The 52,989-nt window shown below is 50.9% G+C and overlaps 1 protein-coding gene across 2 annotated transcripts; it reads right to left on the reverse strand.

The window, feature by feature from the left end:
• Nucleotides 1-1,037: 1,037 nt before the first annotated feature.
• PLEKHM1 (pleckstrin homology and RUN domain containing M1) lies at nt 1,038-50,556 on the reverse strand. Of its 2 annotated transcripts, none has more exons than XM_060082107.1 (13): nt 50,482-50,556; nt 47,148-47,309; nt 43,283-43,371; nt 40,379-40,626; nt 37,977-38,603; nt 29,350-29,485; nt 19,313-19,574; nt 15,043-15,966; nt 12,614-12,759; nt 9,072-9,265; nt 4,720-4,783; nt 4,033-4,190; nt 1,038-3,270 (listed from the first exon to the last, which is right to left on the reverse strand). In XM_060082107.1, the coding sequence occupies exons 3-13, from the start codon at nt 43,328-43,330 to the stop codon at nt 3,159-3,161; spliced, it is 2,919 nt and encodes a 972-aa protein (XP_059938090.1). In that variant the 5' UTR covers nt 43,331-43,371; nt 47,148-47,309; nt 50,482-50,556; the 3' UTR covers nt 1,038-3,158. The 2 variants fall into 2 exon arrangements, with proteins under 2 accessions (XP_059938090.1, XP_059938089.1); XM_060082106.1 differs by having other exon boundaries at nt 29,080-29,485.
• Between the last annotated feature and the right edge of the window lie 2,433 nt (nt 50,557-52,989).

Here is a 52,989-nt window from a genome sequence, read left to right on the forward strand (position 1 = left end):
CACAGGTCATGTGCTCCTGGCCCTCCTCTGGGCCCGCCTCCTCTAGCCCTCACACCAGGTCCCTCAGGTTTCCTCGGAGCCCACCACTACCTGCCCTTGATGGAAGCTGGGGCTCACGCAATGGGCGGAGAGTGAGTGGTCCCTTGAAGGCTGAGAGGCATCTTCAAGGACAGGAAACTGCAGACCTGAATCTTTCAGTCCCATTTTCCTGCAACCTGATTTCCCTGGGAATTAGTCTGTTTCCTTCTTCTGTCTTTACAGTGGGCAGTGGCGGGCTTCCCCCTGCAGGCGCCCCCCACCCCCACCCCTGGGACTTCTTCTGGAACTTCAGAGGAAAGTTGGCAGCCAAGTAAAGGCCACATTGAGCCCTAAAACCATGAGCCCTGAATCGGGCTCTGCTCACAAACCTTTTCTTCCTGAGCCCCTTCTCTTGCCTTGAATAACCCTGTGGGAAATGGTTTCACATGTTCCAGTGTCAGAAGTCTGTGCTTTGACATTTAAGGAACAGGAAAGAAGCCATCACGGTGGGATTTCAGGCATTAGCTTCATTAGTTATATGAGTGTATGTAAGTAAAGCTCCCCCAAAGGCCCTGAAATCCTATCCCACGGTGGGGGAAGGGGGCTGACTCCGGGGAGAGGCAAGGGTCGGGGGTAGACTGAAGAATTACTTCCCCTCTTCTCCATGCCCACTCCTGGCACACAAGCCCCCTGCTTGCAAATGTTTACCAATAACCACCCTCCTCCTGCCCTCCGTTGCCTACGGTTTGACTGACAAAGAGAGCAGGGGCGGCTATCAGATGGTAACTGAGGGCCTGTGGTCTCCCCCAGTCAGCAGCAGCATTAAGATTCAGAAACCAGGGACTTCCCTGGCGGTCCAGTGGTTAAAACTCTGCGCTTCCACTGCAGGGGACCTGGGTTCGATCCCTGGTCTGGGGAACTAAGATCCTGCATGCCAGGTGGCACGGCCTAAATAAATAAATAAAATAACCAAATTACTTATTTAAAAAAAAAAAAAGATTCAGAAACCAGACCACAGGTTAGAAAGATCAGGTCTTTACTGCAAAATCATTCAAAAATCACACGCAGCAGTTCCTTCGGTACATTGCAAAGCACTTCTCAGGGCCAGGGCCCCTCACTAGAAACAGTTTATTGCATAAAATGAAATTTTAAAAATAGTGTGGGCACTACTGAGGTTCACATCAGCTTCCCATTGGAGGTGAGGGTGTTAAAAGTCAACTCATCTGAAAGCATCAGCAGCTTTTTGGTATGGGGGAGGGTCAGCTCTAATGCTGCTTACTGATCTCAGGGAGGGCGGGGAGTGGGGCGTGCCAGGCCCCGCCAGACCAGAGTGAGCTCCTCCAGGGCCTCACTCCTGCTGCCTGCTAGGGACCTTCTGGAATACAGAATATACTCACAGGCCCGAGGAAACAGGGCTGGGCTCAGGCGGTGCTGCCCACCCCAGGCCCACTCAGGGATCTGGACCAATTACGGCTCTGATCAGGCTGTGTTTGTGGTGGAGCATTAATGCTGGCTATGGGGGGTGGGGATGGGGGTAAGGATCCACTTTCTTTGGTGCGCTGGGCACAAGTGTGCACCATCTTCCGTGATGGGGACAGAGAAGCTGTGTGACAGCCCCCTCCCCCATCTGCCTACCACCTCCTCGATTCTATTGCACAATTTATCCAGCTCCACAGGGCCGGGCAGGTGACTCAGCAGCCAAATCAGCCCAAGGGAGAGGTGGGAGTAGGTTCGTATCTTGACAGTGAAGGCGGATCTCCACCTGAGGCCCCCAATCCAAGCTGAGTGCAGATAGGATGGCCAGAAGACCCCAGGGCTGAGTGGGGCCTGCTGGATCCAGGAGAGGTGGGGGGGAGGCAACAGAGAAATCATGCCCAGATTTCACCCCCCAACCCCAAGGGTCTAAAGATCACTTTGAAAACAATTCCAGGCTCCACCCCAAGACCCCTTCAAAAGGCAATTGTGCTCCAGTGAAATTTTCCAGTCTCTCGGCAGCGCCCCTCCTGGGCCGGTCCAGCAAAGCTCTGTGAACTCTCATGGCTTTGTAAACTGAGGCTGAGCATCCTTCCACGAGGGTGGCTTCTCCTGCGTGTCCCTGCACATCTCAGCAGCAGGGCTGACACTCTTCGTGGAAGGACGAGGGCCACTGTTCCACGGTGGGGACCCAGCCTCCCTCTGTCCTGGTGGGGGTCAGTCAGGCGGGGATGCATTCCTGCGTCGGCAGCAGTCCTCCGCCCGTCTGGCTGCTTGTCCGTGGTAGGAGTGAGGAGGGCAGGGGGCTGGGCTAGATGACGACCCTTCCCTGGACCAAGGAAGGCTCCAAGTGCTGACAGTGCTGGTTCTGAGTCATTCCCCTCCTCCTGCAGGACCAAGATCCCGGGCTATAGGAGAGCCAGGGGCTCTGACACGGAGGAAGTGATGGCCTTTTCAGGTGAGGAGGGGGCGGGGAGCAGAGAGGAGAGGAAGAGGAAACACATGGTCCTCAGGACTGAGCCTGCCTGGCCCCCCGGGGGTTTGGCACGTTGTACAGGAGCTGTCGGCAGCGAGCGCTTCGGTAAGGGGGAAGGAAAGGCACCCGCCAGCTGGCAGGCTCTGTCCTAGGGGGCCTGTCCACCAGCCGCCACCCACCTACAGGCCTGGCCTGAGCGGTTCCTGCACATCTGCTCAGGGTGAGAGTGCCTGGATTTCTTGGGTGACTTGTGGAGGGTCAAGAATAAAAAAATATTTTCTGTTGAAATATGAAGGGAAAAAACCCACCTTAAAAAAACTAGGCCTTTTCATCAGGAATGTGGAATCGAAAATGCTTCCCAAGTCTTATTTCCACAGTGTTTGAACAGCCCTAACGGAGATGGTGCGTCAGTGAGGGGATCCGGGCCCATTAGTGCAAAGCCCCTCTCCTCCCGCATCCTCGGACAGGGGCATCTGCTGGTGTCCCGGCCTCCTGGAGCAGATGGGTGGGGGGCAGGAGGTGTCATCAAGAGCTCCCAAGGCTCCCTCTCATAGGCTCATGCTGTGGTCACATCCGAGAGTCTTCCTGACAAGGGAGACATGTGTGACACCTTGAAAGTGTGACCCAGGCTGATGGCCAACCCGGCTGGGATGGCGGAGCCCCGGGTCCCGGGGGGGGACAGGACACGGGGTTAGGCGAGGGTGCTCTGTTGCTGGTACTTGCGCCGGCGGGCACAGCGGGGGCAGCCCTGCTTCGTCACGGCCTGACAGCTCTGGTGGAAGACGGTCTTGCATTCGCCACACCTGGGAGAAAGCAGCAGGCACTGCTGGGACCGATGGGCCTCCCGGGGCTCGAGGCTGGTCAGTGTTCCTGACGGGGGCCTGCCACCCACGGCACATGGCACTGCCTCTCCGTTCTGGGACAAAAGGTTCTCGCCACAGTGCTTACCCCTAAGCCCTGCAATGCACACTGATACTCTGTATTCTATTTCCCTTTTTATAAATACTGCTGAGACTCACAAAACGATTTCTTGCCTATGTTTCAAACACTCTGCAGTTTAAAAAACTCAGCCCCAGGTCTGTTCAGAGGTCAAATCCGGGTCCGGGGACACCTACGGAAAGTGAATGAACGCTCCCACCATTCAGTTTTCCACTCCCACATGGGTTGGAATGGAGGTTTGGTGGATGAATGTTTCCATTTAGAGGCTTCTGATAATGAGCAATAACTGGGGACAGGAACAATTGTTACAGGGGCAGAGGCAGTGGCAGGTACCACCCGCCAGGTGCCCGCTTTATGCCCGGCCTGTGCCAACACTCCAGGCCAGAAACTCATCCAGTTCCTCCTCCACCTGCTCACAGAGGACAAAACTGAGGTCCTCCCACCGCAGCTCAAAGAGGCAGCGGCCACCTCTTCTCCAGAAACGTGGATGGCTCGGTGGAGGCAGGGAGTCCTGTGAGGGCTCGTCTTGTCCCCCTCCCTGGGCACCAGGCCTGCCGCCCGGGGACTCCGGGGGGGCCGGGTGGGAATGGGGGTGGGGCGGGGTGGCTGGCTGAGGGTCCGCGTACCTGACTGTGGTGTCAAACTCAAAGGGGAAGATGATGTCATGGTGGTGGCAGATCTGGCAGATGAAGCCACGCTGGGTGCACAGGTCGCAGTGGTAGACGTGCTGGGAGGCAAACTCGATCAGGGACTTGAGGAATCCTTCATACACCCCGTCCGCGATCTGTGGAGGGCAAGCGCGGGCCACTGGGCCTTTTAAGCAGCTGTGCCGAGCCCGAGGCCGTCCGCAAGACGTGGTCTGCTGCTGCTCCTGGCACCCTGCCTGAAGAACTCCTACCCCAAGAGGAGATTCCTTCCACTTGGGCAAGAAAACCTCCCGGAATCAGGCCGAGCACGTGCAGCCCTTGCGCACGGAGGAACCCACTGTACCTTCCCTTGAGGAAAGGAACGTCCCAAACCCTCATCCCTCCCTCTGCCCTCCCTGCCGGGGAGGAGTCCAGACGCAGGGAAAGGGCTGAGCCCTGTGATCCTGTGCTTTGCTTCGGAGCCTGCTTGTCCCAGGGGCGCTGGGGACTCAGCCACTGCCCAGGAAGCGTGGACGGCGGGACACCCGCTCCGAGCTACCAAAGAGCTGAAGATGGCTGTCTTGCCTCAGTAAACTGCAGGCACTCCCCTCCCACCCCATCATCTCCCTTTCTGATTTCTCCAGGAATAAGGTCCCTCTAGAGAGGTCTGGGAGGTGGCATTCTCACCTGCTGGAGGTCCGCGACACTGTACTTGTGAGGAGACTCCAAGAGATAATTCCTGTGGTTGAGCCTTCAAAGAAAACACAAGAGATTCCTTAGAAGGAACCTGGGCCAACCTGGGTTTGGTTTCATTCCCTCAGTGCTGCTGACCAGGCATAAACAGCTCCCGCCTGGGCTTGGGACCTGGGCTTCCAGGTGACAAGCTGTTGGGACCTTGGGCAAGTTACTTAACCTCTCTGAACCTCAGGTTTCCTCACCTGAGAAAGAGAGCTGTTCTGAGGATGAAATAATTTATTTAAAGCATCTGGCACAGTGCCTCGTACATAGTAAACAAGGAATAATTATTAACCACAGTTGATAACACTGCATTGTATAATTGAAATTTGCTAAGAGTATAACTCAAATGTTTTCTCTGTCTCTGTCTCTCTCTCAGACACACACACACACCATGTATATATATAAAAATATATAAAATATGTGAGGATGATGCATATGCTAATTAACCAGATGAGAAGAATCCTTTCACAATGTAATCATATGTCAAATCATCACAACATACACTTTAAATGTCTTACAATTTTGTCAGTTATACTCAATAAAGCCGCAAAAATTTTAGTTTGAAGATATAAAAAAATAAACATCTACTTAAAAAATAATAATGATGAGGATGACGAGGAAAGCTAACGCTTGGTACCAGGAATGGGACTAAGAGCTTTATATATATTAACTCACTTAATCTTCACAAGACTCCTGTGAGGTTGACACTATTATAACCCCCATTTTACAAGAGGAAATGGAGGCCCAGAGAGGTTAAATAACTTGCCTGTGGTCACACAGCTAGTAAGTGGCGGAGCCGGAGTCTGAACGAACGCAGGAGTCTGGCTCCAGAGCCTGCATCCTTTCCACCCAGTGAATGCCTGTAGGTGTTAACTGTTGTCATTATTGCCACCATGACATACGAGGGACAGGGCTGGGGACAGAAATGCACAGGACGTGGCCTCTGCCTTCCTGTAGCCCCTGGTCTAGTGCAGAGACAGACATTCAAGCATCTGGTTTCGGTGCTATGGGAGAGGAGGTGAGACATGTCCTGAGTGCAGCAGATCCCATTTCAGAGGTGGGGGAGGGGGGATGGGGGAGGCAGAGGACGAGGGCTCAGCCGCCAACCCAGCTCTAGTTTCCACCTCACCAATGGCACAGATCCCAAGGGTCACATCCTGAGAGATGCAGAGGAAACACCTGCAGAAATTCCCCTGGTACAAAAACTTGTCTGGCCTTGCTGTGTGTCTGTGCTGGTACTGGGGTTGGGGGGAGAATTCTCCCAGTCTGAGGAAGCGTGGGAACCTGCCCCAGGATGCTCTGGACATCTGGGGGCGGGAAGGTGCCAGGCCCCGCGGCATCTGGAGTGGGTGCTTGGCTTTGCCCACCCCGTGGCCTCAGTTGTGGTCCAGGGGGGACCCCACCCGGGGCCGAGACGGCAAGTTCCACCAGGCAGGCAGGCCAGGCTGTGCTGCACGGGATGAGGATGCGGCCACTGTCCGCTCAGCTCAACATGCTGGTCTCCCCAGTAAAACTTCCAGCTTTCTGGGAACAGGACGCTGCCGTTTATCACCAGGAAGATGCAGGGGGTGCGGGGTGCACAGGCTGTTCCTGCGCCGGCAGGAAGGGTGGGGCTGATTTGGATGGAGAGTCCTCTGCCTGCAGTCGTGGAAGCCCAGGGGGCCAGCCAGGCCCAGGGTCTTCCCTACGAGCCCCCTACCCTGGGTCTGTCACACCCTCAAGTGAGGCCGTACAACTGTTGGGGGAGATGACGTCAGGGAGGAGTCCCCTTCGCCAGGGCAGCCCCCTGAGAGAAAGGGGATCCCACACCCAAAACCTGCCTGTTTCTCCTCAGCCCTTCCCGTCCTCTCACCCTGCACTCTGGCCGACTCAGTCCAGGTCTCCTCACCTCCTGGGCCAATTCCTACACCAGCACCCATGCCCCACTGCTGCTAAACTGGTCTTTCCTAAACCCCTGACTGAACGTGACCGTGCCTTGCTCAAAACCCCTCAACAGCTCCCCACTGCCAGCAGAACAAAATCCAGATGTCTTTGCTGTGGCACAGGGGACCTTCGAGGTCTGGCCCCTGACCCACCACCTGGATGCCCTGAGCCCCCCGAAGGCCCTGGCGAGCCATGCTCCTGCCCCGCCTCCATGCCGTGGGTTCCCTCCCTTCCACTTTCTTCTCGGCTTCTTTTGCTGAACCCCAGTTCACTACATACATGATGCCGTTTGTGTTGTGGCAACTCCGTTCTCCTGTGTGAGGACCGAGTGGGGTCTGGAGCATCCAACAGAACTGATGGTGGCCTGACTAGAGAAGGGGGATCCCAACTTTCTGCTCGACTCTCTTTCCTACTATTTGAATACTATCTTTGTAAAGAAGAGAAAGAAAAGCACTTTCTCTTTTGAAAAGAACAAAAGAAACGAACTTCACAAACCCTCAGCTGATGCCACCTCGTCCGGGAGCTCCCCTGGCCCTCCCTTCCTTCTTCACGGCACACGCCGCCCTGACCCAGGGCCATCTGTCCACCTGTCCCTGTCCCACCCCAGACACCGAGCCCCTCATGTGGCCCTCACCACAACTCTGGTAGGCCCCGTCAACACAGGGATCACTGGCCCATTTTACAGACAAGAAAGCTGAAGCTCAGAGAAGTGAAGCAGCTTCCCTGAGTCACACAGTGGATGCGGGGCCAGGCGGAGGCTGCGCCTGAACTCTTCCCCCCGCCCCATGCTGCTTCTGAAGTGGGACTTCCACAGGCCTGGCCCTGCTTTCTCAAAGGCTGGGAGCACCATGTGCAGTGCTGCTGCCCAAGGATGGGAACAGCAGGGCCAGAGAGAAAGAGGCAGGACTGTCCCCAGTGCCCAGGCAGGGCAGCCCGGACAGGCCAGTAAGGCTGCTGACCAAACAATCTCAGCCCGGCAGGGATGGGTAAATGAGGCCGGCACCCAGGACCCACCTTACAGGCACCTGGTCTTCTCAGGTCTGCAGAGAACCCTGGACTGGGGAGGGTGACAGGGTCCCACTTGACCTGAGCTTTTACCACCCTGGACAGGGGGGCAGGAGGGCAGACTCTGGAGCCCTGGGTCCTGGAATCTCAGGAAGGATGGGAGTGAGTAGGGACCCAGGCACTCAGCTGATGATGGAGACAGAAATAGCCTCCCCAGAAGCAGCCTTCTAGGTCCCTCATGGTGGCCCCCAAAGGGCTTTCTGTTCTTCTGGGCCCTGCGGAGGAGACCAGGGCTCAGCCGGCTGCTCTGGGAGCCTGGGAGGGGCCAGCCTCTGCTCTCTGCCTAGAAGACGGCTCCCCGCAGCAGTCTCTCCCTGCGCCGCCCTGAAGGGGACCAGGACTGAGCAGGGAGCCTGTCAGACAGGCGGTCTCTGGGCCAGCGCTGTCGGGAGGGGTGGCTGCAGGGGGAAAGGGGAGGGGCTTGTGAGCCGCTCCAAGACCTCAGAAACCCAGCAGCGAAGCCCACCTGGGCAGCCAGCAGCAGCTCATCCGCCTGAGCTCTACCCTCTTAGGGCCCCACAGAAGGTGTCACCCCTCAGTCCCGACTGAGCACTGAAGGGCCCCTCAGGCCCTGGGTACCAAGAAGCTTCTTGAAGGGCATCCTAAGGGTCCCATGCAACCCTGTCCTCTTGTGAGGATTTGGGGACAGATGCTGCCACAGCAGCAAAGCCAAGCCACCATGGGGTGAATGGCTGGGGGGAACCAGAGGAGCCAGGACGACACAGCCCTTCTCACCTCTCCAGCCTCCTCTCACCACATCCCTACCTCCCTCCTCACCCCCCGAATGGGGGGCCTTCATTCACAGCCTGAGCACACCACTCCTTCTACCTGCAACAGTCTTTCCTGCGTCTCCTCGCTTTCCCGCTCGTTTGGCAGGTCTCACCTTGGATGTCAGTTCCTCCAGGGAGCCTTCCCCACTCCGCCCTCCTCCAGGCTGGGTTAGATCCCCCGCCCCTCTAGTAGGACTTCCAGGGCGTCCGACTCTCTCCTCCAGCCCTCACTCTTGGTGGCAGCTGCTGCCTTACCCACCTGCCATGCCTTCCAGAGGGCAGGTCCACCTTGCTCAGCACTGGGGCCCATGCCCCAAGCCCAGTGATGGACCCTGAGCACGTTCTCAGTAAATATTTGTCAAACGAATGAATGAACAAATACACGCACATATAAAAGCCACTCCTAAACGCAAAGGGAAGGAGTTCTCCACCCAGCCCTGGCATTTCTCCCAAGAAGCTGCTTTTGCACTGACCCTGTGTGTGTGTGCGCGCGCGCGTGTGTGTGTGCGCGTGTGCGTGTCCATGGACGCCCAGGGTGCTCACCTCTTGCTCAACTCCTTCAGGGCTCCGCTTCGGCACAGGCCCAGGTAATCCCCCAGGAGCTTCAGCTGCTCCCGGCTCTTACCGATGAGGTGCATCCGCTCCACGTGCTCGTACAGAGACGCGTTCACCAGCTGCAGGTTGATGAGGGGCTGGGCCCGGATCTGTGTCAGGAACTTCAGGGCCTGCCTGCAGACCTGGGGACACCACCAGGCAGCGAGGGTGAGATGGGCGGGCCATGTGGTGAGCACCCGAGGGCCAGGCACTGTGTTACCCACTCACTCGCTCACGCCTCCCACCACCTGCCGAGGGAAGTGGTACCATCTTCATTTTACGGATGAGGAAACTGAGGTTCAGAGAGAGGAAGTGACTTGGCCAAGGTCCACAGCTCGTACAAGTCATGATGTGAACCCAGTTTATCTGACTTCCAAACCCACTCTCCCCCCTTGACACCAGCTGCCGCCCCTCCTGACAGTGCTGGGACGGAGGAGGGGCTGCTCCGGTCAACACGCCTCTCCTCCTGGGCCTCACAGATCCTTCCCACTATTTCCTGTCGTCCCTGCCCCCATCTTCCTGCCGAAAGGAAACAGGCACTACCCCGGGCCGACTCAGGAACCAGGTGACGGGTGTGAGTCAGGCTCCAACCACAGGAAGCTACGGATCAGACACAGCTTAACTAGAGGTTTCCTGAGCTCCCTCCACCCCTGCCAGCAGCACCAACCAGGGCCCCCCAAGTCTCCATGTGGATTTGAGTGATCAATCTTGGCCTCTCCCACGTGATAGGACTTTGAAGGTTCTACCCTCAGCCCTGACCCTGATGCCAAAGCCAACTACTGAGCACCTACTATTTGCCAGACGCTGGGCTAAGGACCTCGACCACATCCTCACAACAACCCAAAAGGGAAGGTGTCATCATCCCCATTTTACACATGAGGAAACTGAGACTCAGAGAAGCTAAAGTGGCTTACCCAAGCCACCAGAAGAAAGCAGAGCCCGGGTCTAAACTGAGGTGTTGTCTCTGCACACTTGGCTGCCTCACGTGCTAAAGAGAAGCCCCTCTCCCCTGCAGTCTCCTCCTTGCCGTGATAAGGATGGAGGAGCTGAGATGTTCTCCACCGTCAACCACCCTGCAGTGCTTAGGAGTTGGGCTATGGCGCCTGGTTCACCCCTTCCCAGCTGTATGACCTTATGAAACTTACTTAACCTCTCTGTGACTCAGTTTCCTCATCTGTAAAATGGAGAAAATAAAAGCACCTACCTCATGGGATAATTTTGAGCTTAGATGAAAAGAAAATCCATGTAAGCATATCCACAGTAAAGGGGAGCTGCCATCAGACTCTGTGAGTGCCTGTGTGGTCCCGATGTCTGTCCCCTGGCTCAGGGGGATGTAATAGGGCCCTCAGGAGACTGTTAGGCTGGGGGCTGCTCCACCAGCTTCCCCAGCATCTCTTGCCTCCCCCAGCAGCTGACAACTCCATCTTTTCCCATTTCCCAGAGCCCTGAGGAACCAGCCCCCAGCCAATAGGCAGCCCACTGGCAAAAGCCTGGTGGGTCCGTGACTCGGGTCAAATTGCTGTTCCCCAGCCCTTCCCACGACTCAGCCCCAGGCTTCTGGCGAGGCTCAGATGAAATACCACGCAGGAATGCGCGCTGAAAACTGCCAAGTGCTGCCGACAGGCATGGGCTTCGAGCTCCCCAGGGACTGTTCCTCCCCCGTGGGCGTGGAGGAGACAGACAAAGAGAGAAGCCCCAGGCCTGGGCTGACATCCTGCCAAGTAGTGCCAGCCAGACCTCGCACAAGTGGGTCAGCCAGAGTGGTAACAGTGGACAAAGGGCCCCTAACCCGCCGATCAGCCACTTCCTAGTGTGAATTTTCGTGTCCTTCCCAGGCCCGGGATCTTTGAGACAGCTGGATATTTCCTGACCTCAGGCATGCCAAGGGAAGTGTTCTAATTCTCCAGTTGGAAAAAGGAAGTGGCACCAAAATTACAGCAGTGAAAAGAAGATGGCTCAACAGAGGTATCTGGGTGTTGTAAACAGTGAGGGTGTTTTATGGCCAGAGGGTTCTTCCCATCTGTGGTGATCTTGAGGTTTCATTTTCTCCATGTAGTTAGTTAAATACTTAACATTGAGGGCAGGGGTGGGGATGAGGTAACCAATAAGAAAGCCAAAGTGAAGCTAATGTCTTTGGGAGGTTCTCACCCCCAGAGGGGTGGAGGTCAGGGTGGTACGGGCTCTGAGAACCATGTCTTCCCTGGACTCTGATGGGGACACGTGAAGACACCTCCACATAATGCGACAGCACGGCCGGCAGGCCTGGGTCTTGAGAGAAGCAACCAACCTCTTCCCGGTGTTTCTGTGTCTTGTCTTAGCAGAAATCTGTGCCTTTGGAAGAAAGCCAAGTTTGCGTCCCTTGAGGCAGACCCTCAAGCAAATTAGGGGCAGGTGAGGCCTCAGGGCGCTAATGTAAGGCACCATCTAAGTGGCTGGTGGGTACTGTCTCTTCTAGTCCTCACACAGCCTGGGGACAGACGCTGTTATTAATCCCCCTTTACAGACGAGGAAACTGAAGTTAAATAGTTTGCTCATGGTAACACAGCTATGTAAGTGGGTAAGCTCAGCTGAAGAAGAGGAAAATCTGAAGGATCATAGAATACATCTTATGCAGAAGCATTTGGTGAACATAAAAAAGTACCCAAGATGTAATACGAACTAAACAAAGCATGTTAGAAAGCAGTATGAGTCCAGTATGATCCCAAACTTTACAAAAAGTAGATGCAGGAGCTTGTCATCTTGGGGGTGGGGAAGAAAGGCTAAACAACTGAATAAAGACGATTTTGAATGGTGAAAAAAAAAGATGCATATGTAAAAAAAAAAAATGCACGGAAAAATGCCCCCAGGGAAAGTGCAGCCAGCTGGCTAGCCCATCCATCCATCCACCCACCCACCCATCCATCCATCCATACTCATCCACCTACCCACCCATCCATCCATCCACCCACCCACCCATCCATCCATCCATCCTCATCCACCTACCCACCCATCCATTCATCCACCTACCCACCCATCCATCCATCCACCCACCCACCCACCCACGCATCCACTCACCCACCCATCCATCCACCCACTCATCCTTCCATCCACTCATCCGCATCTATCCACCGATCTACCCATCCATCCATGCACGCATCTACCCACCTAACCCATCCACCCAACCATCTATATCTAATCTATCTATCATTTCCATCTATGTATCTAGTTGTTGGTGCTTTAAACAGTTTTATCTGTATCCATGGGGAGCTGCAGCAAACCATCCTCAGATTCCCACCTGAGGACCAAGGTAGGCACTGACAGAGCTCTGTCCAGGGGCTGGAGACCAACACCCAGTTACTTTCTTGGTCAACTCCCCCACATCACGGGGCCTGAACTAGTGACCCGGGCTTCCCTACAGACAAACATACGAACAGCAGCCACAAAGAGGAACGACCCCTCCTCTGTCACTCGGCAGCCCTGTGCGGCCACGGCAGGCTGGGCTCCAGACTTACCGGGCGCTTGGTGAGGTCCCAGTTGTGGATGATCCTGGCCGGGATCACTGAGGCATCGTCTTGATGGCAGATGTCACAGTAATAGAGGCCAGAGAAGGCACAGAGCTTGGGCCGTACAAACGAGAAGCCGATCTGCCGGGAGCAGCCTGGGGAGAAGAACAGGGAGAGGGTGAGCAGCGGTGGGGATGGAGTCAGCTCCTGAACGACACGGAAGCGGCCAAGGTAGAAAGGGCCCGCTGTCTAAGGAAAGTATCCATAGAAAGATTAAAAAGGAGAGTACGAAGATGAAAACCACCACCACTCATATTCCCACCAGTCAGAATCAACCCTATTAATTAATCTTTACAACAAAACACTGCTAAGAATTATCAGCGGCATTTCACAGCTGAAGAAGCTGATGCACAGAGAGGTCAGGAAACCTGCCCAGTCACACAGCGATTGAGTGGCACAGCTGGAGTCAGATTTGGGTGGGGCTGGTGTAGAGCCCTCATTCTCTTATTCCCAGCTGCCTCTCTTCACTGCTTGCACAAGAATGCCAGCCTCCTCTAGGTCCACCCCTCCACGGGGGCCCAGAAATGGAAGCCACGGGTCTCGGCAAGCAGGGCAGGAGCTGGGGACATGGGGCTGGCCACAGGGAGTGTGTGGGGAAGCCAGCCAGAGGCAGGGCTGTCTGGACATGGCCTGGTGCCAGCTGGAAGCCACAGCTGCCTGATACCTCGGGACAGTGGTTCAGGGCCAGCTTCAGTCCCTCTGCTGGAGGGCCCTCCACAGTGGGGCGGGGGGAGGTGGGGGGACCAGGAGTGGGGTGTGCCCAGGGCACAACAAAGGCCTGGCTCGAATCCTGAGCACAGGCCCTGCCTCCTACAGGGCCAGGGAGAGTCCCTTCTGCCTCCCAGGGACTAGAAGGACTGGTTCTTCTGCATGCTAGCTGTCTCATCCTGACCTTCACCCAAGTTTTGCAAGGTTCCAATTCCCTACTACTTGCTATTCTGTGGGGTTATTACAAAGTTTAAGTGGAGTTTTGAAAGTGCCCTGTAAACTATGAAATACAAGCCAGATGTCAGAGGTTGGTGTCTGCCCGGCCACCGAGCTGTGCTCACAGGCAGAAAGGAGGCCTGAGCTCCCCAGTTTGTTTGGCCGGCAGGCTGGCAGGTGGCAGGCGTGGGGAGAGCCACCCACCAGCATCCACATCCCCAGCGAGGGAGCCCTCCTCCCAGCCCCGGAGGCCTGGCCTCCTCCCTGCGACTGGCACCCACGTACAGAAGGGCAAAGTGTGAGTGTTAGGGTCTGGCAGGTGGGGGGCGAGACGTGAGCAGCAGCTTGAAGATACTTTCTGCAGGAAGTTCTGCTCTGCTTAGCTACTCCATCCTCCAGGGGCACCAGGTGCAGACCACTCCCTTCTAGATGCCTGAAGCAAGCTTTCCCCTCCAGTCCCACAGGCTCCCCCCCAACGATAGGCCAGCTCCTAGACCACGTGCAGCCGCGAGCCTCCCTGTGGCACACTCTGCAGCAAGGCCACCTCCTCACACTTCACCCGGAGGACCCAGGGTGATGGACGTGGGTGTCTGGGTTGGGAAGAAGAGCCAGAAATGGAACGTGAGCAGCAGCAGATCACGAAGCCCTGAAAGCAAGGGAGTGGAGAGGCCCTGTGAGGGCCTGGAAAAGAGCACAGGTTCTGGGACCATCACGTCCTCTGCGGGCTCCACCATCACTCGCTGTGTGAACGTGGGACAGGCACTTAGCAGCCCTGTGACTCAGTTTCCTCAGTTATAAATAGAGACGAATCCCTACAGGGTTGTTGTGAGGATTAAACAAGACAATCCAAATAAAGCATCTGGCCCAGTGCCCAGCACAGGATCTGATGATGCTAATGACAGAGCAGATGTACTGACGTAGAAGAATACGCATAATATGTTCCGAAGTAGAAAAAAGCCAAGTTGCACAACAAGAGTTATAGCTGCACCGTCTAAAACAGTGGCCACGAGCCACAGGTGCCCATTTACATTTAAATATATTTACATTCAAGCAAATTGAAAATTCAGTTCCTTCCACACTAGGAAGCCACATTTTAAGTGCCCAGTAGGCACATGTGGCTTGTAGCGACCGTACTGGATGGCACAGATCTAGAACATTTTCATCATCACAGAAAGTTCTGCTGGACAGCTCTGAGTAGTACGAGCCCATTTTTGTAATTAAAAAAAAAACTGTGTCCACTTGCAAAAGCACGCAAACATTTTTTGGAAGGGTACCATGCCCCTGCTCCAAAAGAATACAATGTGATCATGGAACGGCCTCATTTGCTGCCACTTCCCCGGGGCAGGATGGGGGCACTCGTGGGGAGCAGGAAGGGGTGCAGGGCCTAGAGTGGGAACCCCACCGCGGGCAGAGCAAGGCTAGCAGGCCGGGGCGGCGGGACGGCGACTCGGCACCTGCACAGAAGCAGCCCTGGGAGTCGAGGCCTTTCTCCGTGGGGATGGCCACCAGGTACTGCAGCAGGAAGCCGTTCTCCCGCGTGGCGAACTTCAGCACCTCCTGACAGTTTTCATCCAGGCTCCCACCGAGGGTCACTGCCTCCTCAGCCGTCTCCAGGTAGGACGCCAGGACCTTGCGCACCAGGTCCCTCCATAGGGCGGCCTCCTCAGCGTTCCCGGCCTGCAGCTTCAGGACGGCCTTGGCCGTGATGATTTTGAAGAAGGAGGGGCCCCCAAGGCTCGTGTCCGGCAGGATATCTCGGATGGTCTCGACTCCATGGCTGTCACTTAACATCTTCTCATTGTTCCTCACGCGGAAGCACTTCAGAGACTCCAAGGACAGGGAGAAGATACAGGGCATCCAGGTGCGGTCTGTGTACAGGTACAGAAGGGATTCTTTAATAGCGTCAGGCTCGGGAACCTGGGAAGAAGACCAGGCAAACTGCGGGCCCTGGGGGGTTTCAGGCTCCGAGAGCAGGTCCGAGTGGGAGGGGCGGCCACCTTGGGGGGCCTCTGGAGGGTCCTCGGGCTGGTCTGGGTACTGGATGGTCACCCACTCCTCCTCCTGCTGGGGCCGCCGGCACTTCTGCAGCGCCTCGCGCACACGGTCCAGCCAGTCCTCAGCTTCATCGCGGGACGAGGAGCGCAGGGTCAGCTTCTTGCCCGAGAAGACCAGCTCGAAGCGGCCGTCGCTGTGGGCTGGCCCCACGGACTCACAGCGCAGCAGAGAGCAGTTCTCCACGCAGGTGCGCTCCCCACCGCTCAGGTAGAGGCGCAGCTCCAGCGGGGAGAGCTCGCAGAAGAGTTCCTTCCAGATGCCCATGGCGCCCCGCCGCTCCACCGTGCCCAGCTTCAGGAGCCCCCGGAATGGGTTAGACAGCCCTGGAGGCAGAAAGAGGCGCTTTAGACGACGGGCCTGACCCTTCACCACCCAGGAGAACGTCCGGGGCCTGAGTCCTGTCCTGGGTGCAGATGACGTGACCACCGGGAGAACACAGGCCCGCCATGGGCCGGATGGGAACATTTTTTGAGAGCCTCCATTCCATCCTCACCCCAGCTGTTGACCTTGCTCTTGAATTTCACCGAGAGAATAAAAGCACTCAAACAATCACCTCCACGTGCCCCTCACTACCGCTCCCCCTTCCAGCATCTGCACCCACACTCTGACTGCCCCCGCCCTGTCGCCAGGGATGAGCTGCCTATGCTTATGTCTGAGGCCAACCCTCCCATTTGTGCATCTGTGCGGGGGTCCCCCCACCACCTACTCAAGGACAAGGACGTCCCTCCAGCAATCCTCCCTCCCTCTCCTGCGCTGCTGTTTCCTCCCTTCTCTACTGGATCATTCCCACCAGCCCAGAAACACACTGTTATTTCTCCCAGCTTTAAAAATAACCTCTTGACTCCACTCGCATCTCTAATTACCACCCCGTGTCTCTGTCCCCTTTACAGAAACCTCCCTGGGGAGGTGTGGGAACTGTCTCGGGTCCCCCTGCTCCCATTCCTTCTGGAATCTGCTCCAGGCAGCCTTCTGTTCCCTCATTCCACAGAACCTGCCCTTGGGAAGGCTACCAGGCCCTCCTTGTCGCCAAGTCCAAAGGCCAATCCTTGGTCCCCATCTGGCCTGGCCCATCAGCATCACTGGACACAGCTGAGCCCCCCTTCCCTTGGCCCTTCTCAGCCGTCACTGGCCCCCCTCCCATCTCCCAGGCTCCCCCTCCTCTCGCCGGCCTCTCGAGGCTGGAGGCCCCGGGCTCAGCCCTGGATTCTCTTCTCTACTGACACCAGCTTCCTAGCTGATCTCCCCCGGTCTCGGGGTTTTATGCCAACAACTCCCCAGTTTTTATCTCCAGCCGAGACCTTGCCCTTGAACTTTAGATTCTGATCTTCAACTGCTCTGTGTATGTCTAATAGGCTTCTCAAAGTTGACATGTCCAAAAACGAATTCCTGATTCTCCCACTCCAAACCCGCTTCTCTCCTGAAGTTCCTCATCTCATAAAATGACAAACTTCATCCTTCCAGCTACTTCGGCTAAAAACCTTGGAGTTATCCTTGATTTTCTTTCTTTCACGCCCCACATCTAATCCATCAGCCAATCCTCTTGGCATATCCAGAATCTTCCTCCACTTCACACCGCCTGCACCACTACCTCAGGGGTTCAATCCACCGTCATCCCTGGCCTGGCTTATGGCCGTGGCCTCCTAACTGGTCTATGTCCCCTTGTAGCCCTTCAACAAATGAGCCAGTATGAGTCCCCCTTTCAAAAGACAAGTCAGATCACGTCTCTCCGCCCCAAACCCTGCAAGGCTGCTGTATCCCTCAGAGCAGAAGCCAACGTCCTTTCTGTGGCCCATGAGACCCTCCGTCACTCTGACCTCATCTCTAACCACCCCCCTCCCCATCTCCTCTGTTCCAGCTACTCTGGTCTCCGCTCTTTTCCTGGACACGCCAAGTACTTTCCCATCACAGGGCCTTTGCACATGGTCTCCCCGCTCGAAACACAAAGATCGTCTCGTGCCTTCCTCCTTCCCTTCCCGATTTACTATTCTCCACAGAAATTATTATTACCTGCCCACACTGTACGTTTACTGGTTTATTTGCTTATTTCCTGCCTCTCACACTAGAATATAAGTCTCATGAAGATAAGGACTTTGCTTTGTTTCCTGCTGTGTCCCCAGCACCTAGAACAGTGCCTGGCATATCACAGATGCTCAGTAAGTATCTGTTGAGTGAGTAAGTGAGTGCGTGTCTATGTACCACACACAGCCCAACGCTCCCTGTTCCCTGGGGGTCAACTATCCCCTGAACCAGGGGGTCCAAAGGACACACACGTCTGTCTCCCAGCCTGGACTAGCCTTAGAGATTTCAAACCATTGTGTAGGGTCTTCCCACCACCCTTCAGGGTACCTGATGATGTAGGCATAAAACACACCTTCTCTGGTACGGTTGCAACCATCACATGGGCTGAAAGAAAAACCTAAAAGGAGGCAGCATGGAGACCAGGGCTCTGCCCAGAGTCCCCGAGCCAGGGACCCAGGAACCTGGCCAGAATTCTCCGCTGGGTCATTTCAAACAGAAAATGAGGAGAGAAAGAAACTGACTCTAGAGCACACGTGTTTGTTTGTTTGTTTCTGAGGGTTACAGAAAAATTAGGTTATGGTTATTTAATGCTTTCTGGAATTTCACAGGGTGTGGAGATCAAGGTGGCCTCACTGTAAACTGCACATAGAGGACACTGAACAAACAGCAGATCTAATAAACCCCATCAGAGCTGTTAAATAAACTAAGAGAAAGGCCTTGGGAAGGAGCAGTTGAAACACCTGGGCCTTTAAGAGGCGGGGGTTTGCTCTGGGCTACAGACAGAATCACGATGTCTATATACTCATAAGATTATCTTACGTATTTATGTATAATCATAAGATTTATAGGAGAGTTTCAGGGAAGATATTTTCCATTTCAATATATGAAACAGTATTCGTGTATTCTATAGGCAGTTTTGAGCATTACTTTATTAACATTTTATGGGAGGGACTTCCTTGGTGGTCCAGTGGGTAAGACTCTGCACTCCCAATACAGGGGGCCCAGGTTCGATCCCTGGTCGGGGAACTAGATCCTGCACACATGCCGCAACTAAGAGTCTGTATGCCATAACTAAGTGTCCCCATGCTGCAACTAAGAGTCCACGTGCCGCAACTAAGACCTGGCCCAGCATGCATGCATGCATGAATGAATGAATAAACAAACAAACAAACAAACAAACAGGGCTTCCCTGGTGGTGCAGTGGTTAAGAATCTGCCTGCTAATGCAGGGGACACGGGTTCAAGCCCTGGTCCAAGAAGATCTCACATGCTGCGGAGCAACTAAGCCCATGTGCCACAACTACTGAGCCTGCGTTCTAGAGCCTGCCAGCCACAACTACTGAAGCCCATGCGCTTAGAGCTCATGCTCCGCAACAAGAGAAGCCATCGCAATGAGAAGCCCGCACGCAGCAACGAAGACCCAATGCAGCCTAAATGAATGAATGAATGAATGAATAAATAAATAAATAAATAAAGATTTTATGAGAAAATGTAGTACTCTTCCTGAAATGCTTTCCTGAATTACTCAGCAACGGTGCTCCTTATTACATTTTGAGATGAGGTTTTTCTTGGGAGAAGACACTGCCCAGTTGGTAACAGAAAAGGGGACTTTTGAACTGCTTTCTGAAAGGAAGCCTGCAGAGTCGCCTACCCATCTGCCTGCGATGCACCACCCTGAAGTTCTTATGCTCCGGCGTTGGGGCGGCCTTGCTTCTCCTGCTTCCTGGGGAAGGCACACAAGCTTTGTCTAAGGCCTCCATGGAACAGCTTCTTCTTGGTCCTTGCGTGAGGAGACCAGGCCTTGGCTCTGGAGTCCCTCTGGGAGAAGTCACGGAAGCATGGGAAGGGCTCTCTGTGGGCTGTTCCCGGGGAGGCCGGTAGAAGTCATCTTCTGAGATCCAGCTCGTGCTTTTCTATTGGGAAAGAAGTAAAGACAGGTTGGGTTTTTTTTTTTTTTTTTTGCGGTATGCGGGCCTCTCACCGCTGCGGCCTCTCCCGTTGCGGAGCACAGGCTCCGGACGCGCAGGCCCAGCAGCCACGGCTCACGGGCCCAGCCTCTCCGCGGCACGTGGGATCCTCCCGGATCGGGGCACGAACCCGCGTCCCCCGCATCGGCAGGCGGACCCTCAACCACTGCGCCACCAGGGAAGCCCAAGACAGGTTGTTTTTAAAAACATCTTTATTGCAAGATGGAAGAGATATGGGAACATATGTAAAATCAACGCATTGAAAGCATGTAATTCAACAGTTTTCATGTGTTCACAGAGGTGTGCAACCATCACTGCAATCTAAGTTTAGAACATTTTCACTGCTCCATAAGGAAACCTCGTACTCATCAGCAGTCACTCCCTGTTTCCGCTCAATGCCTCCAGTTCTAGGCAACCGATAACCTACTTTCAGTTTCCAGAGATTTGGCCATTTTGGACATGCATAAACGAAATTTTATAACATGCGGTCTTTTGAAACTGGCTCCTTTTCCTTAGCATGATGTTTTCAGGGTTGATCTATGTTGTGGCGTGTATCAGTACTTCATTCCTTTTTATTACCGAATAGTATTCCAACGTATGGATGTACCACATTTTGCACATCCACTCGTCATCAGCTGATGGACATTTGGGTTGTTTCCACTTTTTGGCAATTATGAATAATGCTGCAGGGAACCTTGACATACAAGTTTTTCTATGGACACTCGTCTTCTATTCCCTTGGTACATACCTAGGAGTGGAACTGATGGGTCATATGATAACTATGTTGAAGTTCTGAAGAATTTCCAAACTGTTTTCCTAAGTGGCTGCACCACTTTACATTCCCACCGGCAACATATGAGGGTTCCAATTTCTCCACCACCTCTCCATCATTTGGTATCATCTGTATTTTTGATTATAGCCATCCCGTATGGCTGTAATAAGAAATGCAATCTTATGGTTTTGATTTGCGTTTCTCTAACATCTAATGACACTGAGCATCTTTCCATGTGCTTATTGGTCATTTGTATATTTTCTTTGGAGAAAAGTCTATTCAAATCCTTTACCCATTTTTAAATTGGTTTATTTGTTCTCTTGTTCTTGTGTTATGGGTTGAACTGTGCTCCACTCCCCAAAAAAGATATGTTGAAACCCTAACCCTCAGTACCTCAGCATGTGACATTAGGTGACCGAATGTGGAAACAGCGTTGCTGCAAATGCAGCTAGTTAAGATGAGGTCATCCTGGGGTAGGGTGGGCCCTTCATCCAGCGTGACTGATGTCCTTATAAGAGGAGAAAAGACACACAGAGAGAGAACACCAAGTGAAGACAGAGATACAGAGGGAGGCCACCATGTGATGATGGAGGGAGGGCCTGGAGTGATGCGTCTACAAGCCAGAGAATGCCCAGGATTGCTGGAGACACTACACGTTAAGAGAAAGGCGTGGAACAGATTGTTCTTCAGAATCTCCAGAAGGAACCAATCCTGCCTGCCTTTGGATTTGGACTTCTAGCCTTCAGAATATCAGATACACTAGCTCCCCTTTATCTGTGGTTTCACTTTCTGCGGTTTCAGTTACCCACAGTCAACTGTGGTCCAAAAATATTAAGTGGAAAATTCCAGAAATAAACAATTCGCAAGTTTCACACTGCGTGCACCCTGAGTAGTGTGGTGAAATCTCGCACCATCCTTCTCCATCCCGCCCGGGCCGTGAATCATCCCTTTGTCCAGTGCATCTCACCCATTAGTCACTTAGTTAGTAGCCCTCTTGGTTATCAGATCTCCTGTCATGGTATCACAGTGCTTGTGTTCACGGAACCCTTATTTTACTTAATCATGACCCCAAAGCACAAGACTAGTGATGCTGGCAATTCGGATATGCCAGACAAGCCGTAAAGTGCTTCCTTTAAGTGAAAAGGTGAAAGTTCTCAACTTAATAAGGAAAGAAAGAAATTATATTCTGAGGTTGCTAAGATCTACAGTAAGAATGAATCTTCTATCTGTGAGACTGTTAAGAAGGAAAAGGAAATTTGTGCCAGCTTTGCTGTCACACCTCAAACTGCAAAAGTTATGGCCACAGCGTGTGATAAGTGCTTAAAGGCATTAAATTTGTACAATAAGATATTTGGGGGGGGGCAGGCCACATTCACATAACTTTTATTACAGTATACTGTTATACTTGTTCTATTTTATTATTAGTTATTGTTGTTAATCTTTTACTGTGCCTAACTTATAAATTAAGCTTTATCATTGGTATGTATGTATAGGAAAAGATACACTATATATAGGGCTAGGTACTATCCATGGTTTCAGGCATCCACTGGGGGTCTTGGAACGTATCCACTCAGATAAAGGGGAGCTACTGTAATACATGTCTGTGGTTTCAAGCCATCCATTTTATGGTCTTTTGTTACAGAAGCCCTAGGAAACAAATACAAGTTACAATGTTTTTTTTTTTAATATTCTGGATACTAGGCCCTCGTCAGATACATGATTTGCAAATAATTTCTCCAATTCTGTGAGCTGTCTTTTTACTTTCTTGATGGTGTCCTTTAAGGCAGAAAATTTTTAAATTTTGATGAAGTCCAATTTATCTATTTTTCCTTTTGTCTCTGTGCTTTTGGTATTGCACTTAAGAAACCATTGCCTAAGCCAAGGTTACAAAGATTTTACTCCTATGTTTTCTGCAAAGAGGTTTACAGTTTTAGCTCTGACATTTAGGTCTACAATCAATTTTGAGTTAATTGGTTTTTTAAAATAATTAATTAATTAATTTTTGGCTGCGTTGGGTCTTCGTTGCTGTGCACGGGCGTCCTCTAGTTGTGGCGAGTGGGGGTTACTCTTTGTTGTGGTGCGCGGGCTTCTTCTCTTGCTGCGGAGCACGGGCTCTAGGCGCGTGGGCTTCAGTAGTTGTGGCACGCAGGCTCAGTAGTTGTGGCTCGCGGGCTCTAGGGCGCAGGCTCAGTAGCTGTGGCGCACAGGCTTAGTTGCTCCGTGGCATGTGGGATCTTCCTGGACCAGGGCTCAAATCCATGTCCCCCGCACTGGCAGGCGGATTCTTAACCATTGCGCCACCGGGTAAGTCCTGAGTTAATTTTTGTGTAGGGCGTGAGGAAGGGATCCACCTTTATTCGTTGGCATGTGGGTATCCAGTTGTCCCAGCACCATTTGTTGAAGGGATGTAGGGTTTTTCAGCACTGCTTGTAGGGTCTGAGATGAGGGAGGCGTGGGTGAGCAGGGCCCAGAGACCTCACTAGCTTCCTCTGCCTCTGCTGCCCACTTCCGAACAGGCCCCTGCGGCTCCAGGCAGCCAGGGCCTGGCCCTTCCCTTCTGTTGCTGTGTCTCTCCGAGTCTGAAGTTGCTCACTGGCTGAGGAAAGTGGGTGGGTCTGGGGTCAGGAGGCTTGTAGGAATGGACTCTACCTCCTTTTCTTCACTATTTCAAGTGCTCCCTGCCTTTCCGTGCCTCAGTGTGGAAGAGCAGAGGTGAGGAAGCTGGCTGGGTGCCTAAGTGGCTGTCTACACAGAGGAAATGGGTCACCTGAGAGGTGGGACGGCCCAGCTGTTTTGTTAAGTGCCACCGACCTCATCCTGATGTTGCTATTTCCAACCCCTAAATTAAGACTGCCCTCCCTGCTCCCGCAGACAGGGAATGGGGGAGCAGGGCTGGAGCTACACAGAATGCCCGGAAGGACTGGTTTGGACAGTTTAATCCATTCAGATGCTGCCAAATTCCTTAAGCCAAGAGTGGCGAGTTCTGAGTCAGGAGCTTGGAGGTGAGCTGGGGGCGGGGGCGCTCACAGAGCTGGGCCTCCAGAGCTTCCTCCCCAAACCCTCAGATTGGCAGGTGCTTCCTTCTGCCAGTGACAGGACAACGTGTCAATCAGGGTGACTGCTAGGGACTATTTACAACTCAGGATTCTGAACAAAGCCTGTCTAAGTCATCATGTCCCAGGGGAACTCCCCAGGGAAAATGGGCTGGAGGAGCAATCACATGGCTGTCCAGGCAGCCTCCTGGAGCCTGGCACACACACCTGGGAAACCCTGCAACGCTGCAGCCCCGGATAATGGCCCTAATGGGAGAGACCACTCTCCCTTAAGGCTCAGCTCAGGGGTCATCCATCGCCCTCTCCTGGAAGCTGTCCTTACTCACCCTCAGCCTACACCCCCTCCTACCCACCCCCAGCTGGGTTAGAGACCCCTTCTGGGCTCCCACAGCATTCTGTGTTTACCCCCATCCTGGCACCTACAAAGCTGTTTGGAATGGTCATCCATCTTTGTGCCTGGCACAGAGTTATAAAAGATGAGGGAATACACCTTGACTATCCAAATATCTTTAACATGAAATAACAAGGATGGGGTGAGGAAACAAGGAAGGAGACAGATGTGGATTTTGAGATGGTGTATGCTCACTGGTGAGGGCCTCTCTCTCCTTGGAGGAGAGGGAGACTGCTAGGAAATGTTCACACACCTGGTCCAGTGGCCACAGGCCGGCCACCAGGAAGTGATACTCTAGGGAAAACCTTTTGTTCTCTTAAGCAATAGAGAAAAACAGCAGGAATACTGGGTCCTTGGAGCTTCTGCACATGGGCCTGGACTGAGCTCTGCGGCTGTGCCCCCCTCCAGGACCCCCAGTTATTACACAGAGCGGGGGAGAGGGCAGCACACCACTGTTTCCCCTCCCCCCCCCAACCTTCCTGCCTCCTGCTCACTCAGGGTCCCATATCTGGCCCGTTCCCTGCCCCTTTAACAGTGGGGGGAAATCACCAATGACAAAGGATCTAAGCCAGAGCAGCACCTGCCGCCAGGACCCAAGACAGAAGAATGCCACTTGGAGTTACTACAGGGACCAGGACACTGTGTACAACGGCTAAATCCCAGAGAGGGGTCTGGCAGAGGAGTGAGATGTCAGGTCTCTGGACCACTTTCAAAAAAATCCCTTTTGTTCAGTCTGTCCTCATTATGTCAGGCCAAGGGACTGCCTGTACCCCCTCCTGGGGGAGGGGACCACATGCCAGAGGCCAGTGGTCCATGAGGGCAGTGATTAGGGCCAAGTCTTAGAATTCAGACTGTCCTCTGGAAGTTAAACTGAGAAACCAACTCACGACCTTCCGGATGCCACAAAGGCAGAGTCACCCTAGTTTCCCCACGCCTGTCCTTCCCAGCACTTATCACAAGTGTAATTATGATGCAGATAGTTATTTGTCTAACATAGTGTCTGTCCCCAAGGGGCAGAGCCTTTGTCCTGTTCCATCGCTGTACCAAGTGTAGTGCTTGGCCCATAGCTGGGGCTTTTAATTAAGTTAATTAAAAACAAAGTTTTAAAGAAAGACTGAATGGCTCTCGGGATTATAAAACTTGATAGTGACTCCCTCCCCCCCATAAAGTGTCAGATAAATAGCAGTGACTAAATGACAGAAGCATAGAAAGATGAGAATCGCAGGGGCAGCACTGTGACTATCTCCTGAGAAGGGAATGGACGGACGCACAGCTCCCCTCTAGAGACAGACTCCGGGAGGGGCGAGCATCCAAGGTTCTCACGCTGAACTCGGCACGCCGTGCTTCGATTCCACGGTCCCCAAGCAACGCTGCAGCAACCAGACTCCCCTGATGCCGGCCAGGAGGTGGAGGGTGACCTGGTCAGACCAACCTGCCCGCCCCAAGCACCTGGTGGAGCACTTCTCAGTGTAAACTTACAAGCTGGCATCTCGGGAGTCTCTGGACAATTTGAGAACTATTCACTGATACCTATGCTTTCCCAGGTACAGTGCTCAGAGCTGACACTATAGAAGTGAACGTGCGACTTCCCTGGTGGCGCAGTGGTTAGGACTCCACGCTCCCAATGTAGGGGCCCCGGGTTTGATCCCTGGTTGGGGAACTAGATCCTGCATGCATGCCACAACTAAGAAGTCCACATGCTGCAACTAAAAACCCCACATGACACAATGAAGACCCCGCGTGCCGCAATTAAGACCCGGTGCAGCCAAAGTAAATAAATAAATAAATAAATTTTAAAAATTAAGAACTTCTGTTCAACAAAAGATACCATTAAGAGATTTAAAAGGCCAGCCATAGACTGTAAGAAGATATTCGCTATATACATATATTTTTCTCCAGTAAAAGACACATCCACAGTATATAAAGAGCCCCTACACATCAATAAGGAAAACACATACAACTCAATTTAAGAATGAGACAATTATAGTGAGGTGGATGGACCTAGAGTCTGTCATACGGAGTGAAGTAAGTCAGAAAGAGAAAAACAAATACTGTATGCTAACACGTATATATGGGATCTTAAAAAAAAGTGGTTCTGAAGAACCTAGGGGCAGGACAGGAATAAAGACGCAGACGTAGAGAATGGACTTGAGGACGTGGGGAGGGGGAAGGGTAAGCTGGGACGAAGTGAGAGAGTGGCATGGACATATATACACTACCAAATGTAAAATAGAGAGCTAGTGGGAAGCAGCCACATAGCACAGAGAGATCAGCTCGGTGCTTTGTGACCACCTAGAGGGGTGGGATAGGGAGGGTGGGAGGGAGATGCAAGAGGGAGGAGATATGGGGATGTATGTATATGTATAGCTGATTCACTTTGTTATAAAGCAGAAACTAACACACCACTGTAAAGCAATCATACTCCAATAAAGATGTTAAAAAAAAAAGAATGAGACAATGACTTTAAAGGATACTTCCACAAAGCAAATGAAAAGGTATCAATATCATTAGTCATCAGTGAAATGCAAATTAAAACCACGGTGAGATACCACTACACACCTACTAGAGTGGCCAAAATGTAAAAGATTGATAATACCGTTGACTATGATAAATAGCAATGAAAATGCTCATATATTGCTACTGTGAGTATAAGTTAGCACAAGCAGTTTAGAAAACTGTTTGGCAGTATCTATTAGAGCTAAACATATGCCTACCCAGTGACCTGGCAATTCCATTCTTAGATGTACACCCAGAAATGAGTACATAGGTTCACTGAAAGGCAAGTACAAGAGTGCTCACAGGGCTTCCCTGGTGGCGCAGTGGTTGAGAGCCCGCCTGCCGATGCAGGGGACACGGGTTCGTGCCCCAGTCTGGGAAGATCCCACGTGCCGCGGAGCGGCTGGGCCCGTGAGCCATGGCCGCTGAGCCTGTGCGTCCGGAGCCTGTGCTCCACAACGGGAGAGGCCACAACAGTGAGAGGCCCGCGTACCACAAAAAAAAAAAAAAAGTCTGTGACAACTGTAATCTGTTAGAAAAAAAGAAAAGAATGGGCAAATGTTTTGAATGGACATTTCTCCAAAGAAAACACACAAATGGCAATAAGCATTTAGATGAAAAGATGCTCGATATCATTAGTCATCAGGGAAGTGCAAATCAAAACCATAATGAGACGCCACTTGTCACCCACTAGGATGGCTCTAATAAAAGCAAAAACAAAAAAAACAGACAGTAAGAACTGTTGGTGAGGATGCAGAGGGATGCACTGCTGGTTGAAACATAAAACAAGGCAGCGGCCCTTGGCAGTTCCTCAGAAGGTTAAATATAGTTACCCTATGAGCCCGAAATTCTACTTCAAGGTATGCATCCCAAAAAGTTAAAAACATATGTCCAAGCAAAAAATTCTACATGAATGTTCACAGTAGCATTATTCATCACAGCCAAAAGGTAGGAAAAACGCCAATGTTCATTAACTTATTAATGGATAAATAAAATGGGATACATCCGTCTGATGAAATCTACAATGGGATATTGGAGTGAAGTCCTAACACAGGCGACAACATGGATGAAACACTGTGCTGACTGAACGCAGCCATCACAAATGTCACCTATTGTATGGTTCCATTTAGGCAAAACGGCCAGAACAGGCAAATCTACAGACAAAGGAGATTAGTGGTTACCAGGGGTGGAGCGGGGTGAGGCAGGAGGGGAAAGGGACAGGAGTGATTGCTAATGGGTAGGGGGTTTCTTTTATGGGAGATGAAAATGTTTTAAAATTAGACTGTGGTGATGGTTGTACAAACCTGTGAATATACTAAAACAAACTGAATTATACACTTTAATTAGGTAAATTGCATGGTATGTGAATTATATCACAATAAAGCTGTTAAAAAAAGAGAGTGGAGGGCTTCCCTGGTGGTGCAGTGGTTGGGAGTCCGCCTGCCGATGCAGGGGACACGGGTTCGTGCCCCGGTCTGGGAAGATCCCACGTGCCGCGGAGCGGCTGGGCCCGTGAGCCATGGCCGCTGAGCCTGCGCGTCCGGAGCCTGTGTTCCACAACGGGAGGGGCCACAGCAGTGAGAGGCCCGCGTACCGCAAAAAAAAAAAAAAAAGAGAGTGGATATGCCTCTTCTATAGTCTATTTCATGGCGCTGGCCCATCCTGAGTTATAGGATCTGGAAGCCACAGGCCAAAGGAGAGATGTGTGTGGATGGAACTGAAAGAGCAAGACTATATCCCCAACACAAGCCCTAGACAGCAGCTAGGATGAGCTCTGGGTTTTATGTGTCTGTGTCCACGTGCACTCCAATTCCTACTTCTGCTTTTCATGACCCAAGAACAAATGTGAAATGGCACTAGAGCCTGGGTTCACAGCTTGACTACTGCTTCCCGGGGCCCACAGTTCCAGCCTCTACCCTTGGGGCTCTCTCCAGGACAGTCCCAGGGCTGGCTTCCTCCAGTCATCAACACACTGGATTTGCTTATTCTAGAACAGCGCTGTCCCACAGAAATACAATGCAAACCACAGAAGTCACCTTAAATGTTCTAGTGACCACATTTTAAAAAAACAGGTGAAATTTAATAATATATTTTATTTAAAATATATATTTTAAATGTTTTAACATGATCAATAACCAAATTATGAATGACACATTTGACATTCTTTTTTTCCTACTAAGTCTTCAAAATCCAGTGTTTATTTTACTCAGCTTATCTCAATTTGGACGAGCCATGTTTTAAGTGCTCCAGAGCCACATGTGGCTAGTGGCTGCCCAAGTGGACAGTGCAGCTCGAAATCTGGTTCGTGTTGCAAAATGAGTATTTTCAAAGCCTGGTGCTTTATGAAAATGTTAATTTAATAATAACAAGTACTGAGGAGGAAACCAAAGCTCAGTGAGGTGAAGTGTCTCGCCTAAGGGCATAAGGGCATAAGGGCATAACCCCTGAGTGGCAGGGGTTAAGAGAAGAGAGTCTGCAGTTGGGTGAGAATTAGCTTCTCCACAGGGCCCATGTGCAGATGACAGGAGACACCCATGGGAAGAGATGGGCGCACAGCCTGTCTCACATCCACCACTCACACCCCAAATCACCACAATGCTATTAATACCAAACCATGCAGGGCGAGAGGCTCAGGGGGAAAAGGCAGAGACCACTCGGGGTCACTAGCTGAAGAAACCCTGCACCGCCTCTGAGACATGAACCAACACCCCCCAAAAACACCCAGCTTGTACCACTCACCGGACTGGTGGGTGAGGGAACCACAAGGCTCAGCCGAGGTCCATCCTCCTCCGGAGGCTTCCGCTGGCCACTTCCTTGGCCAACTGCTCTGGTCGCCTCCCTCACAGGACTAGGAGGCTGCTGGCCTGCAGTGCTCCCCGAAGGGACAGCTTGGGCAATGCCTGGCTGTGGCCAGCCCAGGGCGCCAGGTGCCTGGGGAAGCGGCTCCTGCTTGCGGTCCCCATCTCGAGTCCCAGGGGATGCTTGGGCGGGGCGGGGCTCTGCAGGTACCTCAAAGTGCAGGGGTGTGCTGGTGTCCAGGCCGCGGAGGGCCAGCAAGGCCTGCAGCGTGGGAACCTCCGCTTCTTGGCTCAGTCTGTTGGTTGGCACAGAGTTTACCTGGGCTTTGCTGAATTCCGACAACACCCTGGAAGTTTTTAAACAAAGAAACCTGTGTGACAGGGTTGTCAGCTGGAATGCCCAAGGCTAAGTGGAAAACTGCTATTTTGTGATTGAACAAAAAACAAAAGAAAACAATCCCCAACCCCTTAATCATCGCTGTGCTCCCAGCTCACACACACAGACACTCCCACCAAAGTTGCTCCCCAGCTCACAAAGCAGAGGAAAGGACTAGAGGCAAATGGGAAGTGACAGCCTTTCACCCTCTGAACAGGCTAACTGTGGACCTGAAGAGTCGGCTCAGCCAAACAGCTGTGTGGCCGGTCCCTGCCCCAAGGCGACCTCAGCAGTGCCTCGGTGAACAGCATGTCTCAGAGCTGGACTCCAAGACTCCGCTCCCTGGGACACGGGCTTGGGTGAAGTGAGGACGCGCTTTGTTCCTGGAACAGTAACTGGGCAGCAGGGTCGGGGTGAGGGGCTGGGTGTGGATCCAGAGAAGCCTCAAACCCCCAGAAGCTGCTGCTGGAGCACAGTGCATACAAGCTGTGCAGTGTGTGTGCCCATGTACACGGGGATGTGTTCCTGATGGGAGTGGCACTTTCTGCCCCTCAGTGGTGAGTCTGGGGCCGGGGGAGCCAATGTCACTACCTTTGTGTGCGCGCGCACACACACACACACACACACACACACACACACACACTTCTGGGACTTCTGGAATGTGCACTGGCTAGTGGCTGCTCCTCCCTCCCTCGCCTGAGGCTTCCGAGAACCCAAGTTCTGTTTCTGAAGTAAACCTATTAGCTGTCTCCACCTCTGCTTATGAATCCAGTGAGGACATCAAGGGCAAATGCAGGTTCTGGTGGCAAGAAAGCTGTCCGGAGCCCAAGAGATCTCACAATCGCACGTATCTGCCCTAATGGCTTAGACTGGGTGCAGAAGACACATCAAACTCCCGTTAACGCAGTTATGGAAAAGAGGATTTTAGAACTCAAGTTTTCATCTGATTGTCTTCTAGGTGAGCTCTGCTCTTATTTACACCATCATAACCCCAAACAACATTTTAAGACATTTTAGACAAGAAGAGGTGACCAACCCATGCATTTCTGGGCAACTGATTTTCAACAGAGGTGCTGAGACATTTCAGTGGGGAAAGAATAGTCTTTCAACAAATGGTGCTGGGATAAGTGAATAGTTCCATGAAAAAGAATAAAGTTGGACTCATCTCACACCATATAAAAAAATTAACCCCAAATGGATCAAAGACCTAAAGGTAAGAGCTAAAACTATAAAACTCTTAGAAGGAAAGAGGTGTAAAGCTTCATATCTTTGGATCAGGCAATGGTTTCTTAGGTAGACATCTAATGCATAAGTGACTAATAAAAAATATAATAAAAATATTTGCACATAAAATGTGCAAATATTATCATATATCTGATAAAAGAGTCTAGTACCCAGAATATACAGAGCTCTTACAACTCAACAATAAATAAATAACCCAATTTAAAAACAGGCAAAGGACGGGACTTCCCTGCTGGTCCAGTGGTTAAGAATCCACCTTAAAATGCAGGCGACGCGGGTGTGATCCCTGGTCAGGGAACTAAGATCCCACATGGCACACGGCAACTAAGCCCACGTGCTGCAAGTAGAGAGGAACCCGTGGGCTGCAACAAAGAGCCCATGTGCCACAACTAAGACCCGACGCAGCCAAAAATAAATAAATAAATAAATAAGTAAATAAATAGTACAGATGAACTGGTTTGCAGGGCAGAAATAGAGACACAGATGTAGAGAACAAACGTATGGACACCAAGCGGGCAAAGTGGTGGGGGGGTGGGATGAATTAGGAGATTGGGATTGACATGTATACACTGATATGTATAAAATGGATAACTAGTAAGAACCTGCTGTATAAAAGAATAAAATTCAAAAAAAAATAGTTTTAAAAAGAAAAAAAGCACAATGCTTTCAAAAAATAAACAAATAGGGCTTCCCTGGTGGCGCAGTGGTTGAGAGTCCGCCTGCCGATGCAGGGGACACGGGTTCGTGCCCCGGTCCGGGAGGATCCCACATGCCACGGAGCGGCTGGGCCCATGAGCCATGGCCGCTGAGCCTGCGCGTCCGGAGCCTGTGCTCCACAACGGGAGAGGCCACGGCAGTGAGAGGCCCGCGTACCGCAAAAAATAAATAAATAAATTAATTAATAAATAATAAAATAAAATAAACAAATAAAAAATAAAAATAGGCAAAGGATTTGAATAGACATTACTCCAAAGAAGATATATAAATGGCCAATGAAGACATGAAAAAGTGCTCAAAATCATTAGACAATAGTGAAATACAAATCAAAACCACAATGAGATACTACTGTACGCCCAACAGGATGGCTATAATAAAAGAGACAGAGAGGGCTTCCCTGGTGGCGCAGTGGTTGAGAGTCTGCCTGCCGATGCAGGGGACGCGGGTTCGTGCCCTGGTCCGGGAAGATCCCACATGCCGCGGAGCGGCTGGGCCCGTGAGCCATGGCCGCTGAGCCGGTGCGTCTGGAGCCTGTGCTCCACAACGGGAGAGGCCACGGCAGTGAGAGGCCCGTGTACCGCAAAAAAAAAAAAAAAGAGACAGAGAATAGTAAGTACTGGCAAAGATGTGGAGAAATTGGAACACATATATATTATCAGTGGAAATGTGAAATGGTGCAGCCCCTGTGGAAAACATTTGGTAGTTCCTCAGAAAGTTAAATATAGAGTTATCATGGGACTCAGTAATTCTACTCTTAGGGACTTACCCAGAAGAATTCAAAACATATGTCCACACAAAATACTTGTAACTGAACGCTCACAGCAACATTATTCATAATAGCCAAAAAGTGGGAAAAAATGTCCATTAATTGACGAATAAACAAATTGTAATATATCCATACAATGGAATATTATTTGCCCATGATATGTGCTATATAACGTGGTTGAACCTTGAAAACATTGTACTAAGCGAAAGAAGGCAGTCACAAAAGGCCACCTATTGTATGACTCGATTGATATTAAATGTCCAGAAAAGGTAAATTCATAGCTAATGGGTAAGGGACTTCCTTACAGGGTAATGAAAATGCTCTTGAAGTAGACAGCAGGAGATGTTAAATTCACGACCTTGTGAATATACTGAAAACCACTGAACAGTACGCTTTACAATGGTGAATGTTATCGTATGTGAATCATATCTTGATAAACAGATGACCTCTCAGAGAAAGGTGTAAATGTGTTTGTGGAATAGTTATGGGGGGGACGCAGGTGGGGACTCGCTCTTGCTCTAAAAGCCACACTCTAAAAACAGACCCACAAAAAATCCAAGAGTGCAATTTGCAGCGAGTAGGCAAGGATGAGTTCTGGAAAGAAAGGGGTAGTTTCCACAGGCAGAGGAGGAGGGGCATTTGCTAACCACTTATATGTGTCCAAACCACGGGGCCCCCTTCTGAAATGAACTAGGGTGTCAGACTTTTTACAAGGTCCTCTGTGAGGTCCCGGCTCCTCATGGGCTCCCGGAAGGTGGCGTGGTGAGTGATTAAAAGCAGGGGCTCCCGAGTCCACCTGGCCTTGGTTAACGCATGGCTGTGGGCTCCACAATGTGAACATTATGTTCATGGACTTAATTCCCTTATCTGGAAAATGGATGTGGCATCAGCACCCATCTTTTATGACTGTGACAAAGATTAAGTGACATAATACAGGTAAAGTGCTTAGCACAGTGTCTGGCACAAAGTGATCAATAAATGTTAACCTCATTATCACTGATAAGACTGCTTAGCCTCCGTGTACACAAACATAAACGTGTAAGGAAAGGAACAGATTTACTGAAAATACTCACTAGCATTACCAGAACAGTTATCAATTAGAAGTGAATCCTAACTTATAAGAAAGATTTTAATGACAAGCGTAGACTGGGTGTTAGAATAAGTGAGTGACTTAATGCTTAGAGAAATGTCACCAAACAGCAAGAAGCTTGTGTGATTAATTTGAGCTTCTGTCAAATCAAACCAAGGTCAAGGGGAATTCCTTGGCAGTCCAGTGGTCAGGACTCTGCACTTCCATTGAAGGGGGCACGGGTTCAATCCCTGGTCAGGGAACTAAGATCCTTCAAGCTGCAGGCATGGCCAAAAAAACCCCAAAAAACAAAAAACCCAGATCAAGGTAAAATGCAGCTCACAGAGCTTCACCAGAATTGGTGAAGGACCCAGTGAGAATAAGAGAGACACGTACATCAAGTGGAAAAAAGGGCTAGAGATGAGATTTTGAAGGAAAGGCAAAAGAAAGAACAGTTTTAAAAATTTTGAGGAAAATGAAACATAGAAATGAAACTGGGGGAGAAAGAAAAAAGGAAAAGAAATGAAACTGAAACCACTACAGTCCTTCCACTTTGGTCTGGTTCAGGGCCGTGTTTCCCAAAACCTTTCTATTCGAAAATTGTTTTTTTTTTTTTGGCTGTGCCGCCCAGCATGTGGGATCTTTAGTTCCCCGACCAGGGACTGAACCCAGGCCCCTCCTGCATTGGAAGTGCGGAGTCTTTAACCACTGGACTGCCACGGAAGTCCTCTATTCGAAAATTTTTAAACTTTGTGCATTCATTTAGAGAACAATCTGGAAAAAAAGTATATGTATTATAAATACTTATGTATGAAGTAAATTAAAAGCATGGCCTGGAGAATCTGAATGGCCACCTTATAAAGTACCCCTGACAAGTGATCCTGAGCCTGCGGTTTTCCTGAACATGCGGACTATTGTGTTGGTGATACACAGTACTATTTGGCAGTCAAGGGCCACTAATAAAAGCAAAGAGGGCTTCCCTGGTGGCGCAGTGGTTGAGAGTCTGCCTGCTGACGCAGGGGACGCGGGTTCGTGCCCCGGTCCGGGAAGATCCCACACGCCGCGGAGCGGCTGAGCCAGTGAGCCATGGCCGCTGAGCCTGTGTGTCCGGAGCCTGTGCTCTGCAACGGGAGAGGCCACAACGGTGAGAGGCCCGTGTACCGCAAAAAAAAAAAAAAAAAAAAAAGCAAAGAGGTGGGCTGCACATGCTAAGAATCATTTCCCCCAAGGGAAGGCCTCATTACAATGACCTCTGACAAATATTACCAACCAAGGTTTTGCAGCAGTGTATGTGAGGACAAGCAGTAGGAGAACGGATGTGACAGGTACACAGTAGTAAAATGACACCACCCAGTGAGCATGCATGCTGCGTCAGACACTGCTCTAAGCATCTGACAGATCTAAATTCATTTCATCTCCCCAGCATTCCTTTGAAGCATTCTTATCCCCATTTTACAGATGAGGACATCAAGGTCAGAAAGGTTGACTAACTTGCCCAAGATGGCAAAGCTGGTTGATGGAGGGTTCAGGCAGTCCGGCTCCTGAGACCACACTTTTTACCACTAGACTGTACCTATGTGTGATATAATTATAATTATAATTCAGACCCAATGAATACAAAAGAAGCTGTGTGGGACAGTCGATCCTCTCTTCACAAGGCAAACTGTAATTTGGCTTCTGCAAAACATTAATAAGTTTCACTTGGAATGTTATGGGTTTTGCGCTTCATGTTTAATTTGTAGATTTTTTCTTTTTTTTTTTGGCCGCACAGAGAGGCTTGTGGGATCTTAGTTCCCCGACCAGGGATTGAACCTGGGCCCTGGCAGTGAAAGCGCAGAGTCCTAACCACTGGAGCACCAGGGAATTCCCAGTTTGTAGATGTTTTGACTTTATAGTTGTAAGAGTTTTAAGCACAACGTGTTTATGCCTAATTTTAAGTTATATACATTTAAGTAACACAACAATTTAAGCAAACTCTTACGTGTTGGTGAGAATCTTTACCCTTAAAACATATACTCTAAGAAATGTTGGTCTCTGTGAATGCTCCAAGACAAACTTCCAGCCCAGCTCTAAGAATGACGGTGCTGGCTGTGTGCTTGTGTGTGTGTGCGTGTGTGTGTGGTGTCTGCCGCTTCCTCACATCACTGTCCAGTGTTGGTCTGTACATCCTGACCCTCTTCCCTTGAGTTCCCCTGGAATACCCAGGACAACATTTCCTATGCAGGGTGGATGGTCACTGATTCAGTGACCTTAAGCTGGAATTTTCCAATCACAAGACTCATGAAAGATAAAGGCAAGGCACATGACAAAGAGAAGGCTGGCTGGTCTGCAGGAGGAGGGAGAGACAACCAAGGGCTAAGACAGGTGACTGAGCCTCAGTCACGCCACGGGCCCAGCCATCTCTGGGGCGGGGGCTGCTCCTTCCCAGCACGTTATACCTAATCCTTCCGTTTGACATGTGAAAATTCTATCTGATGTGCTCGATGTTCGGAGGCCATTTCTGGGACCTACCAGACATTCTTATGTGTGCATCTCACTCGTGGGTATCTCACTTGATTCTCAAACAGCCCTATGAGGGAATTTCCATTTTGAAGATGAAGAAACAATAAAATAGGTAACTAATAAGGACCTATTGTATAACACAGGGAACTCTACTCAATATTCTGTAATGACCTATATGGGAAAAGAATCTAAAAATGAGTGGATATAAGTATATGTATAACTGAATCACTTTGCTGTACAGCAGAAACTGAAACAACATTGTAAATCAACTCTACTCTAATAAAAATTAAAAAAAAGAAAAAGATGAAGAAACAGAACCTCAAAAAGAGTTAGCCATGTACGAGACATTACTGGGCTTGTAGGTGGTGGAATGGGGCTTGAAACTAGATCTGCTCCAGGGCCAGTCCATGACACCCAATCCTGGTGTGATTCCCACACCGGGTGGGAGCCTTGTAAAGACCTGAACCAAGGTGGGGGGAAGGGTGGGGAACAGCAGGAGTGGAAAGGTCCTAAACACAGCTGACGCAACACAGGTCCTACTAGAGGAAATGCTTCAGAGACGGCTACCATTTTTTACCTATGAGACGAGCAAATTTCCAAAACTTTGATGATACCTTCTGTTGACAAGGCTGAGAGGACACAAGCACAACCCTGATGGAGTGCAAATAGGCAATATCTGTGAAAATTACAAATTAATTTATTCCTTGGCTCCGCAATTTTGCTTCTGGGAATTTACTGAACAGAGATAGCTTGCGTAGGCCTAAAGGACCACATACACAGGTTATTTATAGAAACACTGAACTCCAAAGTCCATTAAACTCAGGGCTGATTCAATGAACTAGGGTACATTCATACAATGGAAAAATCTGTAATAGGAAAAAAAAAAAAAGAAGCTCTGATATGAAAAGATCTCCCAAACAAGGTATAGAGTAATGTATTTACAATTTATACTAGCTTTCGTAGAAAGAAGGGAATAAGAAATAAGAAAGATAATAACCTATAAGGGAAAAGAATCTGCAAAACAATATGTTTTTATATATATAACAATATGTCATATATATATTTATTTATATATATTATATATATAACATATTTATATATATGTATAAATAACTGGATTACTGTGCTGTACACCTGAAATTAACACATTGTAAATCAACTATACTTCAATTTTTTAAAAAAAGAAAGAAAGAAAATTTTAAAATTTGTACATTCATATTTGTTATAGATGCATTTAGAAACTGGAAAAATATGCAAGAAATTAATAATTATGGTTACATAAATAGAGTGGGAAAGACTTTTCACTGTATATATTTTAGATTTTTTTAAACTATAAAAATATATTATCGGGCTTCCCTGGTGGCGCAGTGGTTGAGAGTTCGCCTGCCGATGCAGGGGACGCGGGTTCGTGCCCCGGTCAGGGAGGATCCCACATGCCGCGGAGCGGCTGGGCCCGTGAGCCATGGCCGCTGAGCCTGCGCATCCGAAGGATGTGCTCCGCAACAGGAGAGGCCACAACAGTGAGACGCCCGCGTACCGCAAGAAAAAAAAAATATATATATATATAATCTATTCAAAAATTAATGTTAAAAAGCCTGAAGGAAGGAAGGCTCTGGCCAGGCTCCCTTCTCCAGTCAAGTTCGTCACTTCACGTCCTCCTCCTCCACACACTTGCTCATCCCCATTTGCCTGCCACCCCCGTCCTGGCATCACTCAGGTTTTGTGTCCCCCAGAAGGTCTTCTGTGAGGTCCCAGAAGATCACCCTTATGCACTGTGCTTCACTGCACTTTTTTTGGGAAGTGGTACATAGAGCTCTGAGCTATAAGTTTCCTTCTCTCTAGATGAAGACGACAATAATATTTCACACTACATCTCAGAGAGATTAAATAACTTGTCACAGGTCACCAGGCCAGAGCTGGCGTTGGAACCACCTCTGAGCCCCATCTAAAGGCGTTCTCCCCACTGGCCCCGGTCTGCCTGAAGGTACAGCTCCCGGCAATTCCAGTCCCCGGGGGAGAGTCCCTGCCCCCTTTGTCTGTCTTTGCGCCCTAACAGAGTTCCGTGCTCAGTGACAGGCAATCACATGCCCCAGGCAGGGAGGGAGGGCAAGAGGAAGAGACGGGAGGAAGGAGAAAGAGAGGAAGGGGTGGGGGAGGGGTACTCACTCTTGCAGAGACGGGTCCGAATCGTCAGCATTTGCCGTCCCCAGGTCTGAGTCGCAGGACATGGGCTCCTCGGAACGGTCTGGACTCTTGGAGCCATTCTCTTGGAGCAGGCAGCTGTCAGAGTTGAGGCTGCAAGAGAGCTGGGACGAACTGGCCGTGTCCAGACTGAGGGAGGAGGCCGTGAGCCCCCTGTTCCGTCGGATCTTATGGCCCGAGTGCTGGACCTCGATGTCCTCCGAGCCTGAGGAATGGGAGATGGAATCCAGAGACTCCTTCCGCTGTAGTTCCGCTCCAGAGGTAGTAAAGGGGTCGAGCTCCGAGAGCGGGCAGAGACCGGAGAGGGCCAGCGGGGTGAGCGTCCACTCGTTTAGGATGGCAGACTTGTAGGAGAGCTCGAAGGACAGGGACGTCAGGCCCTGCAGGAAGCTCAGGAGGAACTCGCCCTCCTCGGCGTCACGGAGCAGGGCCGTGGGCTGGTAGTACTCACACAGGCGGGCCTGCTCCTGCAGCAGCAGCTTCAGGTAGCACTCCATCAGGCCGTCATTGAGCGCCAGCCGCAGCCAGGCCCGGCAGCGGCCCACGTCCGTGCTCACGAAGATCAGGTGCTCCAGTTCCGAGATGATGTGTCTGGGAAGGCGGAGAACACACGTGTTTCAAGAAACAACTCCAAATCACGGACATGTCATTTTATCCACTGGTTAGCAAGAGCCAGTAACAACGACCGCAAATATACATAGGCATGAAAAGCTCCTGGGTAACAGCGTTCAAAGGGGAAATTAGAAAGGTTCAGCTCTAAACCCCCAACTTTTTTACGTTTAGTGTCATGAAGGATTGTTGCCATTTTCATGACAACTACGCATCCGGCCCCTGACATCATCCGCTCATCCAGGACATGTCTGCTAAGCCCCTAAATTTTAGGCTGAGGTCCTTGGAGCTGTGAAGACAGAGGGTAAAGTCATGGTCCCTACCCTCGGTCCAGGAAACCGCCTTTCAAGGGCATATTGAGGTGAGCCCTGTTGTTAGCAGAGCTGGGGTGAGGGCTGGGTGATCACCTCTAGGTTGGAGTAAGAAAAACGCCACAGAAGAGGGTAGTATCTGAGCTGGGCCTTGAGGGACTACAAGAGGCAAAGATGGATGGAGAACCTTTGAGGCACAAGGGGCTGACGGAGAAAAAAGCATAAAGGGTAGGAAAGCAACAGACTGTAACAGGAGTGGGGAGCGCTCCAGTTACAGCACAGGGACGAAGAGTGGGTGATTGGGTTGCAAAGCCAGGTAATGCAGGGCCTTGAGTATCAAACGGGGGAGGCAAAGCGGGGCGATGCTCCCCACACCTGGCTGTGCATCCGAATCACCTGGGGAACTAGGTTAGGATACAGGTGCCGGGGCCCCAGCCAAGTGAAGCAGACCCCAGGCTGGCGTTTGGGAGCCTGTGGGCTACAGGTTTTTGCTCAGGAAAGTGACGTGCTCGCAGCTACGCAGACTTCAGGGTGGGGCGCTCCTACCCAACCCGACCCCACGTGTACCAAACTCAGCTCCTGAATGCCTCGGTCTGATGTAAATGCCCCTCCTCTGACCACTGCCATCCCCTGCGCACGTCTCCTCCACGGGAGTGCGGACCGCACTCTGCAGAACCCAGTGATGGAGCTCCGGTCAGCTTAAGCTCAGTAAATGTTGGCTGACTGACCAAAGGAAAGACAGAATGAGATAAGGGGGACAATTAGAAAGGCACTGCCACCCAGGAGTCAGGTAAGAGCCTGAGATAGGGCAGCGGCAGTAGCACGGGAAGGAAGATTAGAGACTGACAAAGGCACCTTCGGGCAGGAGGTGGCATTTAATAGCCCCGAGAGGCACAGTGTCAGCTGCCGGCTCCAAAGCCCAGGAGGTTCAGGGCAGGGCCAGCAAGACAAGTGTCTCAGAGCACACATTCAGAGGCTCTAGCTGGATGCCACTCTTCTTAAAAAAAAAGAAACAAACCCTACCTTTTGTACTTGTACCTTGTTACAAGTATGATACGTAGCACAGATGTGCAAACATCCTAAGGCAGGGTCAGCAAACTTCTGGCAAGGGCCAGACAGGAAAGATTTCAGGCTCTGCAGCCCGCACAACCTCGGTTGCAACTACCGAATTTGCCAGCGGGTGGTACAAAGAAGGCTCCTGCTCTTGCTCAGGGCGCCCAGCCCAGGGGCTCGACGCTGCCCCAGGCCATGGTCTGAGGGGCTCACTGAGCCCTGGTCTAACATCCCCCTCCAACCCCGCTTGGTCCACCATCTCCTCTCCGGGACACAGGACTCTCTGTGTCTCTCCCACACGGCTGGAGGGAAGAGCCCAGCGTCCCAGACTCCGAAGCTCCCCCGACATGAACCGCCTCCACCCCCCGCCCCGCTGCCCCCAGCAGCTCTCACTTGTGGGTGACAGTTTTCAGGAGGGGCCAGAAGACGGGCTGAGGCAGAGGATTCTGGTGGGCACTCTTCTTTCTTTTCCCTCCGGCCTCGGCTCGGATGTGCTTGGTGTGCAGGCCGTGGATGAAGACGGCTTCCAGGGCGCTGCACATGCTGTTGGCATCTCTGTCTTCGCTTGTGACCACTGTGTCCAAGGACACGTACTGCTTCTGCAGTGCCTTCACGGAGCCCACTAGCTTCTTCTTGATGACCTGGGTGGCGCCAGACATAACACAGGCCTTTAGAGGCTCCTGTGGCGACCCCTGCAATGTGACTCTTCCTGTGGCCAAACACATGGGTCCACACGCATGCACAAATCTACATATCTGTGTAGCAAAATGAGTACAGGCTAATGGCAGAAAATAAAAGAGAAAGCAGAGAGAAGAAAAGGAAAATCGCCCCAAGATGTGTTCTTAGTTTTTGCAAAGATACGTGTATTTTTTAAATTTCTTTGTTTCCTATTTTTTATTTACTTATTTATTGGCCGCATGGAGAGGCTTGCGGGATCTTAGTTCCCCGACCAGGGACTGAACCCGGCCCACGGCAGTGACAGCGCTGGGTCCTAACCACTGGACTGCCAGGGAAATCCCTGTTTGTTTTTTAAACCAAACTTCAGTGAGCTGATAGCCATATAAACCTTGTGTTTAAATACTGGCTCCATCAGAGTTACAGCTATGGGAGCTTGGGTAATCCATCTAGGGCAGGGGTGAGGCTTTCCACCTTAATCACATGACCAACATTCCACTGAGAGTCAACAAGTTAAGAGGCAAAAAGTGCTGCTTTAGTACAATAAAAATACCCAGAAACAGGAGCATGGTTTACATGAAGAAAGATCCTAGACCTGGCAGTCAGAGCCTGGGTTTAGACTCAGCTCTGTCAGTCACCAGTTGGGTCACCTCAGATATTTCACTTAACCTCTCTGAGCCTCAACTTTCCCATCTGTTAAATGGAAATAATACTTGGTGATTTACAGCTGGGGGTATTACTCTTTGAAGGTAGGACTAGTTTTTTATTCATCCTTGTGCCCTCAACAATGGGCCTGGTTCCTGGCACATGTACTCAGTAAACGTTTGCTAAATGAATAAATTATAAAATATACATAAAGTCCTTTGAAAATACAGAGTTAAGATCATTCTATCATAATATAAGTACATATGTCAAAATTACCTAAGGGTTTGGAAAAGGACTGGAAGGGACTGCAGAAAAACTGGTTTGAATTATTAGGTGATAGGATTATGGACAAATATTTCACTGTTTCATTTTTATTTTAGCCAACACAATTAATGTTAATGTTCTTTGAAAAGTTAAATGTTCCTTTTTTAGAACAGCTTTAATGAGACATAATTTACATATCATAAAATTCACTCATTAAAATACACAGCTCAGTGGTTTTTAGTACATTCACAGAATTGTGCAACCATTTCCGCTATCTAATTTTAGAACATTTTTATGACCCCCAAAAGAAACCCTGCACCTATTAGCAGTCACTCACTATTCCCCTCTCCTCCAACCCCTGGCAACCACTGATCTACTTTCTGTCTCTATGGACTTGCCTATTCTGGACATTTCTTATAAATGGAATCATATGATATGCAGCCTTTTGCATCTGACTTCACTTAGTGCGTTTTCAAGTTTGTCTGTGTTGTAGCATATACCAGTCCTGCATTCCTCTTTATTGCCAAATAATATTCCATTGCATGGATATATCACATTTTATTTATCCATTCATCGATTAATAGATATTTGGGTTGTTTCCACTTTTTGGCTACAACGCTGCTATGAACATTCATGTTCATAGCTTTTTGTGTAAATATATGTTTTTCAATTCTCTTGGGTGTATACCTAGGAGTGGAATGGCTGAGTAACATGCAACTCTATGTTTCACTTTTTGAGGAACTATCAAACTGTTTTCCACAATGGCTGTATCATTTTACACTCCCACCAGGAAGGTACGAGAGTTCCAACTTCTCCACAACCCCACCAATACTTATTATTGTCTGCCACTTCGATTACAGTCATCCTAGTGGATATGAAGAAGTATTTCATTATGTTTTTTTTTTTTTTTTTTTTTTCCTGGCCACGCTGCACGGCATGTGGGATCTTAGTTCCCCAACCAGGGACTGAACCCATACCTCCCTGCACGGGGAGGAAGCACGGAGTCTTAACCACTGGACCACTGGTAAGTCCCTCATTATGATTTTTTTTTCTTACTATTTTATTTTACTTTTTAAAAAAAATTTGTATTGGAGTATAATTGATGTACAATGTTGTGTTAGTTTCAGGTGTACAGCAAAGTGAATCAGTTATACAGACATATATACAGCTTTTTTTTTTAGATTCTTTTCCTATATAGGCCATTACAGAGTACTGAGTAGCGCTCCCTGTGCTATACAGCAGGTTCTTATTGGTTATCTATTTTATATATAGTCGTGTGTATATGTCAGTCCCAATCTCTCAATTTATCCCTCCCACACCTTGTCCCCGGTAACCATGAGTTTGTTTTCTACCGTTGTGACTCTACTTCTGTTTTCCTCATTATGGTTTTGATTTGCCTTTGTCTAATGTCTAATGATGTTGAGCATCTTTTTATGTACTTATTGGTCATTTGTATATCTTCTTTGGAAAAATCCTTGGTCCTCAGGTAACCTACATGCAATCTCCATTGTTTTTTGTAAATCTCCATTTTATCACCAATAAGATGATCTAGAAAGGGCAGGATCTCCTCGGAGCCTGCTTCTGCTATAACTTTTTCTCAACTCCAGGCCTCTCTCTCTGAACAGTGCAAATGCATTTCAAAGTGAGAAAAAACAATGAAATGGCTGTCCCAGGCACCCCTCCCCCCACCCTTGATTCTCCCTTGTTGCCTACCGGGATGGCAGCCCGGGGGTCCAGTCCATTCTCCACCGCTGAGAGCATTTCCACTCAAGGAGCAGCTCCCCAGAAGAATCACATGACACCTGCAGGGACAGACACGGCCAGATGAACAATCACTGTGCCCAGACAATCTCCTCCCCATGCCCCACCCCCATCTTACTCAACCTGCAACTGCAAGGATTTTCAATACAAAAGTGAAAACTGAGAGTGGATTTTAAGGATGGAAACAAGGAAGGAAAAAAGATCTCATGGGGTGTGCCATGGGCAGGTCTATCCCAAAGGGTGGGTAGAAAGGTTTTTGACTCCACTCCAAATGCTGGCACAAAAAAGCAGGGAATAAAAGGCTAATTTAGGGACCTCCCTGGTGGCGCAGTGGTTAAGAATCCGCCTGCCAATGCAGGGGACACGGATTTGAGCCTTGGTCTGGGAAGATGCCACATGCCGCGGAGCAACTAAGCCCGTGCGCCACAACTACTGAGCCTGCGCTCTAGAGCCCGCGAGCCACAACTACTGAGTCTGCATGCCACAACTACTGAAGCCCGCGCGCCTAGAACCCGTGCTCTGCAACAAGAGACGCCACAGCAATGAGAAGCCCGCACACTGCAACGAAGAGTAGCCCCTGCCCGCTGCAAATAGAGAAAGCCTGTGTGCAGCAATGAAGACCAAACACAGACAAAAATAAATAAATAAAAATTTTTTTTTTAAAAAAGGCTAATTTAGATACAGAGCTGAGGCTGCAAGGGGGAATGCTGCAGCTGAAGGTGCCAAGAACCCACAGGGGCTGGGAAGCAGGGGCTCACAATTCACATTCAGGGCCTGGGCTCTGCAACTGTCCCGACTCCCGTCCCATCCCAGGGTTGGCCAGCTCAGTGGGGAAAAGTACAACTGAAACGCCTTCAAAAGGAAGGGCTCTCTCGCCACACAGCTGCTTCTCCTTTGGGCTGCAAAGGTCTAGCTTGAGCAGCACAGGGACATGTCTAAAGGGGAACAACACGGGTTCTGATCTCAATTTGCCACTAACCAGCTAGGCACACTGGGGCATGTATCAGACCTCTTAAGTGGAGACTATGAGTATGGAAAACGCTGAGCACAGGGCCTGAGATTTACCAAGGATAAATGGTATCTCTAACCCCAGTGGATGCGGCCGCCCAAATCTACAGGCAAAGAATGCCACTACCTAATTAAGCGTGTGCCAGCAGCTGAAGTCAGTACACAGAGAAATCTCTCGGGGCAGCTGGCTCTCTCCTGGGGTGGCTGAGGCTAAGGGTGGGGTGGGGGTGAGGACTGTGGCCTGAGCCTGAAGGGGCTGCTGCCTGGCCTGCCCCACCCTGGGAACTTGCACAGAGCAGGACTGGACAGGCACACTCACATCTAAACAAATCTCTAGTGGCCACACAGCTAAGCATGAGGGGACACCACCACCAACAAAAAATAATAAAGAGAGAGAAAATCAGGTTACTGCTCTCTGCTCTCAAGTACCCATGGCCCAAAGAAGTTAGTAAAACCAAGACCTGTTAAATGGGTTTTGTGCCCTTTACATGTATTACCCCATTCATTCCTGATAACCATCCTAGGAGTGTCTTATCATCTCAGTCTGATAGATAAGAAGTAGAAGCTGACCCAGGTCAAGGAAATTCCCAAGATCCCAGGGCTGGTTAAGTGGCCAACTCTACAAGCAGCCGCAAGGACAACAGCAACCCGAGCTCAAGAGAAATCCCCAGACTCCAGGAGTGCGACCACCTCCCTTCTGGAAGAGGTGGGTGTGGGCTAGGGCTAAGGGGGCGACGGGCAAGGGGGCAGGTGAGGCCTGGGAGGAGAGTTCTTCAGCCGGGGGGTCCAGGTGAGAGGCCACAGTGGAACACTGAGGTCAGTCTGGCAGGAAAGGTTTACAGGAGGACATGAGCGTGACGCTTGGAGATGAGAGAGGCAGAGTGGCCCTAAATGGTAGGAGCTGCTCTGATTCAATCCCTGGCTTCTGGAGTGGGCAGTGGGTGAACAGGACCCAGAGCCAACCTCTCCAAGTAAGGACACGCAGAGGGAGGGAGGTGTGTGGCGGGCGGCCCCCGCAGAGCCAACTCTGGTCAGGGTGTAAGAGACCCCAGAACACGGGCCCCCGGCCTCAGGCCTTGTCAGACTTACCTCACCCTCACCTCATCCCCCTCCCACCTACCAGGGATTCTTCAGGGCCCTCCTCCACACTCCAGCTACCAGCGCCCCAGACAAGGGGACATGTGCTGCAGACAGTGCCTCTGGACAATGTTTCTTCCAGGCCACCCTGGGGCAGCCCAGGAGGCCAAATCCAGGTTCTCTGGCTCCAAGACCCTGGGTTCCAATCCCCTTCAGCAGTTCCAGCAGCCAAAGGCCTCCCCTCCGGCCTGCCCTTCTAGACAGAGCCTCAAGCTGCAAAACTGCCTTTCCCTCAGCCACAGGCCAGGCCCGGAAGGGCTTAGGCCTCAACAACCTGAATAACAGCCTGGATCCATTAAGGCCTCATTAACTAATTAACCAAAAATAATATTCATGGGAGGGAGGGAGGCCTGTTAGTAGGTGGGTGCTCCAGCCCAGTGAGGGTCTGCTAAAAACCCACAGCAAACTGATGCTGCGAGGTCAGAGCAGGCGGAGACACGTAATCGCCCCCTAAAACCAAGAGTCAGAAAAGCCACAAAATGACTGACAACGGTTTAGAGGAGTCCAGAAGGAGAACGGCCACTTGACAATTCACAAAATAGGACTGAGGCTTTGGGGTTCGGGCCACAATTCAGGGCACAACTTTCTCTGCAAGAAGCCAAAGCACCCCACCTATGTGGGTCTGCTCCATCATGCGTCAGGGGGCAGGAGACACGAGAACTTGCTGACGGAACCGTAAGGGGGCTTTGGGTCTCCTGACTGCTGGGTCAGCACTCCGTCATTCTCCAGACCCCCAGTGCACCTTCCTATGGGACTTGTTTCACTTCCTGTCCTCAGAACAGTCTTCATTGACACCAAAAACCAAAGCAAAGAGAGGCGTGGCTGCAAGGAGACCTAGGCTAAAAAGAGTTAAGGAGAGAACGCGGGCAACATTACCAAAGGGCTCTTCAAACATTACTGGTGGAGTTTAGCAGAAAAGGTGACTTCTGTCTGCCTTTTAGGCAACTCCTAACCACGAGAAGTCTACCTCTCCCCCTAAGTATTAATTCATCCTGACATGGCTCTCCTAGCTTCTCTAATCTCATTTAATTCTTAAAACAATCCTGGGGACTTCCCTGGTGGCGCAGTGGTTAAGAATCCACCTGCCAATGCAGGGGACACAGGTTAGAGCCCTGGTCCGGGAATATCCCACATGCCACGGAGCAACTAAGCTCGTGTGCCACAACTACTGAGCCTGCACTCTGGAGCCTGAGAGCCACAACTACTGAGCCCGCGTGCCACAACTACTGAAGCCCATGCGCCTAGAGCCCATGGTCTGCAACAAGAGAAGCCACCACAATGAGAAGCCCATGCACCACAACAAAGAGTAGCCCCTGCTCTCTGCAACTAAAGAAAGCCCGCGCACAGCAATGAAGACCCAACGCAGCCAAAAATAAATAAATTTTAATTTAAAAAAACAAAAAATAATCCTGTGAGAGAAGGATGATTATCCCCGTTTTACAGAGGGGAAGACTAAGGCTCAGTAGAAAAGAGCCCCAGGTAAGGGACAAAACTGTCTGGTTTCCTCATTCTAAGTCTTGTGTCAGACTTCACCAGATCAAACTGTCTCAGGTCTCTGGTTCCAAGAGTTTCAGGCAAACTGATTACTTATAGACTAAGTAATAATTAACTTAGTACTCAGAAAACTCCATTTTTATCAAATAAGGCTAAAATCAACAAGAAACAATCTTACCCATCAGGTCTGTAGTTCCAACCAGCTGAGGCTAGGTCCTTCCCATGGTACACAGGTTTCACAGCTGTCCTTTCTTACATGTTCCAACACACAGGAAGGAATTGTTCTGGTTGCTTTTCTTTATTATACTGCCTGGGCTTCTATAAACGTCCAATTTCACTTCTTCCAGAGACCAAGGAAGAAAGAAAAGAAAAGAATGGCTTATATGAGACTTACATTAAAAGAAGAAATGGATGGCTTGGCTTCCCCGCTTCTGAAACACTCCATCCATAGGTAAACAGCAACCTCTTCTCCTTAGAGACTTCTCAGCCATTCCCAACAGCCTCCTCTCTACAGCCTGAATCCAATCCTGTACCGGGCTGTTAGAACAAACAGCCTGACGGTTAAGCCATCCAGCTGCTGTACCAGTTGATGAGTCATGGTTTTCAGTTGGAAAAGAATGACAAAGTTATCAGTTGGAAAAGAATGACAAAGTTACCTTCTGATTCAGAAAGGCAGCTGATCTTTCAGACATGCTGAGTAAACTGCACCTCCTCCCACCTGAAAAAAGCTGGATTTCTGGACAAGTGTCCTGGAGGGTGGGGGATGGAGAGAGTGTGCTGGGGAAACTGCATCTTTGAAGCAATTGGGTACCAGGTGGAGGGCAAGAAACGTCTAGCCTGTGATTCCCAAACCAAAGGCTAGTGAGTGAGCCCAGAAATGTGAATCAGTGAACATGGGGTATCTTTCTTTCCCCCCTCCTTGCTTCCATTCAATAACACCCATCTCGGGCTTCCCTGGTGGCGCAGTGGTTGAGAGTCCGCCTGCCGACGCAGGGGACACGGGTTCGTGCCCCGGTCCGGGAGGATCCCACATGCCGCAGAGCAGCTGGGCCCGTGAGCCATGGCCGCTGAGCCTGCGCATCCGGAGCCTGTGCTCCGCAGCAGGAGGGGCTGCAACAGTGAGAGGCCCGCGTACCGCAGAAAAACAAAATTAAAAACAAAAATAACACCCATCTCCCCCATATTTTTGTCCCATCCTTAGGATTCCAGCAAGGACCAAACTTTGAATGACTAAAAACAGGAACTTTGCTCAACTCATTCACCATTACATTTCTAGTGCCTAGAACAACACAGAGCACGCAGTGGTGCTCAAGAACTACCCGCTGAATGAACAGAAGAATAAAACAAAAATAAGGCTCAGGGGCAGGTTATCTCCATTTCACAGACCGAGGAAAGCTGAGGTATACAATTCTCAGCCACGATGGAACTCTTTTCATTAAATCACCCTGCCAGCAGGCTGGGACCACTCTGATATATTGCACCTTGGCGGGGGGATACTGAAGGGAGAGCTTCAACTTTCAAAGGAACAAGACTATAAAAGGCAAGCAAAGACAACGGGTCCTGTTTGGGGCCCTTTAAAATTGCTGCCAGGGCCTCCCCGGTGGCGCAGTGGTTGAGAGTCCGCCTGCCGATGCAGGGGACACGGGTTCGTGCCCCGGTCTGGGAAGATCCCACATGCCGCAGAGCGGCTGGGCCCGTGAGCCATGGCCGCTGAGCCTGCGCGTCCGGAGCCTGTGCTCCGCAACGGGAGAGGCCACAACAGTGAGAGGCCCGCATACTGCAAAAAAAAAAAAAAAAAAAAAAAAAAAATTGCTGCCAAACGGCCAACCCTCTGAAGCCAGGTCACTAGAATTTGGAGAGAATGTGTGCCCTAAAAGCCCAGGAGATGATAAATGCTGAGCTTGGGGCCCGGGTGCCTCAGGAATGTCCCTCTGCCTCAGCTGCTCAGATATCTCAACTCCCCATGTTCATGGGTAACCAAATGGCCAAAACTCAAAGATTCAGCACCTGCAAAAAGAGGAAGTGGTTCAACAGCCTCTGTACTCGCCTTAGCCTCCTGGGAACCCTCTCACCTACACTCTTCACAACATGTACCATCATCTCTGGCGTCCACTGTGTTCCCTGTGTTAAGCGTTGGGACAGGTCTGCTGTCAGCTCCAGCCGGGAGGGACACTGGGTGAGGAGGGTCCTTTACAAGTGCCAGGACAACACACATGGACGTGGTTCTGTGACCAGTCACACAGTGGTACTCCCTGAGTTTCTCCTGGGCCAGAAAACCAGCCAAAAGGAAGTGATGGCTTCCACTGGCCCAGGCTATGAGTGAGCTAGGTGAGTGGCCATTCCTCACCTTCCAGTATGTGGGCGATACCCAACATTCCAGCAGTAGCACAAGTCATTTAATATGAATGCTAGACCCACAATCCCTGGGAGCAGGTACAGGGGACAAGACACCCGGGAAAAAAATCCCTGACCCTGACCCGAGGGCGGATCTCTACTTCTCCACACTTTTTTACCACCTGAGGCCCTGCATGCACCCATCAAGCTGCTCAGTCTCTAACTGCTGGGCTCCCAGCAAGCACCTAAATCTGGCTGTTGAGGGGCAGCCGGTGGGGTTGGCAGGGGACTCTGCACTAAATTCTCAGATTGAATGGGGACGGGGTCAAGGGAAAAATGGGTGTAGAGTTGAGGTGGGGACAGCAGAAGAGAAAGGGCAGGAGATCTCATTTTTAACAAGATTGGCTGAGGGTGGTAGTAACTGGGGCACCAGGAGTTGGGGGCGGTTTAGCAAAGACTTAGGGATGGGGGTGTCCTCTGATGGTTGGAGATGGAAAGGAAGTATATGGTGGGCTAGGAAGTTAGGGGTTGAGTCTGTGAGGACAAGATACATGTAAGACTTGGGATAGGGCTGAGATCAGAGTTATCAAAAAGAAAAGGGTGTGCTCAACAGGGCATCTACTTTAGTGGTGGGTCTTAAATGAGAGTGGGACAGAGGTGGGGTGTTCAGGAGGGGCTGACCTTGGGGAGCTGACCAGGGGGGTGTGGGAGATTCCGATAAGAAAGCTGATCCCGAAAAGGGCAAACCGGAATGGTGGGTCTCGAGGAGGCCTGCGTGCAGCACTAGCACGGCCAAAGGGGTTGAGAGGGGAAGACGAGCTGTGTTAGAGGGAGGCGGAGGGAGGTGGCCAAGGTCGGGGTGGGAAGTGGGCTACAGGGAGGTCAAGGGTGAGCCTGCATTTACGCAGGACTGGCGGTGAGAGGGTGGGGGTAAGGGCTGGGGTCAGGTCACGAGTGGCAAATAGAGGGGAGAGGCCAGCAGCGGCAGTGCGGGCCGAAGGCTAGTTGGAGTGGGGCGCGGGGCTTGGGCTGGGAAGGGTGAGGACTCTGAAGCAGGACAGTCTCAAGGTAACCAGGGGTTTGGGATCACGGAGAGGGCTGCTGTTCCCTGTTCGCCTGTTCCCGTCCCGGCCTCGCCGCCCCTCTGCTGCCCGCCTCGCCCGCGACCCCTAACTCACCAAACGGAGTGGGGAGGGGGGCGGGGGCACTCCCGGACGCTGCCGCCCCTAAGCCTCCGACCGGACGCTGCGGCCTTCGGACCACTGACAACAGGAAGCGGTTCCCGCGGCGCCTGACGCCATCCATCACGTCGACTGGGCGTCCGGCCCCGCCCTGGCCCGCGGAGCCAATCGCGGGGCGCGGGGGAACCGCGGGGCGGGGCCAGCGCTCTAGGACGCCCCAGGGTTCCCAGGCCCGGAGCAGAGACATGATCTGGGAGGCTCGCGATCCCCGCATTTGTGTTGAGCGCAGAGAGGCAATGCCACAGACTCCGGGCGGAGTGCGTCCTCACTGCCTTCCTCTCGCAGGGTCTGCGTCAGACGAGATTCTGGCTTCTGGGTTCCTGACCTTATCTGGCCGCAGCACTATCTGCGTAGAATTGGGGCCGACACATGGCCTCCTTCAGCGAAGGTTGCCCACTTGTAAAATGGGACCAACGCCTACCCCGTTTTTGCCTCCCCCAGGGCATCAGCGTAGCCCGGTGGGCAGAGCCGAGGCCCAACTTAGAGCTTCCCTCCTGCTCTCAGGAAAAAAAGCGTAGATTTTTTTTTTTTTTTTTTTTTTTTTTTTTGTGGTACGCGGGCCTTTCACTGTTGTGGTCTCTCCTGTTGCGGAGTACAGGCTCCGGACGTGGGCCCAGCCGTTCCGCGGCATGTGGGATCTTCGTGGACCGGGGCACGAACCCGTGTCCCCTGCATCGGCAGGTGGTCTCTCAACCACTGTGCCACCAGGGAAGCCCTATAGTAGCATCTTGCTTTGTTCATTTAACAACATGTACATCTTGGAGATAGATAGTCCGCCTTATCTATCTGTCTGTCTGTTTGTTTATTTATTTATGCATGCATGCATGCATGTATGCAGTACACGGGCCTCTCACTGCTGTGGCCTCTCCTGTTGTGGAGCACAGGCTCCGGACGCGCAGGCCCAGCGGCCATGGCTCACGGGCCCAGCCGCTTTGCAGCACGTGGGATCCTCCCAGACCGGGGCACGAACCCGCACACCCTGCATCGGCAGGCGGACTCTCAACCACTGCGCCACCAGGGAAGCCCAGTCTGGCTTATTTTTAAAACCTGCTCTCGTAATCCAGTAAGGCAATCCCTTACCCAGCCTAGAGAAGTCATCACTTTTAATAAAAAGCTCTAAAATCTTTTACATGCATCATAACCAACACATCTCTCAAGAATACTGTGTTCCCCACCCCTCCACTTTTACCGGCCTGGGCCTGAGTAGATTGACATTGAATAGTCCGTTTTAGGGACTGGAAGCTACGACTTACCATGAGTCACTGCCCTAAAATACGCTTTCCACCCTCATGCCCTGTGCCTGGAATTCAGTGGTGACGGTGGCATTCTTTAGGGTTAATCATGGCTCCCTCTAAGTGGTTCTCCTTTAGGGTGAAAGTCTGCAGGGCAAGGCAACAATGAATGGAGAGCATCTGGGGCCAGTTTTGCTTCTGCACCGGTGACAGGGACAAAGACATGATGAGAGGGGCCAAGGGGCTTTGTGGAGCCATGCGGGCTCTGATGATGAATCTCACTGTTCTTAAAGTTGTTTTTAAGTCCACGTGGATCCCTAACTAGGATTGTGCTTTTTCTTAAAATTATTTTTTATTTTTATTTTTGGTCACACCACACAGATAGCGGGATCTTAGTTCTCCGACCAGGGATCGAACCTGGGCCCTAGGTAGTGAAAGCGCCTAGTCCTAACAACTGGACTGCCAGGGAACTCCCTAGGATTGTGCTTTTAAACAGCCTTCCTCTTAGGATATTTCAGGCAATGAGTCTCTTTCCAGTGTCAAATGGAGTCTAGAGAAAGACAGTTCACTAACCTGTTTTGATGTTTACCCTGTACAAACCTTTTCTTCTGTGAGGTCCCTATGTGAGGCTGATGTGGGTAAAAAACTCAGCTCCAAATGGCATAGTCCCTTTGCAGCTTATGGGGCCAATACATAGCATCTTGTGCTGACCTCTAGGAGGTCAGTCTATATTTCACAAGGAATCATATGGGGAGAATGAAGAAATGGTCTAAAATTCACTGAAGGATATTCCTGAGTCATCACTGGGGGCAGGGCCTGCTACTAGACATTGGGGAGAGGAAGGAGATATGATTCTTGCCTTGTCAGCGTTCCTGACCTAATAGAGAACAGTGTTCGGGTCTGCACACCAATGGACACTGTCTTTCACAACGTTCCATTTAGAGGTGACACCTGAAAGAGTGGAAGGTGTGCATTCTTCTTCCACACTTACTTCTGTTACAGAACCAGGAATATCCTTACCAACAGGTCCTATGGCTGCTGTTTATTGATGCAGAATAAAATCACAATCATCTGCACACAACCCAAACCAAGACTCAGCCACATCCTGGGACAGATAGAACTATGAGTCCCGATTCCTCATCCCTGCCTGCATCCATACTGTTTGCCATGTCTCACTGTGGGCAGAGTGTACTGTCCAGTCCCCTGGCTTGGG

This window comes from Mesoplodon densirostris, chromosome 18, assembly GCF_025265405.1.
Source record: "Mesoplodon densirostris isolate mMesDen1 chromosome 18, mMesDen1 primary haplotype, whole genome shotgun sequence".
Lineage (NCBI taxonomy): Eukaryota > Metazoa > Chordata > Mammalia > Artiodactyla > Ziphiidae > Mesoplodon > Mesoplodon densirostris.

Coding starts and splice junctions, on each gene's coding strand:
- PLEKHM1 (XM_060082106.1), bottom strand. CDS start 43,330: ATGCTCTCAGCGGTGGAGAATGGACTGGACCCCCGGGCTGCCATCCCG. Junction 40,627..43,282: donor ACCCCCGGGCTGCCATCCCG/GTAGGCAACAAG, acceptor GGCGCCACCCAG/GTCATCAAGAAGAAGCTAGT. Junction 4,191..4,719: donor GTGTCGCGGACCTCCAGCAG/GTGAGAATGCCA, acceptor TGCCCTCCACAG/ATCGCGGACGGGGTGTATGA.